Source organism: Ruditapes philippinarum, unplaced genomic scaffold (genome assembly GCF_026571515.1).
Source record: "Ruditapes philippinarum isolate M1 unplaced genomic scaffold, ASM2657151v2 ctg310_1_1_1_1, whole genome shotgun sequence".
Lineage (NCBI taxonomy): Eukaryota > Metazoa > Mollusca > Bivalvia > Venerida > Veneridae > Ruditapes > Ruditapes philippinarum.
In genome coordinates, this window is record NW_026855716.1 from 12,454 (window position 1) to 84,542 (window position 72,089).

General features: G+C 30.0%; 3 protein-coding genes and 2 long non-coding RNA genes across 5 annotated transcripts; all 5 read left to right on the top strand.

Moving 5' to 3' along the window:
- The first annotated feature begins 83 nt into the window (after nucleotides 1-83).
- On the top strand, nucleotides 84-6,065 carry LOC132744197 (cell death abnormality protein 1-like). The gene is made up of 5 exons (XM_060732820.1): nucleotides 84-544; nucleotides 829-1,860; nucleotides 2,442-2,598; nucleotides 2,887-3,050; nucleotides 3,182-6,065. The coding sequence occupies exons 1-4, from the start codon at nucleotides 484-486 to the stop codon at nucleotides 2,942-2,944; spliced, it is 1,308 nt and encodes a 435-aa protein (XP_060588803.1). The 5' UTR covers nucleotides 84-483; the 3' UTR covers nucleotides 2,945-3,050; nucleotides 3,182-6,065.
- A 46-nt stretch (nucleotides 6,066-6,111) lies between these two features.
- Nucleotides 6,112-11,004, top strand: LOC132744198 (uncharacterized). The gene is made up of 5 exons (XR_009627668.1): nucleotides 6,112-6,299; nucleotides 7,232-7,321; nucleotides 10,017-10,159; nucleotides 10,341-10,504; nucleotides 10,666-11,004. It is a non-coding gene; the product is annotated as an uncharacterized LOC132744198 (long non-coding RNA).
- Nucleotides 11,005-14,839: 3,835 nt separating this feature from the next.
- LOC132744199 (uncharacterized) lies at nucleotides 14,840-17,742 on the top strand. Its single transcript, XM_060732822.1, has 4 exons — nucleotides 14,840-14,897; nucleotides 15,886-16,033; nucleotides 16,431-16,594; nucleotides 16,867-17,742. Exons 1-4 carry the CDS (start codon nucleotides 14,840-14,842, stop codon nucleotides 16,887-16,889), a joined length of 393 nt encoding a protein of 130 aa, XP_060588805.1. The 3' UTR covers nucleotides 16,890-17,742.
- A 4,288-nt stretch (nucleotides 17,743-22,030) lies between these two features.
- Nucleotides 22,031-31,778, top strand: LOC132744192 (receptor-type tyrosine-protein phosphatase kappa-like). The gene is made up of 18 exons (XM_060732817.1): nucleotides 22,031-22,081; nucleotides 22,339-23,392; nucleotides 23,786-23,957; nucleotides 24,307-24,365; nucleotides 24,642-24,941; nucleotides 25,194-25,315; nucleotides 25,616-25,703; nucleotides 26,257-26,315; nucleotides 26,691-26,727; nucleotides 26,998-27,101; nucleotides 27,399-27,527; nucleotides 27,742-27,890; nucleotides 28,172-28,307; nucleotides 28,401-28,520; nucleotides 29,448-29,544; nucleotides 30,228-30,292; nucleotides 30,819-30,953; nucleotides 31,358-31,778. Exons 1-18 carry the CDS (start codon nucleotides 22,031-22,033, stop codon nucleotides 31,505-31,507), a joined length of 3,027 nt encoding a protein of 1,008 aa, XP_060588800.1. The 3' UTR covers nucleotides 31,508-31,778.
- A 670-nt stretch (nucleotides 31,779-32,448) lies between these two features.
- On the top strand, nucleotides 32,449-34,981 carry LOC132744194 (uncharacterized). The gene is made up of 2 exons (XR_009627667.1): nucleotides 32,449-32,483; nucleotides 33,095-34,981. It is a non-coding gene; the product is annotated as an uncharacterized LOC132744194 (long non-coding RNA).
- The last annotated feature ends 37,108 nt before the right edge of the window (nucleotides 34,982-72,089 follow it).

A 72,089-nucleotide genomic window follows, 5' to 3' on the forward strand; every position in this document is an offset into this window, starting at 1 on the left:
CACTTATAAAGAGGAAGTTTTGAACCGATTTATTTGGTAGTGATTAATCAGGTATTTATATTTTATATATTTTGTTCGTTTTAAGGAATGCTTAGTGATATTTTTATTTCTTTTGCTTCTTGAAACAGAAATTACGGATAACTTTATTTTGATAATTCTTTGAGTAAAATTATACAAGTCTCAAAACTGTTTATTGAAGCTTTTTTGTACTTGAATACATTTTACCTTAATTGTTTAATACATTTGATATGTTTAAAATATTCTATTCTAATGCATCTACAACTTCTAGTACATATTGGTACTATTTTGAACTTGAAGATACGTATAACAACGGAAATGAAGGATTGTAAAACTAGCATCGTTTAGTCATGCTAAAAACATAATATATTTGAGCGAAATGCCTATACGTTGATTACATAATTATCGGTTTAAATATGTATTATTCTCGTTTATAGATTGGTTTTCATATTTGAATACGGAATAATGTTGTCTCAGGAAACGTCAGCAATCATACTTATATTGCTCGTTGATATGGTATTAACTCGTAAGTGTTTTAACGTCATGATAATTTGAACTTAAAGGATACAAATGCGTTGATTTCAGTTGCAACATGTTTTTTCCTAAATGATTCTATAAAAGTTTGACATTATATGCGATCTATATTTTAAACTTAATTTGATATTTTGTTTTCACGTTTAAATCTTTTATATACACGTATATATAAAATCTGACTTAGCATATTTATAGTTCCGTACATATATATTTGGAAATACAAATGTATATATGCAACTTCTAATTTGTAAATATGATAAAAATACATATTTACAGAATGTCCTGCTGGCTGCACATTATGTTCCGGTTCAAATTGCACAAGTTGTGAATCATCTTACTTTTTATCAAATGACTTTTGTTCACCATGTCCCGATAATTGTGAAAGTTGTAACAGCTGGGATGAATGTATTTTATGTAAGTCAAATAAGCATGGTTTGCATGCAAGATGTGATTTCAACTGTGATGGTAATTGTCTAAATAGTGAATGCGATGATAATACTGGAGATTGTACTCAGTGTAAGCCTGGTTTCTATGGATTTCAATGTCAACACAACTGTAGTTTATGTGAAAATGAACGTTGTGATTTACGTACATGTTCTAGTGGTTGTAGAGCTGGATATTATGAGTATAAAACCGATGTCGAAACAATATGTCAAAATTGTCCGTCAAATTGTAAACATTGTACGGATGGAAAAACATGTTATATTTGCAATAATGGTTTTCACCTCTATAAGTTTAATGACAATGTTCACTGTGTGTCATGTTCGCAAGAATCGCAATGTCCGGACTGTGTTATTCAAGGTTGTAACCAGTGTCAAATACACAATGATTCGTTAGTCTGCGCTGATTGTCCAGAAGGACAAATATTCAATGGTAAAACATGCGTATCACACACATCATTGTGCTCAAAAGAATGTTCTACGTATTGTGATAGTACTGGAATATGTCAAGGAGAATGTAATGAGGGCTGGACTGGTGAAAAATGTTCCGAACAATGTAACAGCAAATGTTTAAAGTGCTCAAAAGATAACGGAAATAGTTGTCTACTGTGTAAAGGTAATTTTTACTCAACCGATTGCAGTTTAGCCTGCAACACGGCATGCAAAGTAATTAGTGTTAAACATACATGTGAACAGGCAGACGGTAATTGTTTAAACGGATGCAACCAAACCCTTTGGGGCGATACTTGTGAGCAACCTTGTCCTGGCGGATGTAAAGATCTTAAATGTGATAGAAACAATGGTGCATGTACAGATGGATGTAAGGATGGACTGATTGGAGATAAATGTACTCAAACTATCACAATTGGTAAACAATCTGCATATGATTACTGTCATAAATGTATTTCAAAATTATTATATCTAAATTATTAGTTACTTATATGAATTAAATCATATCTATAATTATCATAAGTATGGAATATTCATAATTATTTCGACCTTTCTAATAGTGGCATAAAAGTGATACTGGAAGTACCTTATTTACCTTGTTTATATGTGTAAGTATTAGTTTGGGCATTGGTAAGTTTTACGTGCACACCAAGTAGTTATACGTTTAAACGTTAAACTATTGTAAAGTTACAATAAGATATTATGCGCACATACTACTAACACAGCCTCACTGAATCATATTCATAGTGAACAGAGATATGTAGTCATTATGTTTTTTTTATTTGGATTAAAGTAGCATTTAAGAGACATTGATCCAAAAGACTGCTTTAGTCATTTTATGGCCTACCCGGGAATTGAACAATCAATGTTGAATTTACACATTTTGTGCTCTAACAGAGCAGAGGGAGTTGGCTTGATATAGAGTTTATGACGAACAAATTTTTCCAGTAATCATATAGTTAGGTTTATATCTATAACACGTCAATGTTATATCTTCAGAAACATCAGTGACAGCAACAACAACATCAGCAGCCGGATCTGTAACACAACAACCGGACGATAAAGCTAATATATTTACGATTGGTTATTTCTCTGGATTCGGATCTTGTGCTGCCATAGTAGTATTTGCTGTATTGTTTTACATTTTAAGACGAAGGTGAATGTATTCGCTAATATGGTAGTGAACAAGATTTTTGTTCTTCACTTATTTAACAGTATACAAGATGTGCATGTCTTCTTAATGTAAAACAAAGTTTCTTTACTGGTGAATCTTAATAAGTATGGTAATAAACATGACGTTATTGTGCTATTTAATTATGATTTAATTGCCATGTTTGCACTATAAAGTTGATTATGCTGGTTGTGTTTTGTTTACATTTTTACCTAATTCTTAAAATACACTTCATATGTAATTATGTATAATACTTTTATAAATTTTATTCAGGTATTTTCCAAGTAAAACACCCCAAGGTAACACAAGTAACGTTGAGATTCCAACATAATATAACACTAGAACTGATTTCGTAGCTGTAAATGCTGAGTCAGCAAATGTGACTTATAATTACGAGAGCTTAAATAATAACAGAACCACGGATAATGTATACAATGGTAATTGTTATGTTATTTTCTTCAACATTCAAGTTGGTAAATCTAGAATTATGATAAGTTTAAATACTTTATTTCATAATTACTCATAATATTTATTTATTTATTTATTTTGTTAATATATTTATTTTCAGATCTAGGAACAACATTGTCTTAGATGCAAGAGAAATAAGTCTTACTAGTGGACACATCAAAATAAACTTTTAGACTGTATTTGTTGTTTCCCTTATTCAGTACATACGAGGGCTGTTCAAAAAGTTCGTGGACTGCGGCTCTACTGTTCACATCTTTTAATTTGCGTATATGATTTTACAAGAGACATATATGAAAATATGTCCTTAATAAACAGTGAAAAAATCAATACAATATGTTTACAAATAACAATTCTGTGACAGTTACAAATCACAAGGGGTGCGCTGATGATGAAACAAAATGACGTTCGTGACGTCGCAATATAAATGAAACATTTTACCAGCGTCATTGTTTCTGAAAGTACTCTTTTTAGTGTTCAATATCTGCGGATCATATACCAAAACCATTTTTCTGTGATGATGACCCGAGATATAAAGTGGTCATCTATTCGCTCCATTCTCCGTATAAAGGTCCGAGTGCCGCATACTTTCCGCTCTTTATCGGGATTTTTGGGTAATTTAGACACTAAACGGACAGTGTTATTAAGTTAATTCAATTGTTGATTGATAGTATCAATTTGAAACCGCCCTCGTCCGATCTTTAAACAATATGATTATCGATGATAAAGAAAATATTTTATCAACTGACAATTATTCTATGCGGTAAATCTACTGAACACCGGCTAGCATTAATTATCAAACGGACCAGGGTAAATACAGGAAATACAAATAATAACTACAAGTATTTATTGTAAAAACGCATATATCCTGATGAATGAAATAAAGTATTATTTTAAATAAATTGTTTTGTCAGAATTGAATGCATAGACCCGATGCAGAAATTAAACATGTCGGACATCTCGCAAAACTGTCATAATGTCTGAACTTCTGTAGATCTTTTGCAATTGACGTTACAAACGTCCCAACAATTTGCCGCTAAAATTATTCGTCGCCCTTTCTGTCTGTGAGCATGTATTTGTCGTATTTGAATCGCTTGCCGACCTGAAACCAAAAGACTTGCTCGACAACTCATTGTTTTTCGTTAATTTATTCACCTCTTAAAAATATAAAGGAGTATACCACATTTATTGGTAAAAAATTACGAAAGAGCGAATTTCTAGTTTTTAAACGGGGTTTATTCTTCCCAACTTACCCGTCTGTCTACTGCTGCTCAAAACCTGTTTGTTCAGCTATTGAACGTCCAAACGACGCCAAAAGTCAGATTTATGTCATTTAAATATTAATAGATGATTACTTGTATTTAACTTCGTAAAACAATCATTTAATTTGTTTCAACATTTGTTTATATTTAAACATTATATGAAAATTTCGGCGTGCGCCGATGTTGCGTTGCCATGGTTATTAAAGTGCACATAACTCGTAAAGGAAATAAAAGTTAACAATAAAAGTAAATCTTACTTTTGAAAATAAAGACACTCTTTCGATTCATATCCACTAAGGGTGTTTTTATGAACCAAGTAAAAAATGACAGCAAAAATCCACGAACATTTTGAACATACCTCGTATTTTATGGTGGTGATAAAAGCTTTATATTCTTTATCCCAAACAAACATTTACAACTACGAATTTGAAATTGGTTCCTTTGTGTGTGAACACTAGAAGCTTTAAATATCTATTTTCGATTATGAATACTGCCTTGAATGTTGCAGTATGGTTTGGAAAGGCTTTAATTTGCAGTTTAGAAATCTAAAATCAGTCTCCTTCCAAAACTCATTTTAGTTTGTGTTTCAAAGGAAAATGTCCTTTGTTATTACTCCTTTGTTATGACTCCTTTTATTTCTGAATAGCAATGCTCATGAAAATTAACATGTTGTGGATTAAATAGCGCGCTTTTGTATTTAGGAAGACGATTTGAATCAAAGTCTAAAGTATCTGACTAAAGGAAGAAACATTGAAGCGGTCATTTGTTTATTGTAAAAGTGGTCTGATTCATTCGTATACAATATTCTGATTTAGTCTGTGAAGTGGAAGCGAACCTTTTTAGTTTTACTCAACCATAATGGGTCAGTCTTTAAACTGATTTCACCAATTATTCTATCACGCTAAATTCACGAGAAATAAACATTGAAAATCAGTTGTAAATTGTGTTTCTTTCTATAATGAAATACAGTAGAGATATCGGGATTATATTAAATTGTAATATAAATAGATAACAGAGAAATAATACACTTACTTTCAGAATTAAAAGTAGACCAATTATCAAATACAAAGTTCCTTTCCTTCTAAGTACTTTTAAGTAAAGAAAATTGTTAGTTTTAGCACTTTCAATACTTAAAGTTTTTGTTAGCTTAATAGCCATTTTTGATTTCATATTATGATATTTTCAGTGTTAAAATACGTCGAACCTAAGGAAAAGTTACATTCCTTATACATTCTGAACTTGTCATTTGGTGTTTTCTTTTTGTGTCGCCTGCTACAGAGTGGTGTCACAAATCTTGTCTGGACCTCTCATGATTAACAGCTTGTGCAATTTTATCCAAACTTTACAAGAATGATCGGTACCAAAATCTTATTATGCATATCGCCAGTATGTATATTTCTTAAAGCATTTCCCGGAATTCTTTTCCTATACTACGAGGAATTAACAGATCATACTTGTATGCAACATTAACAATTTGGACTGATATCTTTTTTGAAATTTATCGCCTTGCGTGCTCGGATTGCTTTATTTTGCTTCTGCATGTGTTAATTCACGAAAAAGTACATTATCCCTTTACTACTGTACTGGCATATTTTATCTTCATGACATGGAAATGTCATTACAATAAAGCTATACCTGTGGTAACTGATGCATATCATATATATTGTGTTTTTATTGTCGACTTTATCAATTTGAATAACATCATTTTGCGCATTAAATAGTGAATGAAATAACTATTTTATGTATGTATGTATGTATGTATGTATGTATGTATGGAGTCATTGATTATGCTCTTTACATGCTGCATTATAGATTTGTAGAGGAAGTTTTAAACGTGTTTTAATTTGCAATGATTTTCTTTCGGTAAATATGTTTATTCGTCCTTGGTTAATTGTAGAAAAAAAACGATCGTTTCTTGTTTTATTTTGCTTTCTTGCTGGAATAGCAGCTATTATTTTGGTAAGGATATTTACAAAACTTGTTTATTCATACAATATAAAATTGAAGTTTGTCAAAGCTTGATTGTGAATTATGAAATATGAGCTAATTAAAGTGACACTTTAAAGTTTTGAAGTTGAGCTGAGTAAGTTATTTATTTCAAAAGATTGTCATCATAATTGACAAATAATTGCATGACAGATGTTGAGGTTGAAAGTTAATATACCTAAATTATAGCAAGGCTGTACTAATCATTTTGAAAAAAAGAAAACTTACGATACATTCTCAACGATATTTATAAAATATTTTTTGTCACGTGGTTTATTTATATTTTTATATGGTAAAATATAAAATGGGACACTATTATGACTAAAAAGTTTACTTTAAATTTTAACTTTTCACTTACCATTCACACTTTGATAAAGATTATGTCATTTTATATACTGTTCATTAAAGCCATATAATGCCTCAGAAACTAATAAATTGCAATTTCTTAAGAAAAAAAAGATTTTTTTAATGTTCAAATGATGGTTGCAGAGCATGTTAGATGCTTCTTACCTGAAAATAGTGGCGATAATTGTGAAATAACACGACTGTCATAAACAAAATGTAGACAATTTATATTTTGTGTTCTTTATAATATATATCACTATTGCTCTAATTGCCAAAAAGGAACAGAAAAAAGATTCAGGTAATTAGATGAAAGAGTAATTTTGTGGAGACTATAAAAGTACAACAGAATTGAGTTTTAAGAAATAAAAATAAAAGCATTTCTGTGGCAGAATTGGCTGTTAGTTTGCATATTGTACACGATATCTCGTAAGATATATAACATACTCTTCTATTTTCTTCCACTTAACCTATAAAAAGTGAAGAACAAATCTAAAAGAAGCATTGTTATGTTATACTTATATTTGATAGTATGCCAATACATTCATTATTCTTGATTTTAGTTGGCAATACATAATACAGAATAATGTTGCAACATCTTAGGTCAGTTTCCGTATTCGTATTAGCAGTACATATTGACATTGTATTTACAGGTAAGTATTTTTAGCTCATGATTACTCAGCAAGAGAGTAAAGTGAAAGTTTATAACTGTCTATTCGCCAAAAATATACAAATATTTTGAAAAAAGTAAAATTCACTATACACAAATTAAGTAACTAATGACTGACCTTGCAATATTTATCACTACATTTCCATTGACTAAGGCAGGCAGGACTATTTGTGCATAATCTTATCTATTTTTGGTAGACTTTAAGTACTGTTTGTAATGTGAAAACACACTGTTTTACTCACTTGTCATTATTGTCACTTTTCAATACATTTTGTTGTGAAAATTATGAATATGGAGGCATGCTGCTTTAAAGTGACATTATGCCCATTCAAGGTCATACAGTGAGTGAACAGGTGAAAGTCAAAATAAGTTTTTATATTGCAATTATTCCATTTAAATTAATAATTTACTTCACATAAACAATAGATAACCCTAGGATTGAAACGGAATTTCTGTAAATATCAATTAAAACTTACCTGAAATGTTTAGTTATAAAATGAGAGGGGCAGTTTTTTATATTTAAGGCAGATTTTAAATTTTATCTTAAACATTTTCAAAAATAAACTGTTGGTCAAACACCATTTTAACAGTCAATCTTTGGAAATAAAAGGTCAACTCAGCTCAACTTGACTATGAAAATATGAGCATAATGTCACTTTAAATGCCTATTTATATTTCAAAAGCCTAGTCAACTGATCTAATGTTATTCATTTACTGCTGTTGACATTTTACTTATATTTTGGTTAGGTCTTTTATTTTGTCTTCTAATAAAACACATTTATCATATTCAATTTGGTTACTTTCATCAAATTTGATTTTTTTTTTTTTTTTGGAATTTGTATCAACTAGAAATATCTAAAACTATAAAATATGCAGAAAGGGTGCCGATCATGCTCTGGTATGCAAGTTGTTAATATTTTTTTTAATTTTTATTAAATGGCTACTATTCAGCCTTATTGTGAAACCTGTATCACCTGCAATGAGTGATCCTTATGTAAACCAAAGAAATAGTGTTTACTTGTAAAATGCACCGACAATTGTGATTGTAATTGTCTCAAAATTGAATGCAAAGATGATACTGGATACTGTTATGAATGTTATCCTGGGCTCTATTGTCTTTGTAGTATTTTAGTCGATGAACTCTGCGATTAACGTGCATGCTTAAGCAGCTGTAGAGATGAATTATGAGTATACCTCACGTGTTAAAAACATTTGTAAAATATGTCCTTGTAATTTTAAACATTGTAAAGATGGGAAAACGTGTAACTTTAGCTAGTATTATAAAGATATTGTACGCTGTGAGTCATGTTAGCATGAACTGCAATGTTCGGGATGTGTTATAGGACGTTGTAACAAATTCTAACACGATCGGAGATATCTCTTATATTAACAAAGAAGGTCGGAAGCGTGATATATTTTACAACAATCCCCTCGCCATTCTTATTTCCTCCCTCCGTATTTTTAAAATGACACATTGACAGCGCCATTTATAAAAAGCAACATTTTGGTGAATTTTGTTCTGAAAACAAAAATCATGAATGATAAAAAATGGTGTAATAAATCCGAACACCAAAATCTTTAATTCAGTCATGTACGCTGTACATAAGTTTGAATCGTTGTTTACCTGACGTCACAATGTACCACCAAACAGTTCAAACAAGAACGCTATTTCAATGTCGCAAACCAGTTCAATTTCATATTTATTTCACTATAAATACTCTGTATTTCGCTTGAAAAATATAAAGTTAAATAAATCAACACACAAAAATTTCATCAACATTTTCAAGATTAATTTTTCTGCAAACTGTAGACTTAGCAAAAAAGTTTTTCAACCGACTGGAGCAGCCTTTAAAGAACGTTTCTATTGGAAACTCTAAGGCGAAAACAAATTCAACCAGCAAACATATTGTCCAACTATATATTTTTCTTGACATGTTTGAATGAAAATAGATATTAATTCTTTGTACATTATTGTACAATTACGCATTTTTTGTAATTAATCATACATCGGCGTGCGTGATTATATTCCTACACATTTGCACTCAAACCGTGCATTATTCTACAACAATTCACTCAGAATTGATAGCTATTTCCTTAATATGTTTTAGTCGACACAAGTTGTACAGAGAGACAAAACTTTAATCGCAACACGTGTGGAATATATCATCGGGAATATAATGATGGCTGGCTTGGTGACAGATACTTAAACTAATTTTTTTTAAGTGCCATTATTTGTCGGCATGTAAGATTAATTTTACTCAATCGATTGCAGTTTAGTTTGTAGTCAGCCACATGAAGCAGATGTTGGTAAAAACATTTGAACTGAAAACACAGATAAGTTAAATTGTAATACATATTAAGACAATATTTCAATTGTTCTTCTGTGTTTTATCTCATTCACTTCTGAAGTAATTTATCAGATTGATATGGAAAGCTTTTGGTCCGAACAGATACGTGTTTGCATTTTAAGCACTCACATTGTTACGTAACTCGTTATAACTCTCAATTTTGGTTGGTGAAAATGTTTTTTCAATGAAAGTAATAAATGAATGATTTTTGACCGGTCTTTGTCCAATTTTAATACGGGTTATGTTGTATTACTAAAACATGTTCATTTACCATCATAACGTTATTCGTTATGCTATTATGTATATTGACCTTCTGCAATATTATGACAGGGACAACAAGAACACCAGCAATAACTGCTACACAACAAAATCTATCCGTGAGGCATGGAGATCGAGTCAACCATTCTACCATTGGTTCCTTCTATGTAATCCATAGTTCTTATTGCTGTTTTGATGTATGTTATAAGATGGAGGTAATGCAATATAACATATGCGCCCTTAATGTATAACACATTATTGTTGATAATGTTGTATTGAATGCAATGTTCTTTATTATCATAATAATTCTTTAAAACGTTTTAACGTTTTTTTTTTGTTTGAGAACTGTCAATGTGACAACTATGTATTACTTTAAAATTTTTGATTATTTTACAGGTACTTTACACTTGAAAATCCCCAAGATAGCGTAAATAATGTTGAGATTCCTACCTACTATAACACGGGAACTGGTTTAGAATGTGTAAACGTGGAGTCAGACGATGCTGTTAACAACTACGAGAGTTTAAGCAACAACAGGGTCACAGATAATGTGTACAATGGTAACTGTTATGTTTTCGGTATGGTATTACTAGCAACAGTCACAAAATCATAAATAATTACCATATTTGTAATATTTTAATTGCCTTCTGCAAAACTAGATTAAACATGTCCATGCATAACTCTTACAAACTAGTTACAAATATACTATTTTTATTTCCAGATCTAAACACAGCAATGCCATAGATGTCAGAGGAATGGATTGCAATTATAAACTATTGAAAGCAACGACTTGCTAGACTGTATTGTTTGTTTCTCAAGGCACGGTTTATAAAATTAAAAAATTATTTCTATGACGATACTGATAATAAAACATTATCCTTTGATTGTAAGGCTGAAAATGAAAAAAATATTTGGTAACAATACTTGTTGAACATAAATACTTGTAACTACTATACCTTTGGATTCTATACCTATATTTTTCACATAATTATATTGTTCGATACGTTCACTTGGAAATGTTCTGAACAAAGTGAAAATGAATTTTTGAAAAATAAATATGTTGACTACATGTATTATGCTCAAAGATTTACTAGTATAAGTATATTGACCTACAGAATCCTTTCTGCAGAAACACTAGCTACAACAACAGCACAGTAACTTTCACACAACACCAAACAACCGAAAGGTATAATACGGAGCCCCTTAGGTGACATTTTCCACACTTCTTCACCGGAACTTAATTCGTTTTTTAAAAACAATAATTCGTAATTACAAAATATTTATTCGTTTTTACGAAATATTATTTCGTAATTACGAAATATTAATTCGTAATTACGAAATATTTATTCGTTTTTACGAAATATTCATTCGTTTTTACGAAATAGTAATTCGTAATTACGAAATATTCATTCGTTTTTACGAAATATTCATTCGTTTTTACGAAAAATAATTCGCAATTACGAAATATTAATTCGTAAAAACGAAATGTTATTTCGTAATTACGAAATATTAATAAATTAATTATTAATACGAAAGCAGCGGCTGAATTCAGCAATTATACAAGAAAATGGTGAAATTTGAATTTAGAAATTAATAATCCGATCTATCCTGACATATTTTGTCAACAAGGGTCTACAGTTTTTGCGTGCACTTACACGTGATATAACAATATATATACAAGTTTCCATAATGAACTTCTTTTCACGTCTACATCATGAACAACTGATCAGAACATCATTCTGTATTCTTTACTAATTATAGGTTTGAAATCATATTCAGAAACAAAATCATAATTGTTACAAGTGCTTTGTCCTTTGTGACTATATATATTTCCTGTTATATTAATCTTAGTTTTACACACTGTGTAAACCATTCATTTTCACCTTGAATAACAAGCAAACAAGCAAATATCGGCCGTTAAACCAAACACATGCCAATTCACTTCAATACACATGTATTTACATTTCAGCTGGCAGTTACAATTTGTTTATATTGTAGTACACATGTATAATTGGCATTAAATTAAAGATAGAATTTGCTTTACAAAAAAAAATCTTACAGTGAGGTAATTTTAACGTGCCAACGTATTTAGCCATTGAAAAAACGCTTTAAAATAGCGGAGATAGACTAATGAATAAACAACTTCATGACGTCGCAATTTAAACATAATGGTTTAAACGTATTTATTTTTAGCCCGATTACAAAACAAGTTCTTACAACTTATATCAATTAATTTTGACAATTTTGAATGTTTAACTGCATAAATTTACGTTTCCAGCGTCATTACGTCACGATTTAAACATCACAAAAACGTGATAGCAACTGTATTAATTCACTTTAATGTATGTGAGCCTAACGGCCCGAGTCATGTATGAATTTACAATTTCAACTTGACAATACAACTTCATAAGTTTACAATATCAAAGTACTGAATTTGATTTTCTTGAATTCACTTTTTTCATCTTTACAAGAACTTGAATTTAATTTGTTAAGTTGAAGAATGTGAATTTGTGTATAATTGGATTTTAAATCATTCAATTATGAAGTTGAAATTGTGAGAACGTGAATTCGAACATTTAAAATCGGAAATAAGGTCGACATAATAAATTCATGAAGTTGAAATTTTGGAAACTCGAAATCATGATGAAGTTGAATATTTAAAGGTTAGAATTCCTTTAGCTTAAATCGTGAATTCATGAAGTTTAATTTGTGAATATGGGAAGTTTTAATGTTACCACTGGGCTTTCGTAAGTATGTTATACATTTAAAGTAGGGATGGCAACGAATACCAAAATCAATACTCGAGTACTCGGTCATTTTTCCGATCGGGTACTCGGTTACTCGGATGATTTCCAATGATATTTAAAGTTTTATCACACAATATCAACATCGTCTGCATGCTACTTTCGTTTTCAATTTTAATTCATAGAATTCGTAACTATGAATAGGACTGCAAGAAATACATATATAAATATAAACATAAGAAATGTCAATGACAGCATTTATTATATACCTTCAAATTTTCTCCCTAAAATACAGGATGAACTTGAAGCGCAAATATGTTTCAACGGATAGAAAAGTCCGTATTATATTAGTGACAAATACGGTACCATATATGGAAGTGCTGGACTATTTTTGACGTTGGTTCCGATCTTAGCTGTGTATAAACGTAGCATTTGGAAACGAAAACCAACATTATAAAAGGCGTGGCCGATTTTGCAAAAACTATGTATTCATCCGTCGGTCATAATTTTTTTTCTTGACAGCTACACTTAATTTTCTGAAATTTCTTATAGAAGTGTAGTATAATGAAAATCGTTTATAATTCAAACGAAAAGGTATATAATAAAAGAAAAATTATGTTGTAGTAGCTTTCTGAGCCTATGCATTTTTCTACTCGCAATGAAGATTTAAATTTTAAAGTACTGTTGTAATATGTTAAATGCTTGAATACATTTCAAATCATCCAACACTAAATTAATATTTACTTTCACAGGTATAAATTAAGTTATTTTTTCTTATGATTGCAAGGAAAAAACAAGTTTTTGAGTTTTAAGCGATTTTGTTCTTTTTTCGACCATACCAATCCGAATATTTTCGTGTCTAAAAATAACATTTAGAATCGCTATAAGGAGTCACTGATGCATACCGTATCTATTCAAATTACAAAGTTTAACGAGTAAGTTTTAAACAGGTTTATTTGGTAGTGAATAATCGGGTAGATATATATATTATATTTTGTTCATTTTAGGAATGTTAAGTGATATTTCTTAACTTCTTTTTCGTTTTTCTAAACAGAAATAACGGATAACAGTATTGTGATATTTTTTCAGTATAATTATGCAAGACTCTTTGCTTAAGCTTTATTGTACCTTAATACATTGTAACTTAATTTTATAATACATTCCACATGTTAAAGTGTTCTATTATAATGCATCTTAAACTTCTAATGCATGTGACACACCATTAGTACTATTTTGAGCTTGGAGATTCGTATAACCACAAAAATGAAGGATTATAGAACTAGCATCGTTTAGTCATGATTAAATCATAATATTTTGAACGGAATTCTTATACGTCGATCACATAATTATCGATATATATGTATCATTCTCATTAATATATTGTTTTTCATATTAATAGGAATAATGTTGACTCAGGAAACGTCAGCATTCATACTAATATTGCTCGTTGATATGGTATTTACTCGTAAGTTTTTTTTACTTCATGATAATTTGTACTTAAAAAATACAAAATTTAATGTGTAAATTTTAGTTACTTGTTTTTTTGTTGTTTTTTTCGTAAAAGCTTCTATAAAATTTTGACATTATATGATATCTTTTTTAAACTTGATTTTATTATTAATTTTTTGTGGTCACGTTTAAATATTTGATATATACATATATATTATATATATATATATATATATATATATATATATATATATATATATATATATATATATATATATATATATATATATATATATATATATATATAATGTTACAGAGCATATTTTAAGTTCTGTACATTGTATATTTAGAATTACAAATGTAAATATACACATTTGTAAAATATAAAAATGAAATGTATATTTACAGAATGCTCTGTTGGCTGCAAATCATGTTTTGAATCAACTTGCACAAGTTGTGAATCATCTTACTATTTATCAAATGGTTTTTGCTCACCATGCCCCGACAACTGTGAAAGCTGTAACAGTTACGATGACTGTACTTTATGTAAGCCAAGCAAGTTTGATTTACACGCAAGATGTATTTTCAACTGTGAGAGTAATTGTCTAAACAGTGAATGTGATGAAAATACTGGATATTGTACACAATGTCAGCCTGGTTTATATGGATATAAATGTCAACACAATTGTAGTTTATGTGAAAATGAACGATGCGATTTACGTACCTGCTCGAGTGGTTGTAGAGGAGCTGGATATTATGAGTATAATACCAGTGCTGAAACAATATGTCAAGATTGTCCGTCAAATTGCAAGCAATGTACGGATGCCAAAACATGTTATATTTGCAATTATGGTTTTCACCTCTATAAGTTTAATGACAATGTTCACTGTGTGTCATGTTTGCAAGAAACGCAATGTCCAGACTGTGCTATTCAACGTTTTAACCAGTGTCAAATGCATAACAATACGATATTATGCGCTGATTGTCCAGGACAAATATTCAATGGCAAAACATGCGTATCACATACATCAATGTGCCCAGAAGGATGTTCACATATTGCGATAATAATGGAATATGTCAAGGAAAATGTAATGAGGCTGGACTAGTGAAAAATGTTCCGAGCAATGTAGCAGCAAATGTTTAATGTACTCAAAAGATAACAGAAATAGTTGTCTACTGTGTATTGGTAATTTTTACTCAACCGATTGCAGTTTAGCCTGCAACCCGGCATGCATAGTAAAAAGTGATAAACATACATGTGAACATACCAACGGATACTGTTTAAACGGATGTAACCAAACATTTTGGGGCGATACCTGTGATAAAGCTTGTCCTGGTGGATGTAAAGATCTTAAATGTGTTAGAAACACTGGTATATGTACGAATGGATGTATGGATGGACTTACTGAAGATAGATGTACTCAAACGACCACAATCGGTAAACAATCTGCAAATGATTCCTCTCATAAGTTTATTTCAAAATAATATATTACTAAGTCTTTTTTTCTTCCTTTTTACTGGTATTATAGTGGCATTTAACAGATATTGGTCCGAAAGACTGTTTAATTATTTTAGTTGGCCAGCTCTGGAATCGAACACTCAATATCGAGATTACGAGTCTCTCGCTCCATCCGACTGAGCTTGATCTTAGACAACCGATAATGCAGTTTATCACAAGAACATTGTTTCTGTAATCAGTAAAGCAGAGTAAGCGTAATATCTTATGTACGTCAATGTTATATCTACAGAAACACCAGTAACAACAACACAGTCAACCCAAAAACAAACATGTGCACAATGCGACAATAAAGATTTTACCATTGGTTATTTCTCTGGATTCGGATCTTGTGCTGCCTTAGTAGTACTTGCTGTGTTCCTTTACATTATTAGACGAAGGTGAATGTATTCGCTGATATAGCTGTATAAAAGATAGTTGTTCTTCACTTATTTAATACTATACAAGATGTTTGTTCTTAATGCAAAACAAATTATTTTTACAGATGAGATAAATAATAATAATAATAATAATAATGATAATAAAAATAATAATAATTATACCAACAAAAATAATATAATAATAATAATAATAAGAAGAAGAAAATTATAATAATAATGATGATGATGATGACAATAATAATAATCAATTAATCATGGTGTTATTGTCGCCTTTTATCTATTATCTTCTAGACATGTTTGTACTTTCAAGTTTATTTTATTGGTTGTTACTTGCTTTTTTACCTGTCACTAAAATTGACATGTATAATACTATTATAAATTCTACGCTTTAACACAGGTATCTTGCAAGTATAAAGCCTCAAGACAACAAATCAAACATTGAAAATCCAACATATTATAACACTAGAATTGATTTCGGCGCTGTAAATGCTGGGTCGGCTGAAATGACTAATAATTACGAGAGTTTGGGTAATAACAGGACCACGGATAATGTATACAATGGTAATTGTTATGTGACTTGATTTACCTAGAATTGTGATAATTTTAAGAACTTGAGTCATTATTTTTGTTTATGATTGTTTATTTTGATTAATTAATTAATTAATTAATTAATTAATTAATTGATTAAGGATATATTATGTTATGTACTTGTTTATTTATTCATTTACTTATTGGTCTATTTATTTATTTGATATTAATTTATTTATTAATTACTTTATTTATTTATTTATTTATTTATTTATTGGTCGATGTAATTATTTGTTTATTTTCAGATCTAGGAACACCATTGTCATAGACGCGACAGAAATGAGTTTTAGTGATTAACTAGTGAAAACAACAAAATGAATTGTTACAGTCAGACTGATTATGTGGTTTCTGGGATCGTTATGATCATCTTAAAGGCTTATATAATCACTTCGAAAACGGCTTATATTCATGATAAGCTACTTGTATTAGGGGATGAAACTCTATTTCCTTCTAGCATATACTAACATGTAAAATACGACTAATGAGTTTTTCAAAATTATTGTACCTTGTTATTTTTTATATACGTTTTTTTCTCGAATATTTCAATCCTGAATTTGCAATATGAAATTTATACTTATATATAATAACAACACATTTTACATTATTTGTTTTATAATTTGTGGTTATAACATGTATACCATTATTCTTGAAATTATATAATATACTAAAAGTGTTTGTTGATAAAGTATTTTATCGTAAATACTTCTGCATGATAGTTCCCAATCAATTTATTCTGTTTACCTACAAATAAGACTGATACAATCTGGACAGGGCTTATACATTAAATGCGTCTTTAAATATTTTAATTCAAATTACGAAATTTATAATGTTAACAGTCGGCTGAACGACAATTTTGAAATGGTCGTTGTGATATATTTACGGTAAGAAAATAAATGTTAAAACAGCTTTAAGACTATATTTCAAAACATATCACTTAAATGTGTTTTAAATAAAGTTTGTGTAATTGTTGTTAAGATATTTTATTGGCTTTCAATCTTGAACATATGTTCGACATCATTAAGTTATGATCATCTTACTTTTTATCAAATAGTGTTCGTTTATTGTGCTATATAGTTTGGTATTATTGCTTCAATAAATGTACTTCATGTAAACAAACATTATATGGTATTCATGTAAGTTAAACTTTTACCAGTGTTGATAATTGTCTTATAGTAAATATATAGAGGATCCGGTATATTGTTATCAATCCAAGCCTTGTTTCTATGTGCTTATATGCAAGGTTGTAGATCTGGGTATTATCAGTATAAAACCGGTTGAAAACAGTATATCAAATTTGTTCGTCGCATTGCAATCATTGCTCGAATGTTGGAACATGTTAATTATACAATGATGGTTTTCATCTCTATAAATTCGATGGCAATGAAAACGGATTCCCTGAAGAAGAACACCAAAGAGCCTGTTCATGTACGAAACTGAAAATGCGAGTTACTGTCCCTGCGCCCTTAAGTAGAAAACAAAGACTCAAATACTCAAAAGAAAATAATTGAAATATTTGTCTACATTGCAATGGTGACATTATTTTACCAGAATGTAGTTAAAATATAGAAAACGGAATGATTTAAGAACGCCCGAAACGACAAAATTAAAAATGCTGCAGGCTCTTTTTGATTGTGCCTGTTCATGGACCGGCTTAAGCATAATTCGACATTTAAACATGAACATGGTGAAATTTTGAATTTATAAACATCAGCAGATGTGTTCACATGGCGGTTATCATGGAACCTTCAATGTGACACGTTAATGCCATTCCATTTCGGCCATCCATTATGTTCAGTAAGGGACAATAAAAGAACATGTGGACATGCAGATGGATAGGCTTAAAATGAGTGTATACAAAGGTCTTGGGGCGAAACCTGAAATATGTCAGATATGTTACAGGAAACCTGTAAACATGTTTTGAAGGATGCAAAGATCGATATCTAGTAGACATATATTTTCAAAATAGTACAGGGGTTCGAGTATGTATATATAGTTTCTATGATGAAGTACATTTTATGGATATAATAATATTTTTACAAAGGAATATTATCCTACGTTATACATCGATACAGAAAGTGCATAGATTTAGATAATTATAGGACCTGATAAGTATTAAGAATAAATACTAGAAAGCGAGCATTAATTTGTCAATAAAAAGACAATGCCAAAGAGTACACAACTGTTTACAAAGACTTTCCTGAATTTCTGAAAAGTATATATAATATTGATAATCCGATATATCATGAAACATTCTGTTAATAAGGCTCTTCAGTTCTTGCATTTACCTTTACGTTGTATATAATATTTATGCTAGTACATATACCACATCAAGTTATAACCACATCTACGTCACGCATAACTGACCAGAACCTCTGTATCCTTTTACTGACATTATGCTTATATTTACTTTTCTATTTTATTTCCTTCACTTCAATTACCTCCTTTTTAAGTATTTTTGTTTAGTGTATTTACAGCAACATTTTATTTTCTTACTGTCGAAAATTGTTTATTTTCATAATTTATTGCTAGATTAAATTGTGAAAGTGCTTTTTTAAATCTTACCTAAATCATTAACTCATGTGTTGATAAAGCATAGAATGTCTTTCATCAACATATATAGGTATATAACGATGTATTTCAAAATACTTTCCTCTGCTAGTAATAAATTCAAGATACATGATTGATCAAAGAATCCGTACATTGGCCGCTGTCTTTATACGCGTTTAAGTAAGTACATAATTCATCTACGTCGCGTGATATTTCATTCAAAACTTCATTTTTTATATTATGGAAAGCACGCCTGTAATTTTTCTTGTCACGTGATACGCTATTCGCACGTAAAAACATTACAGGCGCGTGATTAGAAAAAAATTGTAAACTCCTGTACATTGAAATAGTAAATCTAGAAAAATTACATTTATCAGTAAAACAACAAGACTTTCACCATTATGTGTATAGGATGTACAATGATCCGTATTAGCATCTTTACTTATACGGCCATTTACCACACGAAGGTCTAATGCTTTACATAAATCTAACAAAAGATCGCCAAAGCGATTTTATCCTTGATCTGTTGTTGCACGTAGTTAATATTCGTCCACTGAAAAATTTTGATCTCATAACTGTGAATCATTTTCTTTTACCAATGCCCGAGATTAAATCACTCGTATTCAATACATAGTATCTCGTGCTAGCGACTTCATTATCTCGTGCGCACGATTTAGTAAGTCGTGGCCACAACATAGTATCTCGTGCGCATCACTTAATATCTCGTGGGCACAACTTAGGAACTCGTTGTCACAACATAGTATCTTGTGAGCAGGAGATAAATAAATACACACACATTTCACATCTGTGCCAACGTATGAAACTGTTTATAACCATTTAAGTTTAATTTATAATTTTACTCGTCCATTTTTCATTTAAAAATATCAAATCATACTTATCAGTGAATTGTTTAAATGGGGGTATGTTATTTTCTGTTGGGTTAATCCCTCAACATTCCGAAATAAACACTTTATATTTCTCCTATTATTTTCCTTAATACGAGTATCGCCACGTTTGCCATCGCTGTATAATTCACCTTTGATGAAAAGTTTGCGTGATGTATGAAATATTTCTTGCCTTGAGAGCGCACCTCAAGCATAATCGTGACGAGGCGTCTCCCGGTCGCTTCAACGTCTTTCGGTATTGTTGACTTAAACAATATGGATTTGTCAGCCTACTCGCGTTTGCACGCACTCCTTTTCGGGAGAGATTGCAAATTTTGCGACGACGGGTGTTACTTTATTTGAATTGAATGGAATTGAATTTGAATTGTACACGCCGATTCTATGAGCAGTTTGCAAAGTTATTGATTTCTTAGCATTTTCATTGTTCATTTTGTTTTCAATCAAGTCATGAGCTTTTTCTCAACATACTCCCTTAGCTTCCGTTATCCCGAAAAATAAAATAGTGTCCCGCATACTTGTTTTTTTAACTTTAAAAACGTCATAGTACTCTAAAAAGGCAGATTATTTAAATGCTTTAAGTATTAATACATACTTTTATGAAGAGACTTTTCTCTTTATATTCAAAATATTTAAAATAGAATTTTCGCTGATCCATGGATAAAATAAGGAAAGAATATACTATCAAAATGTCGTCGTCGATTCGACCTTATAACTAAATATTTTTATAATTGATATATTTTGAACAGCCATACAAATCGTCACATATATGTACTGCAAATGTAGGAAAATATTTTGTTTATAAATAATAAAATTGATAGCAAATTTTTAATTTAAGACAGTTGATAATGCGGCTGGAACTTACATTTATCATTAATATCTGTTTAATAAACATCATAATTATATAACAGTCTATCCGAAAAATATCACATTGACATCCCTTATCTCAATCATCACATATTGTATAATGTTAAATTGCTACTGGAAAATATTGGACGGTCACGAGGTACAAATTCAGATTTTTGATTGGCTAGATTTATTAGACATATAATAATGTAAGATAATAATGTGTATAACTATGGGATAGTGATGTTCTTAAAACGGCATCAGTTGTACTAGCAGTGAATGTTGATAAAATATTTGCTCGTAAGTACTATAACGTCATAATTAATTATCAATATTAACAGTTGAAATACATCATTTCTTGATGAAGATCAATTTATGATACATGCAAATAAAAGGGTAAATTCGTTTATTATATGATTCTTTAATACATTTTATCTTTTCCTAAAGTAATTATTATTTACTAGTTTAATAGATTTTATTAGAGTTGATGAATTAAAAAATAATACGATTTTGTTCGTTTTTGACCGTATCAATCCGAATATTTTGAACCAAAAATTAAACCATTAAAGGGAGTCACTAATGCATATCGTATGTAATTAAATCTAAAAATAATCTATTGAAGAGAGACACTGATGCATACCATATGTTATTAAATCACAAAATAGAAGAAGGAAGTTTTGAACCGGTTTATCTGGTAGTGATTTATAAAAGGTATTTATATATCATATCTTTTGTTCGTTTCAGTGAATGTTTAGTGATATTTCTTACTTTTTGTGTGTGTGTTTATTTTTAAACCAGGAATAACGAACATTGTAGTAGTTCTTTTAATACAATTATAGGTATCGCTTCTTTTTTTACCTTTAAAATTCTGCATGCTACATTCGATATGTCTAATATATTTTATTGTAATGAATACAAATCACGAATACAAAAATAAACATACCTTTAATACTATTCTTGTTTTTTAAGCTTAAGATATAACATAATAAAAAGAAGAATAATTAAAGTGGCATCGTTTAGTTATGATAAAACATTTATTTTCCCGGAAGTTGATCACATTATTATCGATATATGGAATTCTCACTTGTAGATTTGCATAAATGAATATGGAATAATGTTGCGTAAGGAAATGTCAGCACTTATACTAGTATTGGTTGTGGATATGGTATTTACTGGTTAGTTATTTTACTTCATGATAATTTGTAAGAATATAAATGTGTGAATTTCTGTTAAGATATATTCTTTGAATTTCCTAAATGCATCTATAAAATGTTGACTTTTAAAAGTTTATTTTATTATTATTCCTAATTTTTTATGGTCAAGTTTAGAATTTTATATTTTTATAAAACAATCTTACATACCATTTTTGTGTTTTTTTTCACTTATAAAATATGGAAATAAATATAACTAAAATATAAATAGGCAAAGAAATATATATTTACAGAATGTTCTGTTGGCTGCCAATCATGCTCTGGTTCAACTTGCACACGCTGTGAATCATCTTACTTTTTATCAAATGGATTTTGTTCACCATGTCCCGAAAATTGTGAAACATGTAACAGCTACGATGACTGCACTTCTTGTAAGCCAAAGAAGTATAGTTTGCATGTAAGATGTACTTTCAACTGTGATGGTAATTGTCTAAATAGTGAATGCAATGATGATAATGGATATTGTACTCAATGTAAATCTGGTTTCTATGGACTTCAATGTCAACACAATTGTAGTTCATGTGAAAACGAACGTTGTGATTTACGTACTTGCTCGAGTGGTTGTAGAGCTGGATATTATGAGTTTAAAGGAGGTGTTGAAACAATATGTCTAAATTGTCCGCCAAATTGTAAACATTGTACTGATGGGAAAACATGTTATATTTGCAATGACGGGTTTCAACTCTATAAGTTTAATGACAATGTTCTCTGTGTGTCATGCTTGCAAGAAACGCTATGTCCTGACTGTGTTATTAATGGTTGTAACCAGTGTCAAATACACAATGGTTCATTAGTTTGCGCTGATTGTCCTAAAGGACAAGTATTCAATGGTAAAACATGCGGATCACACACATCATTATGCTATAAAGAATGCTCTACGAGTTGTGATAGTTCTGGAATATGTCAAGGAGAATGTAATGAGGGCTGGACTGGAGAAAAATGTTCCAAACAATGTAACAGCAAATGTTTTAAGTGCTCCAAAGATAACGGAAATAGTTGTCTTCTGTGTAAAGGTAATGTTTACTCAACCGATTGCAGTTTAGCCTGTAACCCGGCATGTATAGTACAAAGTGGTAAACATACATGTGAACATGCAAGCGGATATTGTTTAAACGGATGTAACCAATCATTTTGGGGCGATACCTGTGATAAACCTTGTCCTGGTGGATGTAAAGATCTTAAATGTGACAGAAACAACGGTACATGTACGGATGGATGTAAGGATAAACTGACTGGAGATAATTGTACTCAAACTACCACTACCGGTAAAAAGCATTTTTTCTGTAATGAATTCATTTCAGATTGTTTTATCAAGTTTAAAATTACCGAGAACATAGATTGTTTATTACTTGTTGAGAACAAAACACTATTGGGGAGCCATCACACTATACTTACATTGTTGTTAAGTTAATTAAAGATTTTAGATTTTTACAAATGTGTGTCTTAAGGCTCTTAAGAGGAATTGAACAAATTTACTTGTAAACTTAAATAGTTTTGCTCATGGCAAATATTTCATTATCGGCAAATATTAGCACATCCTATTGCTCAATCCTTATACATGCATCATTATGTATTTTCCTTATACTTTGCATCTGCTTGATTTGATCATCATTGTACGTGTATTTGTTATTGTTATTTGAATTTCTTATTTGGGACAGAAATAACAACTAGTCAAACAAGAGCAAGTTCACACGAAACTTTAACTGAGGGTACACAGATGGTAGTACAAGAAAAGAAAGACAGCAACGAACTAATCATAGGTGCATCAGCAGGAGGAGGCGTTCTAATCTTGATACTGATCATAGTGGGAATTTGTTTGCTAAAACGAAGGTATAAACAAATTTGCATAAGACTTCATTACTTTTATATCATTACTCGTATGAATTATTTTCTGTGAACATATTTCATTCACTCGGAATACCTAACACAAAGCTGAAGTTAGTAAATAAAAAAGGGCTTTTAGCAAATGTATAAAATAGCATCAATCATTCATGACGCATAAGTTCATTTAAAGACTTTAACCTGAAATAAAAAGATCGATGCGTGTGTTCATTATTTTTGGATTGAATATTCCGTTTTTATATTTAGGTTTACATATTACATAATATAATATGGATCGTCCTTTAGTTTTATTACAAATATTGCATTATATGGAAGAAATTTGTCCTTTATTCAACAGAAAAAAATCCCCGACAGAAGAATCCAGTCAACATGAGGCAGTTATTACAGAAGATCAAAGTATGCATTACATAAAGATATTTACATGACTCATGTATGCATATAACATATATTAGCAGTAGTATACAACTTTAAGTCGTTTAAAATAACGACAGTGTTACAGTGTGGCATAAAATCAATGAAAATGTTTTTTTTTTTTTTTTTTTTTTTTTTTTTTTAGTTTTTCATAATCCTCAACCATTACATCACATAATCGTTAATGTTTAATGAGAGAAATTGATATTTCTTGTAATTATATAAAAGTGTTACAGCTATTCATTTCTTCTATGATTTAAGATGTTTATGCAAAACCAATGAAAAAAACGGAAGCAGTTGAAGAAATTCAGGACTACATATATGCACAACCTAACAAAACACACAAGCTGAAGAATCCTAGTACGAGAGAAATTAGCAAACCAAAACCAATGTATGATAATTTTGCCATAGACTTAGATGATAGAAAAACTGTCTCAGATGGTACGTATTCCACTATCACTATTGATGGAGATCTTGAAAACAAAACAGAAGAAGAAACGGATGTTGATGAAATAGAATTAGAAGAATTAGACGAAGGCAGTTCTAAACTTATCGAAAAAGGTTTTTTTTTCATTGAATAACCGTATTCGTATGGGATGCTAAGATAGCATGTATGTATAGTATGTCAGTAATATTTCTTACCTTATTGTCAGAAATATCGATTGTATCAGATATAAAGTTATTAACAGATATTACATATTTTAGAAGATTAATTACTTTTTTCAAGTAGTTTATTTATTGCGTGAAACAACTGCAAAACCTCAATGTATATATAGGATCATTCTTAAAAAAACAGGGCATTGTAAATTACAGAAGTAAATCCACCGAGTGCTGATTTGTATTACAATACAGCGAGTCTACTTAGAACCCGGATTCAAATATCTGATCTACTTGAATACACTAGGAAGAAGACTGATTATGAAGATGAGTTTGAGGTTGGGTATTAATTGCATATTTCATATTACTGTACCTGTTATAGGATAGGGGGAACTTAATATAAGTTTTTATAGTTTGAAATAAGATAATATTAAACTTAAATTATTGTAGGAACAATTAAATGTTGGTATTTAATACTGCTAGAAATGTTAAACTGCGTAAATTAATTCTATCGGTTCAATAGATAAACCTGTATTTATAATTATATTGATATAGAAACGATAAATTTGATGATACATAATAATTCAGCTATTTCTACGTTTGGTGTTATATTGTTTTGAAATTCATTTTCAATTTAGAAATTACCCAAAGGATTGACAAGGCCTTGTGACGAAGCTCTAACGAGGTATAATCGCAAGAAAAATAGATACAACGGAGTATATGCATGTAAATACTTGTTCTTTTTTTAAGAAATCTTTGTAAGGTTTGGCTGGTTCCTTTTTTTAGTTACAAAATTGATTGACGTTATACTGTGTACTTATATTTATAATGTACTTTTAATTTATACATACTATATCTCAGAGCATTTTATGATTCATTATTCAAATTTGATGTTTAGCAATACCGCTACGGTCTTATACAATCATGTTTTAATTAATGTAAAACGACACAGAGAAGACATGTTAAATTCTTAACGATATACACTATAATTAAACACTGTATGAATACATAGTGTCATTGAAAAAAAAAGCAAAAAAACTTACACTTTGTTTTAAGAAAGAACCAGATTATCTTGACCAGTCACAGGGAATACACATTTCAACTACTTTTGTCCAATTACGTTTGTGCATTCTCTTATTCAAATTAAACATAAAATATCCGGTGAGAATATCCTAGCTTTTATCTTATGTCTGCAATACTTTTTTACCCAAAGGCGAGCGTAAGATATCTTTAGTTAATTCGAGCATTTAGGAAGATCGTATATTTTCTGCTGTTTCAGATGATGCTACTCGTGTTGTCTTAAAAAGTAAAACCTATATCAACGCAAACTACATTGATGTATGTATAAACACACATACTTGTTTGATTATTTTTATAAATTTTTATATAGGAATATTTTCATGTTTAGCGCTCCTTTCAACATACAACTATTTTTCACTGACAATCCTATGCTAGACATTTGATATTTTGTTAAAGTAAAAATAATAACTTAATATTAATAACTGATGCAGCTAAGCACACTTATGCCTTGAATTGAAAAAATGCCATCATTTTTTAAAAATAATGTGTGCACAAAAAATAACAAATGTGTTTGCATTGCCATGGACAGAACATTGGTTTGACTGACCAGATAATATTCATGAATTATCAGTATTTGTATATGGATATTTTTATAAAGAGATATTTCACATCTATTTATGTTTCATAATTTAGGGGCACAAGAAGTCACCAGAGTACATAGCCTCTCTCGGTATGTATACTTGGTTTAACTTATATATAGGAATAATGATTTTTAAAAAACGATTTAAAGCACAGTACTATTTTTAATTAATAATACTTAATATTGCAAAGATATACTGTTGAAGGTAAGCGGAATTCTACAACTTTCGGGTATCATATTTACATCAATATTTCTCATATATTTTTTCACTTATTTCAGTTATATTATTTGACTCTTACTTGGGGTGTCATTTTTACATCAGTTTTTCTCTGATATTTATTTACTCATTAATGTTTTAAGGACCAACTAAGGATGCAATGAATGCTTACAAAGACTTTTGGGAGATGATATGGGAAGAAAAAACAGATAAAATTATTATGTTGACCAATCTAGATGAGTCTGGGGTTTGTATATTACCATACTTGCCAGAAAAAAACTTGATTTAGTTTTGTATTTTTCCTGATTAACTTGGCTTAATATATAAATACCTGGTCAACGATTCAGCCTGATTAAAACTTATTATTTTAGAATCAATAGAAACAATTTCTATACACTTAATGTAATAAAATTATAAATACACTGAGAGTTAAATGCATATATCTAATAATTATTTCATTTTAACTTGTGTCACGTATAATTTGGTAATACACACAATAATTTAATAAGAAACATAAAAAAATCATGCTTTGCTTACTTCATAGAAAATGAAATGTGAACAGTATTGGCCAGATCAAGGGAAAACAAAGAATTACCATGGATACAAAGTGATGTGCATTGCTGAGATAATATTTTCAGAATTCACTTTAAGGGAGTTTTCTGTTGTTGTACAGGTATGTTTTATCGCATCAAAACATAAATATACGTTGAAATGACCTTTGATTTGTTTAAGACATAAACGTTCTACTTGTTTGATCTTCCTAATATGTTGAACAAAAATTATCTCTATCCCTACGTTATAGTAAATTGTCTTTAAATTATGTGCATACTATAGACCTAAAAAGATAATACACCATTTATAACAATGTTTTTTTTTCAATTTCAAAGGGTTCTGAATCAAGGAAAGTAACACAATATCACTATACTGCCTGGCCTGACCGATCAGTTCCAGATAATGTTGCCTCTCTGATAGAGTTTAGAAACAAAGTTGAACAATCAAAGTCAAACGATGCTTGCCCAATGGTAGTGCATTGCAGGTATTTGTTTGTATTGATATAATATATATGACTGATAACTGCAAAGACTCGCCAAACCATATATCGTCAGATGTCAACATACACATTACGAATATTAATCTCAAGAATTAATGCATGTATTAAGAATATAATGCAAATATTACTACATGAGTGAAATGACTCAAATCAAAAGAAAAAGATATTTTGAGTTGTTACTTTCAGTTACAAAAGAAAACAGTTTACATTGATATCGATTTTGATACTATGTAATTTTATCATCCTTTAATGTTTTTATATACCAGTGCAGGAATCGGTAGAACTGGAACCTACATCGCATTAGATACACTTATACAGGAAGGCATGAATGATAATTATGTCGACATTTTTGGTCGTGTGATGGCGCTACGAGGACAAAGAGGTCACATGGTGCAAAACTTGGTATGTTATTATATATGGATGATATTTGGTATTTTTATGATTTGACATGATATTAGTTATTCAGAACCATGTATTGTTCTTCCTCTTGTTTAGGAACAGTACATATTTCTTCATCGGTGTCTTCTGTATGCCCTCACGTGCGATCCAGATCCACTTCCGATAACACATATTCCTCGCATCATGACAGACGATAAAACATCACATCAATTTCAGGTACATATGCATATTTTTAAAACTATTTGTGTAATTAAAATAACTTTTTATTTTGAAATATCATTCATTCTTATAAATAAGAACAGTATACTGACTTTAATTGTCACAATCGACTTATTCAATAAAAATAATGACGGAAAGCTTTTGCTGTTTAATATAGTCCACTTGTTGCACGTTTAGTCCTTAATGTTTTTTTTTTCAAGTCAATCCTTTTGATATTGGGGATTTGATAATAGTTATCACACTTACATTACCTCTTATCAATCTATTCACAAGTACTTCGATTTAAGATTGAAAAGTTTATTGCTGCATCATATAAATTATACGGACTACAGTTGATCAATTATTAGCTACTAATGTGTATTGAAGCTACTAAATGAACATGAATTATCTAAGTAACAGGTAGCTAAAATAACTTTACAAAACATTATACTGATCTTTTGCAAATATGTACATTCATTTCAAAAGCACATTATGCCTCAGAAACAAACAAGTTTTTTTTTTCTTCAAAAAGGGCAGACATGGAGTTTTAACTGTTTGATTGATGGTTTTTGAGCATGTTTGTCAATTGAAAAAAGAAGTGCTAAATATAAAATTATCAGTCACAAATGTAACAAATTGTAAACAAAGTAGTATTTCGAATTTCATACAACACAAAATCAATATAACTTTAATTATTGCTAAAAAGCAACAGAGGAAAATCCATGGTTCAGCTTATTGGCGAATATGTAACACATTAGTAACTATAACAGGATATCATAAAAAAAACACTTTTAAGAAATAAAAATGGACCTTATAACCAATTTATGTCAATAAATTTTATTCAAATCTCTATACAAACAATATGTAATTGGATAAGATGACCTCCTTTTATAACTATATACCCTTAAATAATGATGACTGTGGATGTATTTTTGATCATTTCAGACATTTACTGATGTTGTTATGCCGAAAGACTTAAATGGGAAAGCATCTGCTAACAAGAAATTAAGGAAGGACAATAGACACGGAGCTGACATTCCTTGTATGAACATTTGCATTACATTCTCTTATCTTCTATATAATTTATAAATTATGATATTTTTTTATGATTAAAAATATGATAATGTTAAAGATCTTTTCGCTGTTAGTGATGATAATAAGTCAGTGCAACAAAGAGATGGGGATAATATATAAAATACATTTTTAATTACATAAAATGGAAGTAGAATTTTGACTTAATGATCGTTTGGCAGACAGAGTGGATTAGATTTACTAAATATAAAATAATTATTAAAGTAAGCATAAGTTTAAAGCTGTTTAAAAAAGATTAGACAACCAACCTGTAATTCATAATTGTGTACAAACCTTGTTAAACTTAAAAGTTTGAACACTTTTTTGCATTTCAACAATATCACATTACCTATAGTCATTGTGTAGGTAAACTTCCTTTTTCATTCACACTTATAATACCAGACTGTAATAATAGTAGATTTCAATAGAAAATAACCGTCGGTAAATATACCCTATTTGTATGAAATTCTCATTTGAATAGAAAACCGTGGCTATTCAGTGGTTGTTTAAGTTTGCATTCAGGGTAAATACCCTGTTGTTCATTAGGAAGTGATTTAAAGCCGAAAATAGATCTTTATAACATTAAACCATCAAACAAATTTACATTCAACATTTTGAGGCTTTAATAAATAACATCCTATTTTTTATGTATAGGCGATGATTACAGAGTGAGACTGTCATCAACAAAGCATGAATACATAAATGCAGTTTATGTAAATGTAAGTTTATGTTTTCAAGTGAAGTTATTTTGATTTCATTTGAAGTTTCGATTGTCGCCCTTTTCAATATTTTTTCATGAACCTTGCTTGCGTTGCCTCCCTTTCTTTTAGTGAATATATAGATAGCCTTTTTAATTGAATTTATACATGATGCATTTAAATTGTATAATTATAATTGGCATTTTAATAATACTCTTTTATTATATCAGCACACTTTGGATATATGTAAGCTATTAACAGTCACAGATATTTTCAAAGATCTTACATTATTGTTGTCATTGTATATTAAATTTCTTTTCACTCATCCCAGAAAGTTATGAAGTTATGAAGTCATATTCCCGCGTTATTAACTGATTAGATTATTAGACTGATTTAATATATGTCTAGTTCTATGTAAAAAAAGGAGGTGTTGTAAAAGCTTTCATACGATGTATATGATTACTATCAAAGTCAAAATATACTTTAAACGGCATCATTAAATTATAATGTTACTTGAAATTATATTTAACTAGTATCTATATTTCAGGGATACGAAAATCCATACAAATTTATTGTTACACAGACTCCAATGCCGAATACAGTTGAAGACTTTATATCGATGCTTTATCAGGACAAATGTGCTTGTGTTATTAGTTTGGACGACGAAAACCTGAAAGATAAAGTTAGTGCACATTTATAGATTATCTGGATTGTTTTAGATAATTATATGTAAGATTTTATTTAATAGTATTGGTTGGCAAATTAATCCATACCTAACATATTTAATTTCAGTGTCGTTTTACAACAAAATTTAATGCAATACAAATGCTTGCTATGCAATACAAATGTTTGCTATGAAAAAAAAATGTTTGGGGGTGGGGTGGATAAACCAAAGACTCACCTTTAAGGCTTAAAGACTGTGATAGGTCGTTGAATTCTAAATCATTTTGTTTGTATGTTACTTATGTACTCACCGAAACATAAATTAGACTGATTTTGAATTTTGCTAAAAATTCTTATCCAAAATTAATGTTATAATTGTTTTTTACAGATGTTCTTTTTTAATTTCATATTACTAATTTTCAGTCTGTCGGACATTATCTACCGCAAGATGGAAAGGCGTTCAAAGTTGGTCATTTCCAAGTAACTTGTAAGACGGTTGACACAACGGATTATGGTACAATACGGGACATGACAATATCGCGCACTGGATTGGTATATGTTCCTTTTTTTTAGCTAAGAATAATTATGCCAAGATCTTTTTGGTGACCAGTTTTATACATATAATTCAATTCCTTTGCCTTTTTCAGATTTTAATACTTCTGTGTTTTAAATACATCACATGTTCTTTGTTTAAAGGTATACATTATCCTGCAAGGAAAAACGAACATTTAGATTCAGCAAATATGTGCAGGGGTTTTTCCTAGTAACTTTTCAGGAATCCTTTTTGTATCTATCATTCATTTTCAATCCAGAACTTAATTATTAATAAAAAAACCGAGCTTCGCCTTCCCAGTTGTAACGTAATCTGTACACATAATATACATATTTTATTATTTTTCATTAATATTATGTAAAACTTAAGGCAACTTTGTTACATAAAGCTCTTTTGGGAGCAACATTTGAAACATTAATTTAAAGGGTAAAATGTAGAAAAAGCCCACAAAAGTTAGCTTTTTTAAAGCGGGCAAAGGATTTTGAAAATGAGGTCAAAGGCAAAAAGAAATGAAAAATCGATTTTCAGTTTGTAAGAAATTGATTAAAAAATATTTTTAAAATAAATTTTTCATATTTTGGGTTTTAATGCTGATCCGTATAAAGGGGATATTAATTATTGTTTGGTTTTTGTTTGTAAAGCTAGTTTTATACCGTTATAAAAAAAATGCAGCAGAACCTAGGTTTTCCAAAAAGGGGAAAGTCCCCATACCCCTATATGGGGGTGGTGTGAGTAACCTCGAATCAAACAAACAAAGCTAGTTTTATATTGATTTTTTTATTCGGCTTAAATATTTTGTAAATGTATACGTTATATTATATAAATACTTTGTTGTTTATTGCTGTTTTAATAGGACTGGAGCTGAACGAAGCTGTATTTATTTTGGTGCTGTCTCTATTATATCAGAAAAAGTGTTTCTTTGAGAAAAGAAATTAGTGTCCTGAAATACCATTTAGGTCAATGCGTTCAAGGGAGAAGTCAGCTTTTACCGACATTGTAAGTAATAAATTAACTATCATCATAAGAAGTCTGTGAATTATCTTAATTTAAGGTACTATCTTAATATGCAGGCTTCGAAAAACTATTCTCTATTTATGCTTCTTATTTAAGTTGTATTTGACGAGCTATTGAGTCAAAATTGTCTATATCACTTCTATATCACTTCACATTGCATCACATTGCATCAATAATTAAACATGAGCTATATACGAGTATATCCAACTTGTCATTATTGTGAACTTGTCTGATATTTCAGAATATTACATCTTATATAAACCCCTGCAAACATGTATTCACTTAACATTTTTTATCTTCTCGCAAATTTATCACTAAAATAAATTCGCCTTATTTTCAAATCAATTGCACAACATTGCCTATGTCTACTGTTTAAAATTACATAAAATAAAACACAAAAATACAGTTATTGACAAATTGATATTATGGAATGATTAAATTATAATTATTATAATTTGGTCTAAATATTGACTATTGATATAGTGGAATGATTAAATTACTATTATTATTATTATTTTTATTATTATTATTATTATTATTATTATTATTATTATTATTATTTTGGTCTAAATTATCAATTTACTTTATTTCAGGCACAATTCAGGTTTTGTTACCAACATGTAAAATATCTTGCTGAGATTTCCGACAAGAAGAAATACTATAATATGAACGAGCTGTTGTGAACAATGGTTGAAGAAATTCGTCTTTATTATCACTTTATTACTTGTCCATTTTTACACAGATATGGCACTTGTTTAAAGGCTGAAAAAGCTATTTTTTATTTTTCAAATGCTTTTTTTGGTGTCCTGTTGCAATCTCTGAAAAGACATATTACACATTAGTCATGCATAAAGTTAAGCCATTTTGTTTTAGTGTTGTTTTGGCAAATAATTAGTTATAGTACTTGGTATTTTATTTGAAAATCAACATGCAATTTCGTTTACATTTTCCTAACCTATATCTAAAAATATTTCACCTCTTTGAGCACTGTTTTCTTCAGGTGATATGCATCTTATATGCTCTCAATTCAATTTTACAACATAACAATGCCTTTTTCTCTGAAAAGAATACTCGTTGTTTTTTTTTGTTTTTTTTTAATACATGTAAGGACACGTTTATAAATATGATGAACATTTTCATTAAACAGTACTGTAATGTTTTGAAATATTGTTATAACGGGTTTTCTAACTGCTTATTTGTTATATTATCTAAAGTCGCTTATATTTGTAATGTTCGATGCATTTAGCGAACAGTGTGCATTTGTATGCTTAATATAAACATTTTGATTTTATTTTACTAGATTCGGTCATATTATTTTATTAATGAAAAGCATGATATTAATTTTCTTATTGAATATTCAAAAGTATATAATTCAATGCAATAATATAAGTCTGTCACAACAACCTTTATATCAACCATGCGCATTAAACATAAATATATGAATAATGTAAACAAATTATTTTATAATTGTTATAAATTAAAGTATCATTTTAGTGATATATTATAGAAAGATATGCCTTTAACAAAATATGATATGTGTAAAATATTATTCTGTGTGCATGTCTTTGCTTTATGGCTTATATGAATTAATTATTTATTGTGCTAGTGTTTGCTTCTTTCCCTTAGTGTTAGTGTGTCCTTTTGAGGCTGATCAACTATGTTCTTTACAACTAGGGTTTATACTCATTATATCATGAGCAGAATCAATAAACCGAGTCTAAAAATGTCAACTGTTTCCTTTCTATAACTTTCGAGTAATCTTCCCTTTAATATAGCTTAACATACTATAAGCATAAACTACAATTTTATAAAGCATGTTTTCTTAACTAGTAGTTCATATTTGGAACGAAATTTTATGCTATAGCCTTTCTAACCGTGTTTTACAGATGCTTTTAGTTTATTAGATATGATAAAAAATCAAAACTTGAGCCTTCATTAACTCTTTTCAAAACAGTCAAAAATATTTGCACAGGTTTATAAACTAATTTAGCCTGTCCAACTCAATAATAGTCTTTTTATACATTTCTTCATCTTCTTTTTGGTTATCTTATATTCTTTCAAATACAGGTTAACATTAGATCTTTTCAACATGTATATACAAAGTACAGACATTTCAATTCATATCTAGACTGTAGTCCTTTTATCATTGTTTTTTATCTTTATAAACTATGTTTGTAGACGAGAATCTTTTATATATAAGTTCATAAACTAAAGCTTCTTCTGCATGAGTTTTTCGCAGATATAGTTCTATAGTTGATTTCGAATGTAAAGCTTTCTTTATTCAACACATACATTGAAATTTAAAAATAAAATGTATTTTTACATTCAGCCAGTGGTGTTCAATATAGGTTTTAATATCGTATTCCTATTGCTAACTTTGTTTAACATTTACTTATACAATTTGTTGTTACATTGTTGTCTTTTATAATTATTAGCTTTGCAATACTCAAGATTAAATCAATAAATGACATGTAAATCTCTTTTAAATTTACTTTTGTCCTCAAATGTATAGTAATAAAGTATATAATTTATAGTTACGTTTTGATAAATGTCAAATGCTAAATGGGTGAAATAACACATTGCCTTTCATAACCATGCCACAAGGCTTCCTAAGTCCAAATAGGCCATATTCAGGTCAGACATGTGGCCATCCAATTTGTGTCCGCTGTATGTTATAATTGTTAAATGTGGTGAGTTACTTTTTGTTTTTTTACACGCAAGTAACACATAATTATTACTTTTTCTTATTCTTCGTTTTATTTGTTGCAACATTACAGAATGATTCGTCAGCGGTTTGAGTATATACAGAGAATGCAGTGTGTGTCCAATTGCTAATTGTATGTACTGGTCATATTTTCAACATAGCATTGCGAATTAAGAAGGGTAACTACAGACAGTATTGCATTAATCTAGAAATAATAATCTCCCTTTAGATTGCAAACATTAAACAACATATAACTTTGATTTATTGCATCTTGCAATGTCAATGTTTGATTTCATTAAATTATCGATATAGAACAAAAAAAGAATTGTATCAAATTGTCTGTAACACAAAAGAGGGAAAACAATTTAATCAAAAGTTCTAAAATATTCCTTCTTTTTAATATGTTAAACTTATATAACAAAATAATGACTGAATAAAATCATTCTTATTAAGTCGTCGTAATTCTCTTTATCTGCCTATACTTTTTTAAAATCTGGGAAAAAAGTGTCTTTGCTTTCCATTTTAAATTTATTTTGTGCATTCAACATTTATGTACCAAAGAATTCTTCAAAGTGTAACATGTATATGACATATATAAATATATTTTGGGTCAAAATAAGTTTATCTCTTATTGCTTCATTAGCTTTTTTAGTGTTAAGATTTTTTATAATTGCTCGCGAACGAATATGTTCGAAGTTTATTTGGGAGAGGCGGTTATATACTTATCACAGATATGGCATAAAAAGGATTTGTAGATTCTGAAGATTTAAATTGTTATATTATGGTGATAGAATATATAACATGTCTATTCCTTTGGAATACAAACATTCTTAATCAAACGTCTATCTCGCAGGTGCTTATGTATCCTTGATAATAATTTCAGGGATATAGATGCTTCGCCCACATTTATTTGGTTTTCAGTTGTTTTTTTTAATTTATGCCCCTGCTTCTACCACATTATCTACTAACGTTACAACCACGAGATTAACAGTTTAACCGTCTTTCGAATGCTGATCTTGGAACACATGGAGGCGAATCCAAATTATCAACAATTTCATTGTGTAAAGTTTTACTTTTTGTTACAAATTCTAGTATGTATGATGAATTCTAAATAAGGCTTCAAAATCTAAATTGATGAAAATTACAAAATAAAGATAAACAACAAAAATATTAACTGCTAAGATACAATGACAACTTTAACAATCAATCAGATAAAAACATTAATTAAAATATATCGCAGCTTACGTGGTTGGAGTCATAAAAATAGATATAGTTGATTTCTGTTTAGTGTTTGACAAATTGAATGCTTTTATAGCAAAGCATATCACTTTTGACAAATAAATCGGACAAGCAATATATTCATTCTAATTACAGAAATTATGAAAAGATTTCTTCTACGTAAGATATATATTGATGTTTTTTTTTTACAAACTAGACGAGGGTTCAAGATTTATAACACATCTGTCATAAGGATATGTTTTATTCTATTGTTTTACGTGACCATTGGCAAATGTCAGTCTACTTTTGCAGTCCGACCCCATCAAAGACCTTACGTTTTATAGAGAATTGTATGGCGATATGTTTTGCTGTCATGGTGCCTGAATAAACCTAACTTATGTGTTTCATATGACTGTTGCCCGAAACAGTTGTCTAACTGATCATTTCTCGTACTACTGGCGATGTATCAATTTGACAAATAAAAAAAATCAGAAGATGAACGATGTCTTTTTGTATGAAAAATATTATGAAAAGCATTGCTCTGAAATATCTCAAAATATTTGATATCTGGGTGTGCATGCTTCGCATCAGTGGCGTAACATTTTGTAAAAACGGTTTTATCGTTTCTTTCCCCTTTATTCTATAAGCTGCATTAGTTATGTATATCTTCACTTCATCTTTGCCCAGACCCTTTTCTCCGACACTCCGACACAAAAGCATTTAAAGACTCGTTGTCCGTACATTTGGTTAATCACAAAAATTTAGGAAAATATCAGACGGTGATTTTGCCCCCGTTTCAAAAGTAGCTCCAGGTAAGTTTTCGAGGTCACAGTTATCATATTCATCAAGAGGATTCATGTCTTGATCTGATGTTGAAGTGATACATTTAATCCTGTATTTAAGTTGTCCTCTCATTGTTGAAACCAGCCTCCCCACTGTCAGTTCATATGCTACTTGCAGGACGCTTTTTTCGTTCTCTAATCAGTAAAAGCATAGACATGTTGTTTAAACAGTGATGTAAAATTTTATATGATTTTATATCTGATCATCCTTTTAAATCTTCGAGCATCGTGTATTAGGTAACATCATAACAAGTCTGCATCATAAAACTGAATACAACAAGGAAATAAACTGGCAATATTCCTGATGCAACTTCATGCAAAGTATGCTTTGATTATTCATAACAATAAAAATGTAATTTATTTAATGGTAAACGACTTTATGTCTGGCACTTTTCTCAAACGTAAACTAATCCATGGAGTAATTGTCCTGGATGTTATGATTATGTAAATTAAATGTGAATGTAATATTAATAATATGTAAATCTTTAAAGTAAATAAGAATAAATATATGTTTATTATAATGTAGTTAAACGATCACTTCTGCTGTTTATATATGGAATGAGACTATAACATAATATGTTAGTCGTAATATTATTCAAATTTATTCTGCAATTATATTGAGGTCAAGATTGCTATATTTACTAGCAGTATAAGAGACGTGTACTGTAATAACTGTCTTAATTTGATGCCATAAATTACGCGATACTGTCACCGTAATTTACCTTATATTGATTCTATAATTTTCCCGTGAACTGGCAAATGATCTACATAAAATTTGGGACACAACCTACCTTTGTGGATATGTTCTTCACGATGAAATGATGTTAAAGCAATGGGTTTTTTATACTTACTTGATATGGATGCCTACATATTCCTGATATTGACATGAATTACAAATATAATGCGCAATTTTAAAACTACATCCAATTACATAATATCAATGTCATAAGTTACCTAATATCAAAATAAACCTGATTTTGATACCATTATTCATCTAAAATTGTTATGTTAAATCGTAGCTTTCCTTGGAAAATACGGTTTGAAATTGTTGCAAATATAGCAGCGGACAACATGTGTAGACTTTTCATCCGACAATGGCTGGCAAATCTGAATTTTCTTTATAGAGTTTGTTGTCAGTAAAATAAAGACGTTTAAACAAAACAGTTTCACCTAATGTTTGTGAGACTGTCATTGAAATGCATTGGAAGTTTTATCTGTTCTGTTCGAAACCTTAGGCAAAGTTTCTAAGAAGTAAGACATACGAAACATTAAACACGTATTGGACGTCCGCGCATCATGACGCCTTCTCAAGACATCTTCATTATGAACACACTACGAAGCAATCATTTTCAAATTGCCACTAATACTGCTGATAACTACGATGGCACAAAGGTGACATGCGTGTATTTTTATTTATCTCGTGGCCACGAGATACTATGTCGTGGTCACGAGTTACTTAGTCGTGCCCACGAGATACTATGTCGTGGCCACGAGATAGCTAAGTGGTGGCCACGAGATACTATGTCGTGGCCACGAGTTACTAAGTCGTGGGGACGAGATAATTAACCAATCAAAATTCATAATATATATATTATGATTTTTTTAAACTTAACAACTTACTTTTACATGCAACATTAATCTTTGAAAATACTGATGATATTCACCTTGAATTTGTCTTTAGGATCATATCAGAAAGTCACCTTCCAAGGCATATCAGACATTAATTTTGACTATAGCTCTTTGTAGCGACAATTTTGTGATCGAATTAGTCAGTTTGTACGTACTACGGCCTGTTTAACTTGTTTATACGATAACATGAGAAGGAATAAGTCCTGGTATATTTTATTTGAAAGAGACATTGCCCATGGACAGTAGATAGCCTATAAGGTAAAATCATTGGCTGATAAATAATTTAGAAGGGATAAGCCATGGTTTATATAACCCAGAAAGATCATTGTACCTGATCAGTGGATGACATCTAATAATTTCGAGGTCATTGAGTTAAACATCGGTCATTGAGTCGGAAGTCAGGGTCACAGTGACGCTAAATGTAAAATTATTGACAAGTCAATAAGTCTGTATAAATGGCACTTTTACAGGCTGGTGAAGTAGGGGCATCCTTGTACTTTAGCACATGTCTAGTAAATGAGGGAAATTCACATAAATGGTGTTATCTGATTGGTTATTTATCTCGTGGCCACAACTTAGCTATCTCGTGGCCACGACTTAGTAACTCGTAGCCACGAAATAGTATCTCGTGGCCACGACTTTGTAACTCATGGTCACGACATAGTATCTCGTTGCCACGAGATAAATAAAAACACACACATGTCACCTTTGTGCCGACGTAGATAACACCCATGATACACATAACAACCGAATAACTGCCCAAACTGAACGCAAATGACTGCGCAAAAATGCTCCTCGTGGACATTGTTCTTACATTGGCTGTATATTCACGTGACGTCATTGCGTAAATCGTGTAAATTGGCGGTACACACTATCGCTGGATAAGACAATAATTAAATAGCATTCTTTTCTCTATCGAGTCGACATTTTTTATTTATCTAAGGCTTCGTGTATACCGTAGAAGAAATGAATGTTATACCGACTGTTGTGAAGTTAAAAGATGTTGTTTTTAGGCGGAGGTTCTGTATTGGTTTGCGCAGGCATTGAGAATAGTTTTTGCACACGTCTCGTCGTAAGACAAATGAAATGCGGAGTTGAGATGTTTGAGAGACACGTCGCTTACTGTGCAAAATAATGTCAGTATCATTCTGTCTAAACAGAATACATCAGGATATATTTTGAATTTCCTCAGGGGGTATAATATAGCATTCATTTATGATTGGCCCGACGAACGCCAATCGCACACCTTTGGGATTTTTTGGACCACGCTATTTAGACGTCGCTTTTTTCCAAAGTTGAACATCATTGAAGTACATGTAACACATGCCTTATTCCTGAAAAGGAAAAACATTACCGGTAAAAAACAACAAACTCGTCGGTCTATGCGCACACGCTGCCAGGACGTACTATATGGTGGACATAATCGGTATTAATGTGTGATGTGAAATTTAATCAATCATTTCTTCCGTGAACGTAGAGCAATAGAATTTTATATATAAATTGGATAGTCTTGAAATATGGGTAAAAATAGTTTAACCCTTCTTTCCGTATGTCTCCACTGAAACAACGGACAATTCCTTTTTGTAAAGTACATATAAACAGCCGTGTATCATTTCTGATGAAAAACCTAGATACAAATTTACCAGAAATAAAAGAAACATATGATTCTTATTAATAACAGGTGACATCAATGATAGCACAACTCTTAATTAATTTATTTAATCGTTAACTTTCTTCAAATATTTGCAGATCAGACCTGTCATTGAAAAGTTTAGATCCTCCATTGCCAAACTTAATTTTTATTACAATCAGAGTGGAAAGTGCAGCCACATATCTGCTAATGGCTAAATCCTTATGTATTATTTACACATTGTAGTAGAAGTGATCACATAGGCAATACTAAAGAAATGTCCATGTCTAAAATATGTTTTATATTCCAATGCAAACTCTTTCATTCATAAATTCATCAAAGAATCCAACTTCTTTCAATTGATATTGTCTTTACTGTACTTTGAAAGATAATGTATTTATTTTAGACCTAAATGTAACAAAATGCATTTGAACAACGCTATATTTCGATACTTACTGTAATCACTATTGAATCAAATCCTATCAAATTAGCATCATTATCATGTCTCGAATCATGAAATAAAAACTATATTGGAAAAATTGGACTCGGCTGATGCCTCGTCTAGTAAAGATTTGTTACCTTTATATCACCTGTCAAAAAGAATTAAGTATCGTGCGCACTCAACAAATGTCTTGATATCAGTGAATGAAACTAATGTAACTTATATAAACTTTTTCTTGTCTCTGTATAGATTTGATAGCTGTACATCTGTCCAATACAAATAAGTATTATACTCAACAAAATATCATTCATTACAATTAAAGCTTATTTCAGTTAATGTGACTACCGGAACTTTCCAATTACTCAATATAAACAATACCCGTCTCTATTCGCGCAGTATCTCTAAAATTATGTATTAACTCTTTAACGCTTGAAAACTACATCCGGATCCTATATATATAGACTTAAATTATCGAGTTTTACCGCTTGGTCTATCATTTTAGCATAATTACCTAGTGAATTAATCATAAAGATAAGTGAAACTCACAGATATTTGACACAATCAGTCTACTATCAACTTAAAATTGTTGTTTATTTCTAGTGTTGGTTTTTAGATGTTTTAACATGATACTGCATCACTCGGGGAAATTGTTGTTGATCAATATAATAGGAGAAATATAGAACTGTAAAAAAATGAAATTTAATTGGACCAAACTTTTCAGACATTGATAACAGTATATGGTTGGCTCTCATGACAAGCACAGGTGCTCTTTGTTGTTGTTGGGTGTTCTTTTAATGTGTGTCATTTTATTGACATTTTAAGATATATCTGAATATAATCATAATCTTTAACCATGAACTATATTGATTTTTTAACTCTATTTAATCTCCTGACATTTTAAAACCATGACATGAAATACACTTCAGTGTACAATAAAGGAGGTATTATTTAAGTTATTTAACGTTATGTTTAAAAGTTCATGTCATTTGTAAACTTTTGTCCACAATATTGACCTTTGTGAAACAGTTTAGGGTAAGAATGATGTTTACTGTAGAACAGAACAAGACCTTTTTAGGGGCCATTGTTATGAATGAAATGGTGCATGTGTATATTGTTATCTCTAATCTAAATGTTCAAGCTTCATTGAAAAGTATATACTTAGAAAATAAAATAAAATGAAATTGTCGGTAATAAAATGAAGTAATTATACAAATATCAATGCATTGTATATAAAAAATGTATCTGATTCAGAACGAAACAGTACATAAGACTATTACGAGATAAGGTTTTGCTTTGAATTTGAACCAGTATTCTATAAAACCACATTACTACTATTGATTTTCAGTATTATCTCTCGTTTTGAAATGTAATCGATAGACCTTAATCCAGTAAAGTAATCTCCATCAATACATGGGTCAATGTCTATGGAACTTAACAAAATTACATGCACTTTTACCGCTAGTCTTAGAACGCGTTTATTGGATATTTGTACTTTTTAAACTTGCTTTCTAATTTTATTAATGTACTCTAAGGCCCAAAGACGATATTTATTACCATTTTCAATTTAATCATTTAGAATGAAATATTTGACACGTTAACACTTCAAACTCAGTGCCAATATAAAAATCAGCTAACAATTTTGATATAAAATTCGGGCCATTATGATCATTTATAAAAGAATGCCACTGCGAGAAAAGTCAGCCCTTCTGATTCTGATTGGCTGTTAAACTCGGCCATAATGAAGTCAACGCTATTAACAAAAACACCGCCGCCATTTTATAGGGATAATATTTATAATAAAGATAAGTCCCCTATTAGGCATATAATTAAAATGTACAAATGTGTTTGTGAATTGTTTAAAATTGAAAATAATATTGTTAAATAATAAAATTGTCAGTTATAATAATTAAGTGTTTCAATATGATTAATGACCTTGATATGAGTTGAGTATTATCATATATTAAAAATTTTTAATTATAAACATTAAAATATAATATAAAGTAATGTTATCGGAATGCAATCTATTTATGTCATTTGTCTGAAATGACAGATATGGGATAGGCATTCAATATCTCTGTAATATATTTTACGTTCAACAAATAAATTAGTAGATGATGTTTAACATAGTTATTGAACGGACAATGTTTTTTCTATAATCCTGACTTACAAAACTGATTGATATACGCGCATACTTATTTTCAACAATAAATCCCATCTGTCGCACTATCATAATGTTTAACGGTGTGATTTTAGACCTGTATCTATGCAGACAGTTTTTTAAAACAAAATGATGATTCATATTATGAAAGACATATGTGTCAAACGGGCTCATAAATCAAATGCACTACGTCATCGGAAAAGAAAACTTATATTATTATATCGTCACCTTAGTGCAAGAACTCAATATCTGCTTCTTTATCTATATGCAGTTATTGAGTTTTTGCACTAAGGTGACGATATATTTACTTCTTTTTTAAAGATACGTATACAACATGCATGGTACATATTAATAATGTTCAAATCTTTCCATCTTATCTTTATCCAGTAAGAATACTGAAGTTATAAAAGAATTAATGGGAGTGAAGTTTTGTTTGCAGATTTAATTATAGTAATTGTGTAATCAATTTAAATCTTTATGAAATTGGCCGACAAAAGAAGTGCCTGTATATTGGGAAAAGTGAAAAGAAAATTAAAAATAGCACTGTCAGTATTAGGAAATAGATGTAAAGAAATGGTAAAATATTACATACTCTCTGAAAAAAATATATGTCTTTTTTTTCAATGTTATGTAGACTGTGTTTGTTTTTTTTTTTTTTTGCTTGATGTTTAAAAGACAAACTAAAAATATGTTTACATCTGATTTAAGCTTAGGGAACCTCGTGTTAATTCAGCAGCACTCTCTCAACTGAGTAAGAAATCCTTGATTACATTCTTGTATGAAATTCCATAATTGTATTAATGTAAACGTAATTGTGTTGTTATCCATTTTTTTATTTGAAAAAAAAAACAACTACAATTACTTGGGATTTTTTTCAAAGTGCTGTCCACATATCATTCAAAATAGGTTTTTTATATTTTAAATGATACAGTATGAAATTGCATAATACTTCATTGCTACTTTTAACTGTTATATAATGCTTTATTGTTTCTCAAGGCTTCAAAAAATTTACACGCAATAAATTATATACGACTTGCTTCTGCAACGTTTTATGCGTTTTGTCAAGATGCATAACACCTTAGTGATGTAATCATTCCGTTGTGATTGTTGTAGCTAAGGTTCTATCTATATGAACTTTCTTCTAGTCAAAATTTGCTCATATTATGACGAATTCTGCTTAAGCAAGTACTACTGTTCATGGGCGGTAACTTTCACATTCAGCAACATTTTCAATCCTGCAGTTTTGCACGTTCTTTAAGCATTATGTTTTTGCTTTATTTTGCTGATAGTTTAATGCTTACAATGTAATGTTGGCATAACATATTTTAAAAAGCTATGAACTTTCAGCGAAATAATTTTCAATTTAATCAAATTCTTTCTTTTTGAATGATAATAGCAAAAAAAAATATGAGGAAATGTGCAACATGGTGCCGTAGAGGAGGACTTTTTTTAAGAGGCTTTCTAGTTAAAAATAAAAACCTTTGTATGAACATAGCATAAATAAAGTATCAGTCTGAAGCAAATATATGGAAAGACGTGTCTGGCTAAAAAGAAACCATGCATCATTTTAATGTCCTAGACACGCCTTAATGATAATAATTAGTTCTTAGACACGACGCATTTGTGGATCTCGTAGACTGTTATGACAAGAATAATACTGAACCAGTTTCTTGACAGAACTCCACTGAGACCTAAACACATAAAATATGAAGCGCACTAAACAGAAAAACAAATATGCAACAAATCAATCAAGAAATATACTTACAAATTAATTGAAAATCGTACAACTAGAAAAAAGTAGTAACCGAATGATCTGATATTCTGCTCAATTGTTATTGGTGTAGTTCTTCGTCATATTGAACATTTTTCCCGAAAAATATTTCAAGTACGTCATGTAATTTACAACACTCGGTGGAGTTTCTTAAAAGTCCAGTTCAAATAGAACGGAAAGTCAAATTACAGTACAAAACAAACTTTATGCTTATTCATTTACAATATGTTTATATAATCAATAAGTGCGCTCCAACTATCCTTATCCTCAATTACATAATATTTAATCGTATCAGGAATAGGCCTAATTTAAATACTAACTTTGATATATTTTTTAGAAATGTTGACTGTGTGATACACGCCATCATGTATCAGCTAATGATTTCATAACAAAATTTCTTCGAATCAATATAATTTTGCTGAAACGGCGAGTCTATTTGTTTTATTTATTTCCTTTCCATGTTATTACGGGAACATATTTCAATGATAACATAGAACGTATAAAATAGTTATCATGATTGCCTATTTCCGTTGTTGTCGCAAAAAAAGCCTTTTCCGCAAGGGAAAATGTTCAGGATACTAATTTTAAAAATAAGACAAATCAATTTTCCTGGATAAGAGCGAGCAAACGCGAAGGTAGTACAGAAGGTGGAAGTATATTCAACACTTGTAAATGACGAAGATGTTTTTTTGTTTTGTGTTTCAATCAAATGATACTATTCATTACTTGAGCAACGACACGCAAGTTCAAATCGAAACACTCTAGTTTATTTTCACATTGTTCAACAGAAAATTTCACAATTTAATTTTGACAATCATCTAGTCTAACCGGCAATATGTTTTCCTACTGCTTAGAATTATATATTATTTACTTAAATATAAGAAAAGTCACATATATCTTGTATATTAACGCTAAACTTATTTTTCTTCCGAGAGATTTAGAACAATATTAATAACGCTACATTGATATCGATCTATTTAATGGAATGTACTATATATTCTTTCATCACGTGTACCCTTTTACAAACCAATTTAAAGAGCAAAAATTTTTATATACAAAAACGCGTGCAGTGATAATTGTAAACATATTTAGAAAGTATCATGTCAGGTAATTATGTATTGTTCTATAGCATCAATTTGTTTTGATATCAGTCAAGGGTTTAGACATTTCTCATTTTATTTCGAAATTCACATCTGTTAAATTATATATTGGGTAATTTTAGGCTGAATTACAGACACTGCCAGTTAATTGTATTTAAGTGTTTTACAAGAATGTGAAAAATCACATCGGAAGATTATGACTAGATTTATATAGTAAATGATAAGATCCATTTATACTAGCGTGCGATTTTCTATTTTACAGGCTATATGATGATACTAAACGTGTTTAAATTAACAAGATGCAATTTTTGTATAATAATTAGTTACACGGTCACATTACCAAAGAAATTAATGCAGTGGCAAATTCTTTCTGAAAGGTTATCAAACAATGCATATCGTTAATGAAAACCAGTTATATTACCTAATCGTTGGCGTCTGATCCCCTTTCAGTATAACTAATTGTTTGTTTAATACCAAAAATTTTGGGAAGCCATTAAGATATTTCTTGGAAATAAGAAACACTTGTTTAATACACTCACTCCCACATGCTGTATAACGTGGAGATTAAAAACTACACAGTTTTATATATATACTTTGTGAGTATTACTTGTAATTACCTTATTATTGACATAAAAAGTAGTTTTAGAAATGTATGACATACTACATTTGTTGTTTTTATCTTACACTCACTTGGTTGTCATTCAATCCTATAAAGACTATAAATACTACTAAGGATGAGCAATACCTGCAGTATGTCACGTTAGAAGAAAAAGTAGGCATAAATCTTGTTTAAAAGACAACATAGACGAGATACCGGTATTACCATTTGATAGAAGGACACTACACTTTAATTCACTCTGTATTTGAACTTATATTGTCTATGTTTAAGTAACTGTTTTTAAATTGAATTCACTTTTCAGCAAAAGATATTTTTAATCGAAGAATAGTCCATCTAATCAAGTTCCTTGCGTAATAGATGTAAAAAAATCGTTTAAGACTAATTCTGTGAAAACAGGTGATCTGGTCGAATATCAAGTATAGTTTACTAAAAAACAGTAAAACCGTAAGTGATGGATTGTGCGTCGAAGACCCGCATTGATACACATTATTTTGCTATGTACGCATTTTTTAATAGTTCTCTTATTTAAAACCATTTTGAAAAATTGAAATAAGTAACCCTCGTTGATTTATCTAATATACATGTTCACGTGTGTTACTATAGCAACAATATTTTGTTCAAGAATCTGTTTTGTAAATGTGACTGATAAGTGATGGAAGGCTTCTTATTTCTTCTTTATTTCTTCCTTGTTTGGAATTGCTTCATGTACAGGCAACACATTACAGTAAATGTCAAAGTTGAACAACTCCAATAAGATTCATCATTTAGGTTAATGGTTATGTCATTGCAATTATTATTATCCTAATTTGACATTTAGAAAACAGAGAGATGAGAAATTTAGACGAAAGGTTTATATTTAAAGCCTACTTTTTACTCAGTTATTTTCTTCCGGACTTTGAAAAATAATTTGAATGACGTTAACAAGTCATGCAAAACATTAGTGCCGAAATGTAAATGCGTACAAAGAATTATCATCTTGTCAATGCAATATTTAATCATAAAACAATTGATATTTAATTGTTTGGATAACATTTATATTATAATAGACAATAATTAAGAAGAAACTGAATCAAAATTAAAGAAATAAAATTGTGAAATAGGTACGAAAACATTAAGGGATATTTACAATCGTTAATAAGTTGAACATCGGATGTATTTACTGTTTTTCTATAGTTAATACTGAAAAACTGTGATCTATCAAATTATTGATTTTTTTTTTAAATTAATTTTTGACACTTGAATCAAACAAAACACATATATTTCTTTCGATAGAGAATTTTATATTTTACCTTTACTTACATAATTTCAGATATAAGTTTAACTGGCAGTGATATAAAACAAATTTTATTTCACTTTCCCAATATGAACAATCAATAGTCGGCCATTTTCATGAAAAGATTAAAACAAAAATGCTATCAAATATGCAAACTTAACTGCTCTCGTTCGTAATTTTATACCTTCAATAAAACTTAATGAATAAAGATGTGACGGAAATATTCGAACATAACATATATGTACCAAGCCATTTGTATACGTATTCATTTCTAAGAATATAAATTTATCTATCACATATGTTTTTTGCTTTTCCAATGACGGGCAAGGTTCATTTGATTAATGAGCCCGTTTGACACATCAGTCTTTCATAAGATGAATCACTATTTTGTTTAAAAGAACTGCATGGATATAGGATTATAATCACATCGTTAAACATAAAAATAGTGCAACAGATGGGATCTCTTGTTGATAAAGAAGCATGCTCGTATATGCATCCAGTTTTGTACATAAGTTGAAATAATTAATATTAGGTTCAGTATAAATATGTTAAACATCCATTAATAGATTTCTTGAACAGATCTCAAAGAAGTATGTATTATGTTATCCCATATCTATCCCGATAACAAGGTTTTTCTATAAATTTTAATGTTAATTGATTAAGAATTTATATAATGTGACAGTATTCAGTCCAATATCAATGACACTATAGATACAATTTTAAAAATATCACAATAACATTTTTATTAATTTATTAAATATTTAGCCTAAAAGGGGGTTATATTTAAAATAGCATTAACATTCAGAGTTATCCTTACCAAACTCGCGTCGACATTTTATATATAGCGTTGGCTTTCAAATTTTTGAGTTAAACCGTCAGTCAGAATGTCTAAATCTAACAAAGGCCGATTTTTCACACAATGGCCATTTTAGTGATCTTAATGGCCGAGTTTTCTGTCAATAATGTCGTGCTGAACTTTATATTAGCCCTGAATTTGAAGTGTTAACACGCCACATATTCCATACTTAATAATTAAATCGATATAGTAATAAGTATCGTCTTTTGGCTTATAATGCATTGATGGGATCATAAGGCAAGTTTCAAAACGTGCAAGCAGCCAATAACTAGCGGTAAAAGTACATGTAATTATGTTAAGCTTCAGAGACATTGACCCATGTATTGATGAAGTTTACTTAACTGGATTAAGGTTTATCGATTACATTCCTAACATAAAGAGAGAGATTACTGAAAAGCAATTAGGATAGTGGCTCTCAAAAGGAAAAACCTTATATCGTATTTTTCATATATGAATATGAAGATTCATCTCCGAAGTACTGCTGTGTTCACAAACTCAGCTTCATTTCCTTACATATTCTTGTTTACATGTGTCGTTCTCAACGGAAATGCTGATGGATTTTTGAAAACTTATTACATTTTATAATCGACATTATCATTGTTTTTCTTTTCTAAGTATATGCTTTTCAACAAAGGCCAATTATTAAGACAAGGGATAACACAGTATACATCATATCAAGGATATATCTGCGGAAATTAAATAATATCCTTTTCCAAAACTTACACTAGGGGCAATTTAAATAGTGAAAAATTTAAAATAATTGGAGATAAAACGAGTGAACATAATCGTTTAATAACTAAAAAATAATCCACTCCTTTTTGTATACAATTTTAAATTTAATTTTTCATGTGACGGTGGTATGTTTTTTCGGGGAAAAATTTGGGACTAAAGTGAAAAGTTTAAATTATTAAATTTTCAATTTGGGATTAAACGATGTTTTGTATAAAACTATCTGTTGGGTTTTTCACTTATTCTTTAAAGGATTTAGCTCGGTAATTATGCTAAAATGGACAATCCGAAAATAAAACGCGATAATTTTAGTCTATATATAGGAGCTTTATGTAGTTTTCAAACGTAAACAATTTTAAAAATGATTTTAGAGATACTGAAAAGAATAAGGTGAATAAATGAATAAAAAATAATTCTAACAATTCAATTGATCACAGTATTTCAGTATTAACAATAGAAAGCAGTAAATACATTTGGTCTGACTGTTCCTTCACTTATAAACGTAAGTAATACAACTTAAAACGTTCGTACCATAAGTCACAGCTGGCGAGATCGTTTTCAACATTATAATGTTGTAACAAAATATTATATCAAGGACAAGGATCAAGGACAGTGTCGCTTAAGTAGGAAGTTTTCTTTCTAAGTTCTAAAGGGCTAAACGTTCCATATTATGAATATTTTTGTAGATAATATGGTGGTTTCTGATAAAAAAAAATGCAGATTTTTGTCACTTTTACTCTATGTTTTATAAATTCCCTAAACTAAGGATTATGTTATATATGTGCTATGTCTGTGAAAGAATGGTAGATATCTTGTTGTTCTTAATCTATAATAGGTCAACTGTAAAACAACTATAAAAAAACATTTTATTTCTTTATTTTGATTCAGTTTCTTAATCATTGTCTATTATAATATAATTATTATCCAAACTTTAAAGATCCGATATCGTTTTCTGATACAATATTTATTTTTAGATGATAATTCTTGCCATGGAATACAACTGAGCATTTCGGGACTTATGTTTTGCATGACTTCGGAACGTCATTCATTTTCACTTTCAAAGTCTGGAAGAAAATGACTGAGTTAAAAGTAGGCTTTAAATATAAACCTTTCGGCTGCATTCCGCATCTCTTAGGTTTTCTAAATGTCAAATAGGATAAAAATAATCGCAAGGACATAACCATTAACTTAAATAGTACATTCTTTTTTGAGTTGTTCAACTTTGACATTTACAGTAATGTGTTGCCTGAAGCAATTTCAAATAAGGAAGAAATAAAGTAGGAATAAGACGCCTTCAATCAATTATCAATCATTTTGAAAAGAGATGCTTGAACAGAATATTGTTGTTAAAGTAACACGCGTGAATATGTATTTTAGATAAATCAACTTCTTTAACAAATTTAAAATGGTTCTAGATAAGCGGAAACCCTTACGGGATTAATTAGAAAAAAAATGCGTAAATAGTGAAATGATATCTATCAATGGGGATCTTCGCCGCACAATCCATCACATACAGTTTTACTGTTTTTCAATTAACTATCCTTGATATTCGAACGTATCACTTTTTGGCTCAGAATTAGTCTTAAACGAACTTTTATTTATTTTGCAATCGTCAGACCCAAGTGGACTATTCTTACATTAAAAAAATAATTATCCTAAAATGTAATTTCAATTTAAAAACAGTTAAATATAGAAAATATAAATTCAAATACAGAGGGAATTTACGTCTAGTGTTATTCTATCAAATGGTAATATCAGTATCTTGTCTATGTTGCCTTTTGAACAAGATTCATGTCAAAACATCTATAATTTTGTCAATATTCAATAAAAAAAAACATTTTGATTTGTGTCAATGACTTTGACCATCCGCTATTATAATAAAATATAAACTACTGTAAAGTACCATTACATTTGATATATGAAAGGTCACATTACCTAATAAATTAAATAATACCATTATTTGTTGACATTTTACACTTTTTTTTTCAAAAGTTTTTTGAAGTCCCCAGCTACTGAACATAATGTTTTATGGCGTACTTTATTTTATATTTCATTGACTTATAAGAAAATGATAAAGAAAACAGTTTCAATGACCTAGGAACATTACTTTTCCTACTTTAAAATTTGTTTAAAAAAAAGGGGAAACGGGGAAAAATTTGGATTACTTTTTACTTTTCGCTATTCTGTACCCAAAAAGTCATGAAAAAAGGAAAATTTTTTTAAACATTTTTTCTTTGGGTTTAAACCCAGAAAAACCCTTTTTTTTTTAAGGCTGCTTATGCTCCCTAATAAAAGCCAAAGGGGCTTATAAAACACCCCTTTAACTGAAAAAAGGGAATTGTTTTAAAACAAAACCATAAAGTTTGAATGTCTCCCATCGCCTATGAAAATTTAAAAAGGGGTCTCAAAATTTAAAAAGAAATAAAGGGGTTCCCCTAATTTTTAAGCTCAACAAATAAAATTCAATTGTTTTCTATAGTTTTAAGAAAAATTTAAAAAAGGATTTTTCCGTTTAAAAATTTTTGATTTTGTTTTCAGATCCCTTACAAGTGAGGGCCTATATTTAGAAATTTAAACAAAAACCACAAGAATAACAAAATTAAAAGCCACGTCAAAAAAAGGGAAATTTTTGTTTTTGACGCTTTAAAAACCCCAACGAGGATTCCTTTCTTTTCAATTAAAAGGGCAGATAAATATAAATGTTAGAAAAGTATGAAAAAAAGGGAACAGAACACAATGTTTCACAATTATAAGCTACACTGTCACCATGAGACAGCTCTGAATGCCATGGCAAATGTTTGCAAAAAGGGTACTATATGGTTTGATCTTACAATGCATGTTTAGGAAAAATGTCTTTGATAACAAGGTAACAATTTATAAATTTATTTATCCATTGGTCCAGATAGATTTTTAAACAACATTTTCAGGTCAATTATTTAGATATTTCTGTGAAATGTGTTTCAAGATGAAAAACGGCATCATCTGCACGATTACATTTCTTAATTGGTTATATAAAAAAGAAATATAGTATGATTGGCTTTTAGTATGCTTGAATATATTACACTACATTTCTTATATGTTTTACATCTGCTTTAATGTCACTTAATCCTATTAATAATTAAGAGATTGACTAGAACGAGCAATACCTGAAATATGCAATGTCATAAAATAATCGACATGTTTCCAATTGTAAGGACAATTCAGACAAAATAATACCATTTACAATATCATACCTGGACTGAAATTCCTTGTGTAATTAAATTTGAGTTGTTCTGATATTTTACTTTTGTATTGAATGATTTAGAAATAATCTATTTCGAAGCTATATGATTTTAGCTCTCCTGAGCACAAAATACTCTATGAGTCCTATATAAAAATTCAAATTGTTTCGGTCTTCTGATCAAGGTTGCCGCCAGAGCCAAAAAAGTTTTTTCTCCAAAATCGTTGTGATCATTTAAAAGTTTTTATTCAGTGTAAATATACATTGTATGGAAACCTAAAAACTAACATATGCAAGTTAACCAGTTTTACTTCGGCCGAGTATCTTTGTTATGTCTTGTTTCCGAGTTATGAAGTTTTGTAACTGCGTATCATTTAGGAATAAAGCAAACCAAGTCATCTCAAATATTGTCGGATATTTTGGTTCCACGTGAAGGAGAAATTGGATATGATCCTGATCCGTTTTTATGAAATACAATGTTGTTTTAACGGTTGTCGTATGCTAGATAAAAGTACACTCGTAGTATGAGAACAGCCATTAACAAAACACAGAACAAACTAAACATAAATGATTGTTAAACGTAATCTTAGTCTTGAATATAGAATAAATTGAAATTTGAAATGACAACAAACGCCCTAAAAACATTCAACTAATACATCATTTATCCTACAAATATATCATCTACATAATATTCGTTAAATGTAACGTTTCGGTCATTTAAAATGTGTTTCTAAGGCAAAGATATCTCTGATGATTGTACCAGTAGCATTTTCCTCCGATCGTATTAATATTATCCCAATGGAAAATTCAGATCGAGTCTTTAGACTGTTTTGCGTCTGATAATATCATAATCAACATTCACTTAATCGTTCAATAAAGTATATCTATCTACTTGACATAGGACAGGGCTTTCATTTATGACAAGAAATATACGTATTAAATTAATTGATCTATTTCATATGAGAGTTAACGTTTACACAGTACTTTGAGTATTTGTGATGGCTTTATTTTGTACAGTTTGTAAGACTGGGGAAATTTGTTCTAGTCTTTGTAACATTGCTTTTGTCTTGTATAAACTCTCGAAAAGTGTGTAATTGTTGTCGGTTGTGAGATAAGAAGAAGAATAGATTAATCATTTATATATATAACAATATATATTTATGTGTATGTATATGTGGGGGGCTGGTTTGTTCCGCTTTTTTGTGTGAGATCGTTTCTTATTTATTGTTGTTGTTTTTGTTGATTTGGTTTTTGTTGTTGTTTTTTTTTAATTGTTGTTTTGAATTTCTGTTATTGTTGTTTGTTTGTTTGTTGTTTTTTTGGGGGGAGGGTGCTTGAGGTTTTTTTATTGTTGTTTTTGGTTGGATTTTTGTATAATTTTTATTGAGTATGGTTACTTTTCAGCGGAATCTTATGTAAACTCAATATATCATAGCGTTCTCTTTGAAATGTAGTCGATATACTTTAATCAAATTAAGAAAATGTTCATCAATTTAGTTCATAGGTGAATGTCTTTGACGACTGACATAATGACATGTACTTTTCCAAATTGTCTATACAACCACGTAGCCAATAAATAAAGCATTATGTTATCGTGAAAATAATTTTAAGTACTAGTTTGCATTCTTATATGAGCTTCATTTCCTTAACCTGTTTATCAAATAGGTCAATAAATTATTAACGTAGTAATATTGAAAAGAATATTTCTAATTCTAACTTTTGTTAGACCCAGCTCACAAGAACAAAACTGGTTATATATACGCACAAGCTACTTTTTCAACAAACGATAGCATAATGTCGCACCATTTTTGCGTGTTATAATTCGATAAAAATCAATTCTATATCCATGTAGTTCTTCATATCAAAATAATGATTGACATATGTGTCAAACGGGCTTATAATTCAAATGAATAACGCCACTGGAATAATATCTGTGTTTTGTTTTTTTTTTGTTTTTTTTTTTGTCAGTAAGTACACCAAAGTGATATAATTGTGTATTAGCAATTTTGTAATTGCTTTAAACATTTTCCTTACTGATTGGCATTAGATATGTCAGCAAATTGGAAAAAGGTTAAAGTAAATGTGTTACTTGCTTTGTCAATTAAGTAAACTAACGCCTGAGTAAACGTGTTTAATCATTGAATAGGACAAGAAATATATGATTTATGTGTCCTATAAGTTATGTTTAATCCTTCTGGTACCACATCCATTAGAAATGGCTTAAATATAAGTTACAAATATGTTTACTCTTACTAAAATTGTACCTTGGTTGATGATAGCTTTAAGGAACTTCAAGGTTTGATCAGCAGCAAGATGACACAACTGAACTTCATGTTTTTTCAGACACTGTGTGTTTAAAACCTGAATATAATAAAACCATCTTCTCCTCAAATCGTCCCCGACGTTTACACTATGATCACAACCATTATCTTTACATTGCAAAAAAAAACATACATTAATTTATATTGTTTCATAAATAACATGTAAAAAACTTCAGTCAAAGTACAAGAAAATATGCTTGAAAATATGGAACATGTACATTTAACAAATCTTATAATAAAAATCTTAATTTTCTTCCTCGGACATGTTGACAGTCGGTTAACCAAGCGCTGAATGAATTTGCAACGCTATTCCGAAAATCACGTGCTGATTTAGGCGAGAATAGCGCCCTCATGTGATCCGACAGGAACAATACTAGGGGAAATAATATTTTTCCAATGCACTTTGTTTAAAAGAAGACAATTTTATATTGTTTGGTGTCATCTATGTTCTAGTATGAGAGGAACAACTTCAATGATTTGTTTCATACCACAATAGTGATGTGGGTCTCACTATACAAAATCAAAATCCGACATATGCCTAAAACAGAACATAACATTTCTCTTATTTCTTAGACACAGATAATGAAATTACAAACATATATGATTAAAATTATGATTAAACACAATAATGGGAATGTCAAATAGTTCTTCAAGACGCTTGAATTTATAATCAAACATGTACAACTTTCTACTGCATAGTTATATGCGTCCTGATATGAATATAGGAATAAAGGAACAATAATCATTGCATTGCAGGTTAGTTATATGTTCACTTGCATATCGGATGGAATCGGATGACGTGCAACACAGCTACTTACGATTAAAAAAATATATTCATATGTTAATAGACTTATACCAAATTTGAAGAAAATATTATTACATGTAAGTCATGTAAATTCAAATGTTAATGTGAGTGTGTTTGATACTTTTTCAATGGAAAGTGAATGTAATTCATAGCAAGACATACACCAGTTTTTTATTGAGTTTGTGCGAAAAAGCCCCGCAAACTTGTGTACTAGATTGATTGAAACCAGTAGGGTTGTAGCATTATCCAAATTCCACATTGTTATAGATTATATTTCCATTGTATACATGAAAAATAAGTTAATATTCATAGTAAGTCAAATGCTGTATAAAATCAATATTTGTTTTCCTTTGATTTCAGACAGGTGATAACGAAGTAAGCCGAGGTTGCCAACAAGCAATCATTTTATTTTTTAATAGACCAGACTTAATTTTTGTATAATTATCTGATGAAAAGTCACGTTGAGAAAATAATGACTACAATAACGAATGTTTGTAAGGGGATTTGATACCGTGCTTCGTGATATCAAAACTGAAATAAAAGTAAGAAAGACTTTTAATATATTGCAGTTTAAATTTACAATATATATCCTAAAAGTATGCCATGTGATATTATTTCATTTTTAAAACTTTTACGAGTCACTGCCTTCCATATTTACGATGTTTTGATGCCATAACATATATACAGCTATAAATTCATCAACTCGGCCTGAACATGGGGAAATTGGGGCCATAGAATTAAAAAAGATGAATTTTTTTGTTTTTTGTTTTAAAAATAAAATTTAATCTAACCCCAAAATTTTAAAAAATATTTTCTTTTTGAAAAACAAAATTAAAATGGGTTTTTTTAGTTTAAAATGTTTTAAAAAAAACAAATTTTTTTATGGGGCATTTTAAATTTTGGTAAGGGAAAAGGGGCTTGAAAGCCCGAAAATTTTTTAAAAGTTTCCCCATTCCCACATAAAAGGGAAAAAAACCAAATTTATTTAATTTTTTTTTGTTTTTTTCCATTTCCAAACACCCCTTAATGATGATTTTTTAGTAAAATGGGGGAAAGCATTTAAAGAAACCCCACAATTTTTGCCCCAAAAAATTAATGAATGAGAAATTTTATTTTTTTTCGTTTTAAAATTGTTCTAAAATTTCCGTTTTAAATTCAGTTGCGGTAGGACAGAAACAGACGTAAGACTACAGAGAAGCAGAGCAGAAATGAAAATGAGACTACAGTGAAGCAAAACAGAAACAGAGGTGATATTTCATTGTAGCAGAATAGAAACTGACGTGAAACTACATTGCAGCGGAACAGAAACGGAAGAGAAACTAAATTTCAGCAGCACAAAAACGATCGTGAGAGTTCATTGCAGTAGAACAGAAACGGCAGTGAGACTACAGAGAAGCTAAACAGAAACGGACGTGAAACTACAGTGAAGCTGAGCAGAAATGGGCAGGAGATTACAGTGAAGCTGAGCAGAAATGGGCTTGAAACTACAGTGAAGCTGAGCAGGAATGGTCGTGAGACTACAGTGAAGGCGAGCAGAAATGGGCGTGATACTACAGAGAAGCAGAGCAATAATGGAAGTGAGAAGTGAGACTACAGTGATGCAAAACAGAAACGGACGTGAGACTACAGTGAAGCAGAGTTTCCATTCCAAAGAGTGTTTCCATTCCAAATCAATATGTGAACAAATATCAATATTAACATAGAATGTACAAAATAGTTATCGTGTTTACCTGTTTCCGTGGCTGTCGTCCCCTCCCCCCACCCCCCTCCAAAAAAAAAATCTGCAAATGAATGTTTTTTAGCACGTTAACATAAGACAACTCAGTTTTACTGGACAAGAGCAAACGCGATAAAATAAGTATCAAGTTATTCAAATGGTGGATGTATATTCAAAGCATGTTGAAATGAAAATTAGCTTTATTGTGTCACAATCAACGGTTACAACTCATTACTCGCGCAACGACACGCCTATTAGATTTTCTTTGCTCAATGTTCAATAGAAGTAAATGAGAGTTAAGCACTTTTTTGCCAATGAGCCAGTCTATAGTGGATCGTTGTCAAACTTAACCGTTGAAAGAGGTTACGACTTAGGCAGTGTCTCTTACTTCATTTGCTCCGCCTCTGTTGAAGTTCGGCTCCGCCTTAAATTGTCGCGAAAATTTACAATGATGCTCCGTATGCTAGCATTCAGTCTTCGTTGACGGGACAGAAAGGAACCAGGACAACTTTGATCAATATCACTTATCGAATCATTAAATTACAAGTCACAAAGCCTAAACCGCGCCCACTATAAGAGAGGCGGTTCTCCCCCAACCGTAAACTCGTTACGCTACGGCCAGTAAGGGGAGATCACTGCAGAACAGTTCGTCCTCAAAATCATTCGAACATTATGCAATTCGTAGCAATATTTAAATGTATATGTTCTCGGTTCATACTGTCTTGAATTCATTTTAAGTATACCAATCATTTCAATTTTACTTGTTATCCAATTTAATTTTCTTCGACCAGACGTTTCAATCTTTGTCGCAACAGACAAACATTTTAGAATTTCAGACATGACATTACTTTGTGAATTTTTGCTTTAGGTTCTACTTTTTCACAAAAAATGCAACTTTATTATTAAAGAACGAGCACATACCAATAACGTGTAGAAAAATTTGATTTGTGCTTCTGATATTCAACTGTAATAGAGAACGATGTTCAATGCTGATTGACTGTTCATATCATTTGGCGGCGTCTTTGATGTGCAGCATCAACATTTAGCTTGTAAATACTGATAAGGACGAGCAATATCTACAATATGTAAGTAGAAATAATAGTCATGAATCCTGTTTCAAAGACAACATAAACAAGATATTACCATTTGTGACATTTTTATTCATAAGTTCAAAGACGATATCAATTATTCCGTTAATTTATTAAACCGTGTATCACGATGTAATCAATTTTAATTGTTAATTGTTTGGTAATTGTTTTTTAGTTAAAGATGCGATATAATCTTTATGGATGTGTTTTTTTTTCCTATTCTGCTTAAAAATAAATCTGTTAATGGATGTTTAAAATAAAAATATGCAATAGAATATTTCTAAGTTTCTAACCATAACCTTCGTAAAAGCTGATAACAAAACAACAATTTGCATTTAAAATACATGCTTTGTTTCAACATTATTCACATCTGACGCACTATTATAATGGTAGATGATGTAATTTTTGTCCTATTTCATGTATTTGCTATGCAGTTCACAAAATAATGATATATTTTATAAAAGAAATATTGTCTAACGGATTAATAAATCAAACGAACCTCGCCATTGGAAAACATAATTGCGTGATATATTCATATAAGTTATGTGTTATTCTCCTATGCCTAGTTATTATTTTTAATGTTTAGATATTTTTATATTTTTTAGTTGGTACATCAGACGGTAAAAATATGTAGATCATTATTGGTAGCAGAGTTGATAGGAATATTGTTATAGAAAATCTTTATGCGAGACAAAAACATTAGCAACAAATCAATACGAAGCTGCTCGTGTTGTTATAGGATTACCAAGGTTAGTATATATACAAAATTGGTAACAGAAATAGAATGGGTTTCGCTATCACATTGAAAACATATTCAAAAGTTAGTTTGAATATATAAATGCAAAGGAGAACATTTTAAACCACTTTATTTATAGAATCACATTATTTAAAGTTCTTTCCCTTTCCTGTACTTTTGGAGGCAATATACACAATTCTGAACACAACTTTTAATGTAGTTGGCAAATACCTTGTATTTAAGAACAAGATCGTCGCACCTCAAATAGACGATTTTTTTGTTTGGAAAAGAGGGTCTTTAAATGTTTTTTTTTTTAAGAACAGAATTTTGAAACTCAACATTTTCTCTTTTTTCTTCACCTTTTTTATCGGTGCACGTCGTTAAGATAATATATCTTAATGAAATCATATAATGGACAAAATAGCTAACATGATTTCCTGCTTCCGCTGGTGTCACAGACGTCATTTCCGCAAATGAAAATGTTCAGCATCTTACACAAAGACAATTCAATAACACCGGAGAAGAGCGAACGCGATCAGAATGAGTGTATTGATGAATTGTTTTTGGTGTGTTGTATTTGTATATGTTGTATGATTCAATATATGCACGAGGTGAAAAATGCGCTTGAATCAGTAGTATTACTGTACTTAGCTGGTATTACCCTGTAAATATGATCAAAGAAACACAAATGATAGAGAGACATGATAAAGGAATAAAAAATATTAATATATTATTTAAATACTAAGTCTGATTTATTTATGAAAATGTTGATCGTGAGACGTAAACACCATCATGAATTAATTATTTAAAGATCTTTATCACAAGAATTTTTAGAATAAATAATAATAATTAATCATATTAACATGTTCACTGAAATTTCCGTCCTGATTGTTTGTTGTGTTTCCTTTCTAAAACATTATGTGAATATATTTCAATGATACCATAGAATGTACAAATGATTATCATTATTACCTGCTTCAGCTATTGTCACAGAATACATTGTCTGCAAGTGAAAATATTCAGCATGATAAGAATAAGATCATTGCGTTATGATACAGATCAATTTTACTGTTGAAGAACAAATACGTTGTAAACAGTCAAAGATTATATAAGATGTTGAAGTATATGCTACATACTTGAAAAGATAAGGGGCTATTTTGAGTGTATATTCACCAGCTAAGGTTCATTGCTTGCCCGATATCACGCCAGTAAGACTCAAAACTTTCACAATGTTCATATAAAATGAACAAAAAAATCTGAAAAAAGTGTGATCCCTTGGAAGCATATCACAACAGAATTACACGAAAATTTCAGACCTGGTTTGATTTAGTCTTTACATGAGAGATAATGAAAAAGTGCAACATCCCTCCACCCCGAGCGGTATTTTAATGACAGAACTGAATTAATAGTCTTGTCTGCCGGGCAATATTCACGAATAACGTACTCACTACTACGAAGCACTATTTTGTCTACAATATGAACACATATATAGCTCATTAGCAAATTAATACTTTACATATTTTCCATCCGGTAGCTTTTGATCGCAATTATTGACTCAATTTTAATATCAGCTTATATGTATACATGCACTTTACTTTCTTTCATAAATAATCGTGATAACGTGTACCCTTTATCAACCAAACTGAAAGAGTCAGGTTATAATTATATTTATATTGTAAATATACTTGAACATTGCTTTTACGTCCGCCCACTTATGGCAATAGTTTAGATATAAAAAAGAATGGAGTAGTGTTTTTATTTCAATTTTTACTCTGGCAGTCAGAAAGTTAAACTTTTATTATCTTAACACAATACGTAGATTTGAATATGAAATCTTGATCAAATACATTAGGATAGGAACATGTTATAGCAATATACGTGCACTTTTTCTAAAACATAAAAGTTGAGAGTAATGTCCTATAAACAGTATTTAAAGCACACAACTGAGCATGCGTGATATATAAAACTTAGTTTTCACCAAATCCTTTTTGAGATATAAGATTGACAAAGTCTTAGAATATTCGCAATAAATTATGTATCAAAATGTAAAGTATTAAATACTCAACCTGTTTAAAAGACAACATGTGGGATAGAAATCATCATCTTATATTATACCTCTAGATATATTTGTACTCTCTATTCATTAATATTTTTCCAAATAGAAATGGTGCTCAAATGTCTTTTAAAATAGGTGCCCAACATTTTAAAAAACAGCAAGAAATCTCCTTATAATATTATACCACTAGATATACATTACTCTCAATTTATAAACATTCTTTTACAACAGGAAATTGTGCTAAATATCTTCTGAATTTCCATGGCAAGATGGTAATAATACAAAGGCTGCAATAATATTTTCACTCCTTTAAAATAACCACTTAGATCGTTGTTGCAATCATTTTGAGTAGGAAAAACATTGATATGATTCAAAAAAGCATATACTTGACTTCAACAGAAGTAACTTTTAATGTTCTGTGGAAAATAAAGCAGTACGTTTGACATATTGGTTGTACATTTAATGACTTCTTGTTTTAGATGTAAAAGCAATCGCTTAAAAGTTACAAATTAACTGGACTCTTAATGACAGATAGAAATAAATATAATAACTTAAAACTATTTAACGACACACGTTCTGACAGACATTCTAGAAGTTGATACTATTATCAAAATACACGATTCAAGCATTAATGACAATAAAATTGGAATCATTTGTAAATGTATACTTTGCAGAGTATGAAATGTGAATGACAAGCATATAAGGAAAATGAATAAATAAAGACTTTCGCATGTCTTTTTATATTGATATTGACTTGTATCTTTTTGGACAAATGTCTACATGCACATGCAAAATAGACACTGACTCTTGAATGACAGTTGTATAACATACAAAAAAATGTTGTTAGATATAAAAGGAAGATTTGTTTGTAATCTGAGCAAATATACTCGTAAACGTGACGACATGGCCCACTTGTAAGCTAATAATAATAAATCATTCTTTGAATGCATGTTTTTTTTAATTGGTTTTCGTATGTTGTTGTCTACTGTCTACGAATTGAAAGCATAAATAAAGAATGTCACATATCAATTTGTTGATATCATCTTTTGTCATTATCGACATTTCCTAATTGATATACGAAGGAGCAATTTGATGTATGATAAAAGTAAATGTTGAAGTCTATACTAGCAGATCTTTAAAATATTTCGGATATCTGATAATGTAAAAAAAATAAATACAATGGTTTATTTGCCAAGAACGGCCAACAATCAACAGAACTTTGTCATTAACTATAATTCTTTTTATATAAGGAGTTGTATTCATCTATTGCATGTTTATGGACTCTTATCAACACCATGGTTTAAATGCATATTAGAATTTTGAACACATACTGTTCAAGCCTTTGAAAAAGGTTCTAAGAGATGTTGCACGTTATAAAGTGGGCTTGCAATTCTAAGTTGTCTATTTTTTCATTTTTATTCATTTGCTTTTTTAAACATTTTTGTTTGTTTATTTTTAATGATTTCTTTCTTTATTGATTTTTCTTTCCTGTCTAAAAACTCTCTTTTTATGAATAAATAGTTAATGTAATTGAATATTAACAAGGAAAGGTCCATGTCTTTGGGGTTTTTCACCTTGAAATACACTTAATAAATATAACAGTAGGTAGCATTGTAATTAGAATCTTAGTCGTGTGTGTTGCGCACATTGCATTGCAGCTAGAGGCTCGCATAATATGATTTTATTCCACTCGTTCAATAAATTGAGTATTAAACCTACACTCATTCAATATCATCTATGTAAATTGTTTGTTTTTGTTTTTGAGTTTTAAACACATCGACACAGTATAGGTCATATCGCGACGTTCCAGCTTTACTGGTGGAGGAAGACCTCAGGTGCCCTTCCGTGCATATTTCAGGCACGAACGGGCACCTGAGTAGAACCACCGACGTTCCGTAAGCTAGCTGGATAGCTTCCTCACTCATCTATGTAAATATCTTCAACGAAGTATACAAGACAATTTCCTAGAAAGTATGGAAGACGTACATCTATTATTTAATTCCTTTTATAAAACTTATAATGAAACTTCTAGTTTTCTTCCGCGGCCAGTAGGTTAACCAAGCGCTGGATGAATTTACAATGCAAAAGTAGCAAAATATAAACACGGTAGTATTAAGATTTCCATACAAAATAGTAATTCACTACAATCATACCAATTGTCAACTGTTTGTTGATTGTTAATCCATATGGCAAATAAATATTTTTTGGGGGGAAACAATAACAAGATACCAAAAATAAAACGTTTTTGAAAAATAAAAACGATAGCATTTCCGATACATAATTGGTCTTAAAGCAAACAGCCACTGGGGGAAATAACACTACTCATTTAACTTAATTAAATATATATCATTAAATGTCTTGTGAAACAATTATATATTGAATATGTACCAAATACACAGCGTGACCTTTGCGAGGTGTTAATAATACAGTTTTTCATTACGGAGACTTTTATCCTAGATTGAGGCTTAAAAATGATATAAGGTCACAACTTTTAACTCCTGATAAATAATCTACGACAGGAAATTACGTCTTAACTTAGCATGCGTGGATACACATTTGTTAAATACCGACTCGTTTGTCGTAAATTCGTATTAAAACTGTCAAGGGCGAGGATCTGATATCATGACAAATAAAAGAAGACAACATTAAAACAAGCTACAGTTGTATTACGATTAAAACTAAAAGAAATAGATTTAACTGCTTGTATTAATATTTTAACGACTATAATACTTGCTTAAATGCCCTTAAATAAGTTGCCATGTCAAGGGAAGTATTCTGTAATGGCTAATACTCGAAAACAAAATTCATTAAAAAAAGAAACAAACAAACAATGTCCACTTTCACATTATTAAGTATACAATTTATTATTATGCTCAATACATATTATTAAAAACATAATTTTAATTGTATTGCAATAAGATGTTGATAATTATACTAAAGCACTAGAAGCTATAAAGTTCACACGATTCCAGCCTTAAATGAAATATAATCAGGACAATCATATAATTAAATAAAAATGGACAAAATGCCTTATTGGTCAATGACATTTATTGATCTATAGCATTTATGTAGCTTTTTACGATAAGATTCTAGTTTATCCTATTTCTGTACAGAAGTAAGGAAATAACGCTATTCCTTTAAAACAAATATATTAATCATACTTCTTCTTGTATGACCTTGGTTTCGATGGGGGATTGATTACATGGTATTTAGTATCTGACATAATTCGGCCTCCTTTACTGTTTTTTTTTCATTTGTATTATTGATTATAAAGATGAAGAAAAAGGAACAGTGTTATTTGTTGACAGTATAGAAATATGAGAAGTTTAATTCAACAAAAAGACAAGTGTTTGATGATATCGAAGAAGCAAAATCATGAAAAAAAAGATGATATGCGGTTAGAATTACTCCTCATCAAAACAGGACAAAAATATGAAATAAAGCATTGCTCAATTTGTAAAGAACACGTATTCTAAAACCTGCGAAATAGATTTCTTTTTTCGCCTCGACGAAATTCTCGCTTGATAGTCATTGAGGATTGTTTTGTATTGATTTTTTTAACATGAGGGGACTGGAAATATTTTTCCGAGATTTATGTACCATTTCTTGGAGGTCGAAGCAAATAACTTGTGACAATTCCCACACACCGTTTCTTCGTTGATTATCATTAATATTGTGCAAAATGACCCAAAAGTGATAAGCATTGTAAAACTTTTCAATAAAACCAGGTTGATTTATATAACTTATATTATAAAATGTATAGAATTTTGCATATACATGTATATTAAATTTACATATGAAAGTATATGAAGATGCTATTCGGCCATTTTGTGTTTATGAGAGATAATGAAAAAAATTGTAACATCCCCACGCCCCCTAACACCGGCCTAAACGGAATTCAATCTTTACTAAATGTTTGAAATCAGTTACTTATAAAAGTCAAGAAAATAATAGCAACACAACATCTTGTAATATCTCTCTTACAACACATCCTATTAAATCTATCATAAAATTGATCCCACGTTTTGCAATTTCCGAATTTGTGACCAAAAATGTACGGAGTTTAAGAACTTGAAAGATTTTTTTTTTAATTTTCATACGACTTAAATAAAAATAAAATTAGTTTCTACTATTATTGTTCATATTTAAAAAAAAACATGTCAGTGTTTAAGTCGCCCAGAATTCGGGAGTTACTTTATCGCGACAAACCAGAAAGAGACATTTGTTTTCTGTAATAATTTTAAAATACACGAAATCAATTTATATAAGGACACAGTAATAAACATAATAGACATTATATACTAGTACATTACTTTGTGTACAAGGAAAAAATATAGTACTATAATCTAAAATCAATTTGTAAATGTCACCACATTCCATAAAGATATATAAATATTTAGCATAATTATGTAGGTACTTCTTAGACAAAGTGTGGACATTATATTGATATGGTACATTATCAAACAAGAAGGCCCATTCCCCAATCGTATTGCTCTTTTTTCTCTTGTCTTTCTGTCATTGTGCAAGTTTTGCTGATATTGTATGTAACAGATTATTTCCCATAGCTATGCAGTCCATTCATGCAGTTTTTCGAAGAAAATTTGTTTATGTTTATTTATTGTTGCATAGTTTTATATCTTTAAGATATAATTATTTAAACCTTTGAAAAATGACTGAAAATGAAATAGCACTAGTAAGTCATAATTTGAATAAAATAATAAATCTTTATTCTTTCTTGATGTTTTAGCTATCTACTCTTGAAAATGTCTTTAAGGGAACTAAACATTGCTTAACAGACCGGACGGAATTAAGCAATTCTTTGAGAGACCAGGTAATGTACATGTCTGTATAATTTCTTCAAATTTATCAAGCGAATATGGAGGAGATGTCATTTAAAGTTTATTTCTATTTTAAGATCTGGCGGCCACGGTTTCCAATAGACTATTTATGAAAAGGTTAGCCAAATAATTATTCCTTTGAAGTTTCATCAAATTCTACTTAATAGTTAAGGAAGAAATGTCGTTTAAGAGGTTTCTATTTTAGCTCTGGCGCCACTTTTGTCCAGGTGCCGAACGGTTAAGTAATTTTAAAAGAAGAATATCCAATATTTCTTGTATAGTTCCATCACCTTTGTAGGAGATGTTTCAGTAACAATGTTTACGACGCACGAGGGGAATAGGGTAATAACAAAAGCTACTTTTAACAGGTTGGGCTTTGGTGGGCTGAAAACATGGTTTTAAAAAACGAACTACACAAAATAGCATTGCAATAGTTTCCTGATTGTAATGAATAAAAGAAACGTCTGGTATTATTTTATGAATATATAATGAAGATTGGTCATTCAGTCTGTTTGCCTGCTTGCAGCTTCTTCCAAATAAGTTGATAAATGTGTTAATGAATGGCTTTTTTAGTAATACAGAGAATAAACAATATAATGTTTCCCTGAATAATAACGAGTGTAATGTTTTCTCATTGGCAAAATAGAATAAAATAATGAACACAAGAACAAATACAGCATTATGTTGGTTTATAACTGTGTTATATATTATGGTAACATTTTATAATTTGCTTATTAAATGGCAGATGACAGCATAATTAACTGTATATCGTAGAAGTGCGATGCAAATGCGACGCATGAATCTTCAATGAACTGCTCTCCCTTGTCAATTTCCGTCCCAGTACAATAACAATTAACTCACTTATGTCATGTATGAGAGCGATTGTTGCCTCCCGTGTTAATTTTCTTTGGTGTGGATATTTTTCCTACACCCATTGAACTGTTGATATACTACAGTCAACGACAAACAATGACTCAGACATTTTAAATATGCCATGTACTATTATAATAGTAAAACTTCACCTGGTATTTAAATTGTTTGGAATGAAAGTACTAGCGTTACGAAATACGACATTGCATGATATACAGTATAACTGTAAATGTCAACAATAAGCATTTTTTATAAATAACATCATTTAAAAAGAATAAAATATTCCATGAGGAACTTTTGCTGCAACAATTCTCCACAGTTTAGATTAAACAACACATTATGAAATAAAAGATCTGAAACCTTTAGAAAGCATTTGTAACAACAAACATACATATTATTGCTGACACTGTATTACTAAGTCTGTTCATAAGAAGTATTTAATTTTCAGTAAAAGACGATCAGACAAATATGACAACAATGAGATGTAACCTTTCTTTACAGTTATAATTCATTATAAAAATTGATTAATGTAATATGAAATATCACGTAAACAGTCCTTAAAGATATAATTGAGTTTCGTCCTATAACTTCAGGGAATAAACAATGACAGACTTTTATGCTAAGCATGCGTGAATATATTAAACCACATTTCTTAACCATCAAAACCTATTAAGACTATAAAACATGTCAAGGAATGGAAACTAAGTGATATAATGAGTGTAAAAGTAGAAATGTAACCTGTTTTAAAAGACATCATGGAAACAAGCAATTATGACAAGAAAACATAATTTAACTCTACATATTTATATCTTACCATAAAAGATTTCATAAAATTTCAAGGCGAGAAAGTCGGTAATTCTGTGATTGATAAAACTTGGCATAATTACGCATTACGAAAAGCAAACTATTTCCATCTCCACAGATTAAGAAATTATATTCAATAATTTCGTTTTAACTCTAAATTATGATGTGGAGAGTTAACGTTCTTGTCCTCAGCATTCCTTCTTACTGTAATCTGTTTTGTAAATTAAGTTTCGAATCACGTGTAATAGACTTAATGATTATTAGGTTATGGTTTGGACAAAAAAATATTCAAGAAAAAAGTTAATACTTTCATGGAATAATGTGGAGAGTTATAACACCACCAACCCAGTGCACTCTTCCTAAGTCATATCTGTTTCCTATAAAGTTGATATTCCAAACACTTTTGCGCTATGTTCTGAACAGAAAAGTAAGCATGAATAACAACAAATGGTAATAACTCAATAATTATGAAAAGAAGTTATCAATCTTGTTCACTGCACACCTTGATAAGATCTATCTACCATAAAATTCTGAAAAACCTTAAAAAGTTGATATCTTAAATACATATTTCTTAAATACATATAAGTTAACTCCGGCCAATGTATTAGAATAAAAAAACAAAGGGCATTAACTATGCAAAATATGATAAACAGTGTTACAACTTTTGTGCGCTCTCTGATCTGTCTAGCTCTGAAATTTCAAATTGACATTCTATATTCTTTTCTAATTATGCTTCGAACCAAGGTAAAGAGCGCAAAGTAACAAAGTGCAATACCTCAATTTTTATGATGGATAGAGGTATCATCCTCACTCCATTGCAATCCTCCTTGAAACAATACATTCACTTATGAAGTTTATATCTTAAATACTTATCAAGTTCTCCTCTGGACAAACATTTAGCATAAAATATAAAATAATCATTAAGCATGAAATGCAACAAAGAGTAGAGACTCAGCAAATGAGAAGAAGGGTAGAGTTATCATTCGTGTGCACTACACGCCCTTATATCCACATATGAATTTCCCAAGTTGATACATCAAATACTTTTGAGTTATGTCCCATACAAATGTTTAAAATGAAAAAAGATAATAACTTAACTTAAAACTATGAAAAAAAGAATTATCAATGCTGTACACTGCGACCCTTTATAATGCGATCTACCTACATATCAGGATTACATATGTTTATGTTATTATGTTTGTTATCACAAGTAAGAAGAAATACATTATTACATGCTTTTATTCCACAAAATTTAATGTATGCTTTCTATTATTTAACTGTCTAATTTCTTAAAACTAATAGTATTTACTGAGGTCCAAAAGCCTTTAAATATAAAATTTGAATTGTCCACAAAGATCATCTGTAAAAGTTAAAACAGAAAGATATGAAAAGATAATTTAAAAAATACTCAGAAACAAATTGAAAATTGTACGTTTGTGCTATTCTTAGCCGGATCTGAAAGAAAGGCGTTGCAACGTTTTTTAGTTTTAAATATTTAGAATAGTTTTCTGGAAAAACAAAGTAAGCAAATAATTTGATATGTTGCACACTAGTTATTGGTCTAGACTGACATCTAATAAAACATTAATTTCACAAAATTATTTCCTGTCCCGTCAGTTCAAATAACCTTAATGGAGTCTCTTTAAAATGAACTTGTTTAATTGTTGAAATACTTTTTCACAACACGACCTTTCCTATAACGATAAATATCTGTTGCAGACACAGTTTTTTATAAATTGTCTACTTAGAGACTTAATTCTATAGAAGATCTGATCAAACAATTAGTGCAAATGACAGTAAAATGAAAGTAATGGCTTATTGGTCAAAGACTTCCAATAATCAATAGCATCAACGACGCTGTTTGTAAAACGATTCTTGGAAATCCTCTTCCGGCATTCCTTGATTTATTTATTTCAAACAATTAACCAGTTTTGAAAACCTAGTAATGCATATACACGTAATAAACAATAGCAACATAATTGTGAAGCTTTTTAAAAATGAGCTTAATTTTTGGCCGGGTTACACTGGGCGGGGAAAAACTTTTCATAACAGTTTTCTCAGCAACTACTTATCACAGCCTCTTGATATTTGGCATACAGCATTGACACGTAGTTCCTTACCTTTGGATTTTATTTCAGGTCTGTTGCTCATTCACTTCCTATATACCGACTTAGTTAAATTTTAAATTAATTTTAAATTAATTGTCAGTGGTAATTTTGTTTTAGTTAACATCACATCATCATGATATATGGTATACATATGCAACCCGGCCTTTTCTGTCTTTGACCCATTAATAAGAAAAGCCGTACAAGAATCTCAAAGTTGATCAAGTTCAATAGATGGTTACGTTCAATTGAATGATTACGCTGCTATTTACTTCCTTCATTATACTATATTGACAAATGTCTGGAGCAAAAGAAATAAAAAAAATTAAGAATCCTGAAAAAACGCACAAAACGAAATAAATAAATAATGTTACAGGCTAGGGTTTGATTGAGCATGTCCAAAGACGATAGTGGTGGTTGCAAACTACCGCCCACACACCTAGCATCGAGTTAAGCAGTATTCAACATTTAACATGGAATAGTAAAATTTAGAAATTTAAAACATTAACAGAAGTGTTCATACGGCCGTTATCACGGAACTTAAAATGTGACACGTTAGTGCCATTCCATGAAAAGAGGCTGTGGAGGCGTATGGTCCCCACATAAAAAATGCGTGTTCCGTAAACGAGAAATCAATGGGCTGAACTAAATAACGATGTACATACAATCTTGCAAAAACACTTGTTTAAACTAAATGGTATGTAACTAAGGTCATATTCAAGCTAAGTTAAAACAAAAGTATTTAAATACATGTAGAAATCTTCCGTTTTTGCATACATAATGTTGGCTTCCTTTGGCTGGTCCTGTGTTGGAGCTGCCATCATTGAATGTCCCCCCTTTTTGTTGATCTTGTTATTCATATATTATTGTTAAAAAGACTAATATTAAAATGTTTTTAATGAAGTAGAGTACCTGAAGAGAGAGAATTCGGTCAATCAGTTACTGCTAAAGAAAAAGAAGCAAGTTAGAAAATGAAATCATATTTTTTATGTTAATTTGTAATGTAAGCAGATAAAATAGTGAAAACAGAATCCCTCAAGAACGTCAAGAACGACAAATTGATCTTGTTGCAGGTTTGGTTTGATTGAGCCTGTTCATGGACGGTACTGGCAAGCAAATTAGATGTCAAAAGAAACATTTAAAATGCAGGCACCTAAGGGTGATTATACAGAATTCAAATAGGGATATAGAACCACCCAAAATAAAAAAGGTCACATGGAGGAAACTTAAATTACCGCAAACATGTACACACAAGAGAAATGACCTGCTAAACGATCTTTAAGGATCGAAAATGTAACATTTTTATTAAATATACGGAACGACATTTTGTATGTGTATGTATATGTTCGGGCTGCTTTTGTGTGATCGTGTTTTTTATTTGTTTTTTGTTGTTGTTGTTTATTTATTTATATTGTTTCTTTTTTCTGTTTTTTTATATTTGCTTTGGGTTATTGTTATACATATATATTATTTTTTTATTTTTTTTTTTTTTTTTTTGGGGGGGGGACTTAAGGCTGTTGTGTTGTTGTTGGAATTTTCTTATTTATTATTATTGAGTATGGTTATTATTCGACGGAATCTTACGTAAACTCAATATAACTCGTATCATAGCGTTCACTAAAGTAGGTTATCTTTGAAATGAAATCGATATACTTTAATCAAATTAAGATTATGTTCATTCATTTAGTTCATTGATGAATGTCTTCGAAGACTTACATAATGTACTTTCCCCAATAGTCTAACAACCACTAATGGACATGCAATTTACTTAAATCTCTACATGGGCGATATAAATTTAATTTGATTTTAAAAAGTCATGTTATCGTGAGAATAATTTTAAAGTACTAGTACGCACTTTTATATGACCTTAGAGCAATGGTAATTATTTATTATATAAATATTTTACATCCTAAACCTGTGTAACAAATAGGTCAATAGATTATTAACATAGTAATATTGGAAACATATTTCTAACTTTCGTAAGACTCAGTTTAAAAGAACAAAACTGGTTACATATACGTACTTGCATCTTTTTCAACAAAATATAGCATATGTCG

Coding starts and splice junctions, on each gene's coding strand:
- LOC132744199 (XM_060732822.1), top strand. CDS start 14,840: ATGAACGATGCGATTTACGTACCTGCTCGAGTGGTTGTAGAGGAGCTG. Junction 14,898..15,885: donor AGAGGAGCTGGATATTATGA/GTATAATACCAG, acceptor TTATATCTACAG/AAACACCAGTAACAACAACA. Junction 16,034..16,430: donor CTTTACATTATTAGACGAAG/GTGAATGTATTC, acceptor GCTTTAACACAG/GTATCTTGCAAGTATAAAGC.
- LOC132744192 (XM_060732817.1), top strand. CDS start 22,031: ATGTTGCGTAAGGAAATGTCAGCACTTATACTAGTATTGGTTGTGGAT. Junction 25,704..26,256: donor ATACAACGGAGTATATGCAT/GTAAATACTTGT, acceptor CTGCTGTTTCAG/ATGATGCTACTCGTGTTGTC. Junction 28,308..28,400: donor GTCACATGGTGCAAAACTTG/GTATGTTATTAT, acceptor CCTCTTGTTTAG/GAACAGTACATATTTCTTCA.
- LOC132744197 (XM_060732820.1), top strand. CDS start 484: ATGTTGTCTCAGGAAACGTCAGCAATCATACTTATATTGCTCGTTGAT. Junction 545..828: donor CGTTGATATGGTATTAACTC/GTAAGTGTTTTA, acceptor ACATATTTACAG/AATGTCCTGCTGGCTGCACA. Junction 1,861..2,441: donor TACTCAAACTATCACAATTG/GTAAACAATCTG, acceptor TTATATCTTCAG/AAACATCAGTGACAGCAACA.